The sequence below is a fragment of the Hippocampus comes genome, unplaced genomic scaffold (assembly GCF_001891065.2).
Source record: "Hippocampus comes isolate QL1 unplaced genomic scaffold, H_comes_QL1_v1.1 scaffold22, whole genome shotgun sequence".
NCBI lineage: Eukaryota > Metazoa > Chordata > Actinopteri > Syngnathiformes > Syngnathidae > Hippocampus > Hippocampus comes.
In genome coordinates, this window is record NW_017806175.1 from 3358876 (window position 1) to 3430964 (window position 72089).

General features: G+C 42.3%; 3 protein-coding genes across 10 annotated transcripts in view; all 3 read left to right on the top strand.

The window, feature by feature from the left end:
- The window catches only part of LOC109532023 (guanine nucleotide-binding protein subunit alpha-11), a 24717-nt gene extending 6072 nt beyond the window's left edge, over positions 1 to 18645 (top strand). The window contains exons 2-7 of one of the 2 annotated variants that reach the window (XM_019896603.1): positions 7711 to 7895; positions 8655 to 8809; positions 10684 to 10812; positions 14140 to 14269; positions 15795 to 15948; positions 16428 to 18645. In XM_019896603.1, coding sequence (XP_019752162.1) covers positions 7711 to 7895; positions 8655 to 8809; positions 10684 to 10812; positions 14140 to 14269; positions 15795 to 15948; positions 16428 to 16618 — 944 coding nt within the window. In that variant the 3' untranslated portion in view covers positions 16619 to 18645. Of the gene's footprint in view, positions 1 to 7710; positions 7896 to 8654; positions 8810 to 10108; positions 10238 to 10683; positions 10813 to 14139; positions 14270 to 15794; positions 15949 to 16427 lie in introns of both variants that reach the window. The other variant, XM_019896602.1, reaches the window with a different exon arrangement.
- A 4042-nt stretch (positions 18646 to 22687) lies between these two features.
- Positions 22688 to 53729, top strand: tle5 (TLE family member 5, transcriptional modulator). 2 transcript variants are annotated; one of them, XM_019896605.1, is made up of 7 exons: positions 22688 to 23442; positions 36010 to 36098; positions 38879 to 38942; positions 42554 to 42598; positions 48113 to 48175; positions 48706 to 48780; positions 51060 to 53729. In XM_019896605.1, the coding sequence occupies exons 1-7, from the start codon at positions 23416 to 23418 to the stop codon at positions 51282 to 51284; spliced, it is 588 nt and encodes a 195-aa protein (XP_019752164.1). In that variant the 5' UTR covers positions 22688 to 23415; the 3' UTR covers positions 51285 to 53729. The 2 variants fall into 2 exon arrangements, with proteins under 2 accessions (XP_019752164.1, XP_019752163.1); XM_019896604.1 differs by having other exon boundaries at positions 22689 to 23442; positions 51057 to 53729.
- Positions 53730 to 66464: 12735 nt separating this feature from the next.
- Positions 66465 to 72089, top strand: part of tle2b (TLE family member 2, transcriptional corepressor b) — a 71136-nt gene continuing 65511 nt past the window's right edge. For 2 of the 6 annotated variants that reach the window (XM_019897025.1, XM_019897028.1), the window contains exon 1: positions 69771 to 70377. In XM_019897025.1, the coding sequence (XP_019752584.1) occupies positions 70354 to 70377 (24 nt within the window). In that variant the 5' untranslated portion in view covers positions 69771 to 70353. Of the gene's footprint in view, positions 66573 to 69769; positions 70378 to 72089 lie in introns of those variants that run through there. The other 4 variants (XM_019897027.1, XM_019897026.1, XM_019897030.1 and 1 more) reach the window with 4 other exon arrangements.

Sequence of the window (72089 nt, forward strand, 5' to 3'; positions counted from 1 at the left end):
GAGTTTTTGTATGCGCTGCCTCTCATTCAACATGGGTTTGTAAGAGGGTGTGCACACTTGTGCAACCACAGTAAATTTTACATCCCCTGTCAAAGATTAAGAACATGTTTAATTGAGTTTCACGGGTTGAAGGTCACGTTCATGGTGGGCAAAAAAAAAAAAAATGGAAATTTGCATTGGCCTCATTTATTTTTTAAAAAATCTCACACAACCCTGGCTTGGAATGGCTGGGGACATGGCGAATAACTTGTTAGAATTCCTTTTTATACCTTAAAAGTTACTCTTCATTGTTTGAGAGATGTTGAAAATGTCCTTTGGGAAATCCGAGTGGCATTGGATTAAGCTGCAACCAAAATGGGACAAATAATTTAATTGTAAGTTCTCAAGAAGGAAAAGTATGCAAGGAATTTTTGGTGAAAACTGCATCCTGTGGTGTGCTCTCGCAATTCGCACGCTCTGTAGCCTCTTTTACACAAAGATCGCCCCCAAATTGCCACGCCAGAGCCGTAACGGAGGGCTCTTAACCGACTTTGCCTTTTTACACATAAACCAGAAAAGTGGGATATTGACACAGCTGTGTGTGTGTTTGTGTTTTCTCACCGAGATTCAGCATCCTGCAATCTGATAATTAGACGCATGACAGCGTCAGGATCTCTTGTGACGTGTCCGTCCGACAGCGTTAAACACAACAGGACGGGAGAAGTGAATGTGGGGGTGTTGAAGTTTAAAACCTGGTTGCAGAACACCCTCGCACGCTTGTGCTGTCCTGCCTCTAAGACAACGTTTTTTAAAAAAGCAGATTGTGTAGAAGGGTTCTACTTGATACATTCATATTCTATATTTGATGCTTTTCCATGCTTGGTAGTGAAAGTCGATGCTGACAATGTGTTCCAGATAGAAGCAGGAATGGCTGTTAGACGATTCCGTTCTTCCACCACATGTGTGAGCAAGCCAGCGTGACATCACGTGGATGCCCCCCCCCCCCCCATTAAAAAAAAAAGATGAGGGCTGTGGATATCCCTAAAGACAATGCACACTCTCTCCTATGATGACATTAGAAGTTATCCAAATTAGGGCCGCAACGAACAATTGTTTTAATAATTGATTAATCTGCTGAATAATTAATGGAGAAACACATTTTAATTTCCATCCCATTCTTCAAAAACAGGATATTATTTCAAATTGACAGTGCAGAAAAGGCACAAATCATCATTAATTATGATTCACTTGCAGTTTTAGTCCGTAACATCCATCAGAAAATCTGCAAAAGTGTTTTTCCAAGTGAAACTGATGTTGCAAATGTCCTATTTTGAAAAAAACAAACAAACAAACAAACAAAAAAACCCTATCAATCAGTCTGCTACAACAGAGGACTACTGAATCTGTAAATATTTGCTCTTGTGGCTGAAATTCTGAGGATTTGGAATTTTTTAAAAAATCTGTCCTGGTCCCAAAACGAATTCATTCTCAAAAAGAATTATCGATTAATTTAACAATCCATTAGTTGTTGATGAAAGTATTAATCGTTGCACCTCTAATACAAATAATGCAGAGACATTTTTTTTCTTTTTCTTTTTGTCATCTGTATATTGTCACAGCCTTTCTTGTTTTCTCCACTCTTACTTTATGATAGCCACTGTTCTTCATTTCCTAAATTTGTCCCGTAAGGTTTTGTCTCGGCTGTCTTACATGGTGGGAAGAGATTTGGAGGTGGAAAAGCTTCTCTCATCTCACGGTAACATGGGAAATTAATTTGTTCACTCACGCCCTCTTCCTATGCGAGTGCAAATCCAAGTGCAGTGTATTTACAAAGTTGGATATTGTAAATATATCATTTTCTATTATTTGACAATGGATGATTGCTCCCGGAATTTTTTTGGGGGGGGTCGGGGGGGGGGGTAGATGATCTTTTATAATTAAGTATAACGTGCTTTGGACTCCATCCTGCATACTTTAATTCACCACTGAAAAGATTGTCACGACAGGTCTTAATTTATCATAAATATTGCCGTTATTTGCTGAAGTACCCCTAACGTAGGATATGTTTTAATTCTTGTCAACAGAGACCGGTGAAAATATGCATGCCTCAAATACACATCTAATAACCAAAGGCAATTTTTGTCGGAGCAAAGTTAATGAGTTGCTGGATGATCCTTGCATACTTGTGACTAGCCTAAAGGGGGTAGACAAACCTGCCCGAAAAGCACTTTTTAGTTTAAAATGCTTTTTTTTTTTTCTGTCATGGCTAGGTCTGGATTCCTTCAGGCAGAAAGCAGGTTCACTTCCTAAAAGTGTCACTGGAAAAGTCCCCGCGGGCGAAAAGGGCCACTTGACAGCCATTTAGTTTCTGTACAGGGAGAAAAGCCCCCAGCCAGCCTTGCTAGCACTGAGCTAGAGTGGCTATAGCTTCCTGTTTGATGTGCTTGGTTGGGAGTGTTAGGGAATCATTTACTCAGGGTGTAAATTTTTTTTTGGTCACATTTTGCACCTCGCCACTCTCTTTACTTTTCAACTTGGGTCTCTCACGCTGTGCTCCTGGTTATTGATCTTCATGTAAATCATAACTAAAATGTCGGTTTTGCCCTCCAGATAGCCCTGCCAAATGAATGGGATCCGTTTCCAGGTTTTTTTTTTCTTCCCCCTAGCGAGTGAATGCTTAATTTCATTGGCCGAATGTTTAATACAATAGTTGGTGGGAATCTTAAGATGCCCGCGTGGGTTTACTTTACTAGGTATTTCCAAATTTGATTGCGTTGCTGCTTATTCATGTTATTGACACTAGTTTTCGGCTTGATTTTCACACTTTCATGGCTAGAAAGCCTCATTTTTACCATTTGAGTTATTTTATTATATATTACACAGCGGGACCTTTTAAGGTCAAACACAATTGACCTGTATTATGTGCATATTTCTCAACGCCTTTTCCTCAAACTGTCACAATCTGAACATTTTCTAACACCTTTAAGTAACATTTTTTAACACTAGTCAAGGCAAAGATTTTCTAAGCAATATGTTCTGTGCGCCCCAGCTAGTCTAAACACGATATTCAGATTGCTATTGCGCTAGGAGAATAAGAATTAAACCGATTAATCCACCTTGTTCATTCATTTTAACATTCGACCACCCTCTGCTGTCGACTGGAATTGACGTCAGAACGCCTTCTGACTCGCATTGTTAATGTTATGTGATCAAACCTAGAACGCAGGTGAGCCGCGAAGTTCGGTTTGCGAACCTGATGGCACTTAGATGCAAATTTCAGTTGACGGCAGAGGGCAGTATTCATGACAGCCACCCCACTCGAGATGGATCAAAATGTCTTAATCAGCGCCTGTTAGATTTGTGTTTGGAGTTAGCGAGTGAATGTACGACTGTTGACTGCGAATATGTGTAAAAACAATCATCATGAAATTCAAAAGCCACATATGGACAAACATGTAGAAGGAGGGATTGTAGTGCACCATCCATGAGTAAAATGATGGCCCCGAAGATGTTTATAATTTCCTTACTAGGCCACGGGTGGCAGCAAAGCACTACTTGTGTCTAAATGAAACTCCTTCAACATGCTTGCAGTCGTTGACAGTTGACGCCGAGATACCAACAAATTACATCAAAGCAGTAAATGTTATTGCTTTGGCTTGAGCACAAAAACTGTCAAGGTGAGTTTTTCAGTAAATAACAGGAGATTGGTTGCCCTCATTAAATCTGTGAATGGCTAACCCCGAATAAATGGATGTTCACTGTCCTGTCAGTTTTTATTCAGTTACTCGTGTTGACTTTGGCCATATTGTATGGAGCAGCCAGGACTACAACATGAGTACGACATTGTTAATAAGTTCCACACTCGTACTCTTCCGGGTGGTATCAGAAAACAACACAGAGGAGCAGCAAAAAATACACTTGTGCATTTAATGCTTTTCTATGCTCACTGAACTGAAGTCTCACCAGAATTGCTGCTCTCAAGCAAGAAGCCGACATCTTATTCATCTTAACGCTTTTACATTGTCATCTTTTTGAAAATGATCCCAGAAGCATTTATCCAAGAGGGGTCTCAGGTTTTTTTTCCGGAGAGAACTCTTGGAGTGTACTCAGTTATACCGAGTAATGTACAAATGTACAGATAGCATACAGTACAGAACATTGTACATGTAGTGACATAATGCTCTTTATGAATGAGTCTGTTATCATGTACATTACACTTTTTGACCTCCATCCAAAGTATGGAGAGAGAGAGAGAGAGCGGAGAAAAAAAAGGCTTGCATGTTTGCCTTGACTCCATGGAGACATGACGAAGCCTATCATCCAGTGTTGTCTGCCATGTATTTATGAGTCCGGAGCTGGGGTTGCCATGGGAACTAGCATGAACCCTAAGGAGTAGCACCAGTGAATGTACAGTAGCTTGACCGTGAGAAATGCTTCTGCTGACTTTTCCACTCACGCACAGGAACAATGGGATCTGTTGAACCGAGCTCGTCATGCCTGCAAGAGATTCCACTTTTATGTGTTTGGAGATTGAGTCGCCAGGCCAGCCAGCTACAGGAGCACCTAAGAGAAGGTTGATTAGATGTAGTGAAAGACATGAGAGCAGTTGACTTTGGAGAGGAAGAAGCAGAAGAAAGACTTGCCGTAATTTCCGGACTATAGAGCGCACCTTATTATAAGCCGCACCCAGTACATTTTTAAAGAAAAAACATTTTGTACACACATAAGCCTCACTTGTCTATAAGGCGCAGGTGCCCATATTGTAACATGAGATATTTGCAAAGAAAGAGGTTTCAACGTTTAATAACATACCTCAACTTTTCTTTGCCTGTAACGCGGCACCATGGCGGCAGTAAAACAGCTGATTCTCAGACGGGTGGTTTTAAAAAAAAAAAAAAAAAGAAAAGGGCGCTGTTACCTGCTGTAACACTTGGTCAACCATTCCTTCATTAGGCTTTTTACCATTCACGACAATGTCTTTTGGGAGGGTTTTCTTTTGGCATATATAAGCAGGTGAACATTACTAAGACTGTTATTGTGAACGCTGCCTCGTTTGATAAATGGAAAATTGTAACTTTAAAAGGAGTGTTGGATAATCTCGTGGCAAATCTCGTGAGACTCGGACCAGGAAGTGAAGTGAGACGAACGCTGAGCTGTGCTTATTCAGTACCTGATGTATCTGCAATCGGCATCGTAACCCGGCTGATAGGAAGAGTAAAATATCGTCGTTTGGGAGTTTGAACGGTGTCGCAGAGTGGGTCGTGTGAACAGCTGTGAAGCAAGGAAGATTAGTTGTTTTCCCACATGTTTCGGGCACATACAACATGCCGGAAAGTGCACACCAGTCACTCCTGTAGTCTATTTTGTATACTTTTCTATTTGTTAGTCCCATTTGACATATCGCAGTCTTTTATTAATGCTGTACATTTTCTATGTTCAGTCGGAAATAAAGCCTTAGACCTGTGTTATTAGGCACCACGTCCATTTTGGAGAAAATGTAATACTTTTAAGTGCACCTAAGGGTCGTGAAAATACGGTAGCTGAAGGCTCTTCTGTGGATAGATGATGATACGCATTACTCTTCACCCGCCTACTGGTTTGGTTCAGCAGGGTCAAAAGTAGTCTTAAAATAGTCGCACATACGTACACAGAGCCGCAAACACAGGTGATCTCACTTTTGTTTTAGACCATGTGAGAGCCCAAACAAATATTGATTGTTACTCTCATCGTTATCGACACACATGCTCTTACAAGGCAAACCCACTTTGGCTGACCTACTTATCTGCACTTTTCTGCGGTAAATTGAACTGAGAACTTAATATGCTATGTATGGATGGAGCCTTTGTTTGGAAGCCATTTCGCGTGCACACACACAGACACATGAGATAATCATTTTATATTCAACTTCAACTAACCTTGAATCCCTCTTACAAAGTCTGTAAAAGCAAAAAATGCTTACGCCCTATCTGTTGGTGTTTCGTATAAACGGCGTCGCCGCAGAATCGGGGCAAAGAGTCAACACGGCAAGTTGTCGTATCAGAGCCTAAACAGAGGCTGGACCATGCCTGAATGAAAGAGAATGCCAGGAAGGCAAAGTTATAAGTGACAAGTTCACACTCACTTTCCCTGTTATGTTGAACGCAATCGTCACTGTCAGCATTTTGACAACTGTTTTTTTTTTTTTTTGTTTTTGTTTTGTTTTGTTTTTTTTTTTTGGTCATGCACTGTTAGCGTCTAATTAGCTGATTGTGGGATGCGATGTCTCTGCCTTGTCCCTGCGTTAATAGATTACTAAGTAGTAGGGCTGAAAAACGATTAATCAACCAGCTCGCATAATTTTGATTACATAAGTTGAAGCAAAATCTCTGCTTGACAGTTCTCATTTTACCACACTGACTGTTGACTGCAGGCTGACGATACACTCCGTGTGGAAACTACGTTTTCTTGATGGCAGTGAGCCAGGACTAAAAAGTCAGTGATATACAGAGAATGTCCAGTTTGGGATCCTGTCACACTATAATGAGCCTACTGCAAACCCCAACTTACGTACCGCAACAGCATGTCTACGATCACAAAGTTAAGGTGTCAGTGTTCGATGGTTTAATATAGCCTCCCTGCTCTAGTCAGACTGTATTACAATGCCCCCACAAGTGGTCAGAGATAGACACAGTCACCGGTGCACTCAGTTACTTTCTTGAACCAACGGTAACAAAATTAACACGTCATAAACATATTCCTCCATGAGCTCCTATGGCTACATCTCATGCAGGCACTCAACAGCATGCAGACTGGCTAACAGTTAGCCACTTAACAGCCAGTCACGAAACCCGAGCTCACAACAGCCAAATCAACTCTGTCGTGCACTGATGCCGCCCATATCACTCACCAGGCCAGGCCCCACCGCTTTCAGCAAGTGGGATAATCTATCGAACAATTGATTTTAAAAATGTATTTCATATTGCAAGTTCAATTTACATCCAATAAATTGGTGGTATAATCGGTAGAGTATTTGACTCTAAAAATATTACATAGCTGCAGCCCTGGTTTTAATGAAACAAGACAGACTTGACTCCTTTTTGTAGTTTTTTTTTTCTTGACTTTTTTACATACTTTACTTTTCAGCCAATGTCTGACCATAAATGTGATTAAATTACCCACTCCACTAGATTTCACCGCTTAAATCGAAATACAATCCTCAATGGAATTGTGTTGTTTTACTTTGCTACAAATGCTATCTAATACAGCTGTCATATTTTATTGGTACTTTTGCTTCAGCAGCTCTCCACACACAAATAACAGTGTACACGCTGGCAGTATTTATTTATTTTTTAAAGTCTGTTACACAGACAGTTTGGCATGGAGGGCTTGGACTGATGCCCGAGGGCGTGATGGTGCAAATTCCTTCACAGTCGTGTGTACCAGCGCCAGGATGGAGGTTGGCCACTGAGGTCATCCTGTCGCTAAGTACGGCAGCGTTTTAACCGCACAAATTCAGATGGCATCAAAAGAAGAGCAGCTGTCTGACTCGCAGGGTCGGCTTACTTCGCACAGCTCTTTATGGACTCAATTTTGTACTTGAGTTTGCGCTCCTTGACAGAAATGTCATCGTGTATTGACATGGGGTGGTGTGTTATTTTCCCCTCATACTTCCCAACAGGAGCAGGAAAGTGTTTCACGGAGCCCCGCTTATGGTCCTCGTTTCAGTTGTGATCCTCTTATTTCTTCCATCAGGTACCGGTGAGAGCGGCAAGAGCACTTTTATCAAGCAAATGCGAATTATTCACGGCTCGGGCTACACCGATGAGGACAAGAAGGGCTTCACCAAACTGGTCTACCAGAACATCTTCACGTCCATGCAGTCCATGATCCGGGCCACCGAAACCCTGAAGATACCATACAAGTTCGAACAGAACAAAGTACGTCCTGTTGAAAAGTCCCACTTTTAACTCGTTTGAAATTGATGCTGTTCAATTACAAACTCAAATCAGTTCTATTACGGACACAAAAAAAATAATAAAAACAAACAAAATATTTTAAGAATTATGTCCGAATCTTACGAGGAAAGTTTTTTTTTTTTTTTAAACTTATGAGAGTTTTATTTTCTCAAAGAAAAAGGGTGTGCAATGCAATAATATAAATGTCATCAAGTTATACTTAAGTATGTGTTTAAAAAAATAATGACATACATCAGCATAAGGTAATTATCAATGTTACTACTTTGAAATGTTTATGCACACATTTTGTCTGTTCTGGAGCAAAACAAAAAACATGAACATGTTCTAATACAGTTTTTACCCCGCAAAAACACAACTATTCTCATAATGGAATTTGAAAATAATTCTAGCATGAACAATTAATTTTTTTCAGCCTGGCCCACTTAACTCCTTCACTCCTTCGAAGTCCACAATGAGTAGTTATGATTCTGAACAGAATGCAGTTCTACATATTTACTTATTGTTGTCTTAACATGATGTTTAAAATAAATAATGAAAACACGCTAAGCATCAATCAAATATTTACACATTCATGTAGTTTGCATTGTGACTAACAGTTACTTAGTTTTAATAAACAAAGAGCTGCCAACTTTGGATATTTAATGTAATGTTGACGATCGACCAAAACCAAAGGCCTTTTCTCCGAGCGTTGTATTAGCATGACCCCTTTTTGCCTCTCAGAACAATGCGCAGCTGGTGCGCGAAGTGGACGTGGAGATGGTGACGTCGTTCGATCAGCCGTACATCGGCGCCATCAAGATGCTGTGGGCTGACCCTGGCATCCAGGAGGCCTATGACCGCAGGAGAGAGTACCAGCTCTCGGACTCCACCAAATAGTACGTCTGTCTCTTTTCTCTTTTCTCTTTTCAAGTGTACTTCAGAAACGCGCACGCGTCCAATGCTTAAAGGCGAACTAAACCCAAATGGTTTTATTTTGAAAGAATAATTTTTACATGCCAGTTCTAGTCAAAAACAAGGTACTCTGATTAATATAGCAATTGTGGACGAAGAATTCAATGGGTAATGCGCCATTTTGGCACTAGAATGTTTGGATACAAACCTGAACCATTCAAGAGCAGTGGTTGCTCGCCATCGTTGGCCGCCGTAAACTGGCTTGATAATTCGATGTGACCGATGTCGTTGCTGAATATTTACACCATATCTGTCTCGCGGTGTTGGTAAATAAAATGGTCAGAAAGGCCTTTTTAGTTGCATTAATTTTGCAGTATTTTTTAAAATATTTATTTGTTTTGTGTATATATTTTAATTGATGTATCTCATTAAATAGGTGGTTCATGTGTTTTTGTAAAGAATAAAACAAACATTTTATTTAATGTAATAATTATCATTAGAACTATTAAAATTAAAAAAAAAGATATCAGAATGAATTTGTTAAAATTGTGTGGCGAATGAACACTAAAGTTTGCCCACCCATGTTTTGGATTGTTGCATGACACTCACCAGCCACATTATGTACACCTGTGGAATCTATTGAGATTTTTACACAGAATTTGAAATTTGCATGAGGGAGACAAGATATTCGAAACAGCTGACTGTGTGATGCGGTGCAAAGTGACACCACATTCATGAACATACAGCGTGTCCCAAAATTCCAGAAGTATCAATTGAACAGATGTTAGTTAGGCCGTCAGTATTTGACAGCTTAGGCTTTGCAGTTTTTATCTGCATATCCTTCCCTTGCCCACGGCTCACCAGCGGACAATGGGGCAGTGTTGCAAAATCGCCAGCTGGAAAAGTTTTTCTGTCCTCGATTATATCTGTCATTACGCAATAGTAGGAGACATTAAAGTAAGAGCTGTTGTTCACAAACGCTGCCTATCCATAATTATTGGGTGGAGAAAAAAAAATTGCCTGTTATCCATCTACCGATGAGCTGCAGTCATGGACAGAAAAACGTACTAGGTGGGAATTGTGCAACAGGGGTAAGGGCTTCCAAATATTGAGGTTGAAACTGTCAAATGCTGATGGCATCTGTCCGAGTGATACTACAAACCAAATCAAAAATAAAAAATGTCAATAGTTACATTGGAGGTGTACCTGATGTCGTGTGTGGCGAGTCCGTATCCATGATGTGTGCCTCCTTGTCATATGTCCCTCCTCCCCCCAATTCACAGTTACCTTAGCGATTTAGAAAGAATAGCGACGTCGGGGTACGTGCCCACTCAGCAGGATGTGCTGCGGGTTCGAGTGCCAACCACCGGCATCATTGAGTACCCGTTTGACCTGGAGAATATAATCTTCAGGTACTGGTGGCCCCGAGCGCCGCCCATGACGTCTCTGGTTGGCCCGGTCGTGAACCGCCGACGCCGCTATCGCCATGAGCTAGCTTCAGGCTGCACGTAAACGCATCCCTGATGGTGACCTCCCAAAAGACTAGAGTCCAGGCCTACAGTGCATGTCAGGAGGTTGGCATGTGGTGTAGCCAATTGCTCATGTTCGAGTCAAGCTTTTTCAAAGAGTGAAATTCTGTCTTTGGGAGCTGCCATCACGGATGAAGCTAAAATTCTTTTGGTGGTTCTGGCACAAAATTTCATCTAATCCCCTTGTGGTGCTCGGGAATGTTTCCTTTGGTTACATCTGAACTGATCCACTTGCTTTTTGGAGGGTTTGTGTGCTATCTGCTCTTATGCTTCCCTTTCTCTTTCCTCTCTCTCTCTGTCGTTTCTTTCGCTCTCCATCCTGTCTCCAGCTATCTTAGCGATCTGGATCGTATCGCTGAATCTTCCTATCTACCCACCCAACAGGATGTGCTTAGGGTTCGAATCCCAACCACTGGGATTATAGAATACCCTTTCGACTTGCAAAGCATCATTTTCAGGTAGACCAAAGAATTGCACCGCTTTGACTAACTCCAGCCCGCCCATGTTTGCATTTGATGAACAAACGGCATGCCGTTGATAACACCGAGAGCATGTCTAACGTCCCTCCTATGAGCCCATTGCACTTCTCGATGCATCCTGATCCTTTGATTTACGAGTTTAATTCTTTTCTGGACAGAGCTAATATTTTGATATATAAGCTCTTCTGAAATGATATTTTTATGAAATTATCTGCTATTATGCTTATGTGCTTGATATTGTAAGGCATAAATGTCAATGTTTTTTTTCTGGTCGTCCGTGGCTTATTGCAAAGATTTTTGATGACAACTTTTGTGTTAAAATAATATTGGTATATAATAATTATAATTCAGACTTTAAAAGCTCTGGGATCTTCATTTGTGCAATTTTCTGTGCTGTCAGTTAAAAATAATGATATGACTGATTGTTCAAAAAAGTAATGGGTAGATAAATTGATTATTGGTTGCAGGCGTGTGTGTATGTGTGCGTGCGCATCTCTCCACAAAATATGGTTTGATACAGTTTCTGATACGTGGGGTGTGAAACGATTAAAGGATGGGTAGATTTTGGTGGACCAATAGGGCATGATGCAATTATTTTTTTGTCATTCTACATATATTTGAATGTGCTTGTCATTAAATGTGCCATAGATATATCTATTTATGTCTCTGTATGGCTACATAAAATAAATATATATGTGCACACATGTACAGTGATCCCTCGCTACTTTGCGGTTGGTTTATCGCGGCTTCAGTGCATCGCGGATTTTTTCAAACATCAAACTTTTTCTTTTTTTTTTTAAATATACTTGAGTACAGTATTGTATATGTTGCTCTATGTGACTCGCTGTTTTGCAGCTTATTGCGGACTTAAAAGAATTTTTTTTTTTTACCTGTCTATGTTAATTGGTCGCTACTTCGCGGATTTTCGTTTATCGCGGGTGGTTTTGGTCCCCATTAACCGCGATAAACGAGGGATTACTGTACTTTTTAAAATTCAATAACCGAAATCAAATTTCACCATCTTAAAATTCATTGAGCTGCAACTGGATTTATGTTCCCTCAATATTCGCAAGCTTGCCAAGAAAAGATTTTACACAACAGCCCATTTTTGTGCTTCTGCGCTCGACATCCTTTCAAGATTTGGCCCACTAACAGTCCAGCCGCCAATCCATAGAACAGCTTCCATTCCTTTCTCCTGCAAGACAAGAGAGAAGCTAGAAATGGATGTAGCGAACAAGCAAGAGTGATTACAGTAGAGTGCAAATCGATTGGAAGCCATCATGTCCGCCGCCTCCTACGCTTGGCAAGGCTGGAAATAACTGCAACGTGGTTGCACTCAAGAGCTTCCCGGGCCACTCCGCTGCAGCGAATCTGAGAGGCTTCGCTCGGCCCGGCTGCTGCTGCTGATGGTGACTCACTACACGCTCTCAATGGCTTTGCGTTTATTGAAGAGGCCAAAAATACAAACATGATTTGGGGAGGGACGACAAAGGTGTCGGGCTGTATTCACTGAAGCACATGGATTGTTTAGTTGCGTTAATATGGAGCATGTTACCCGCAATCCATGACAGTAACAAACACACATATGTGTGATACGCCAATGATGACCCCCCCCCACTCCCCCACCACAACCCCCACCCATCCAATGCTAACAAGGCAGCCTTTCATAAACATTCATACTTCCTGCTCTTTTTAATTGGCTTTGAAGATGTCATTTCTCTTGGCTCATCCAGCATAGGAGGGGAGTCTATCTTGTAAGTGGGTCACTCATTCTCGCTAGAGGATGAATAGGAGGGTGTCTGATGTGGAGTTATTTGAGCCAGCTTGTTGTGTTTGCCGCTCGTTATTGATTTCCCCTTTGTGATATCAAGGTTTTTTTTTTTTTCTTCTACCTGTTCAAGTGTTAAATGATGGGGAATCAAGTGAAATTCCCATCCATTTTCTATGGTGCTTGTGCTCGTTGCTCATAGATGAGCAGTAGTGTTGTGACCATTTGAGATCTACTTGCACAGTGAGATACCATCTGATAGGCTATGGAAGCCTTTTCTTGTAAGCAGTTTTTTTTTTTTCACCCTACCTCATAGCCCAGTCTTAACGAACATAGAGGACAACTAAGAACGTAGCCAGTACTTTGCGACTTACTGACTTTGAGCAGTCGGCGGGATACACCCTGCAGGGCACAACCATTCATAAATAGGCAGACAGACTTCATTTGTAAGAAAATGCTTCTGTTTTGCTACGCTTGCACTATAGCCCAGTTGTCAAAAAAATCCGGCACAGCAAGTTCTTGAGAGCAAAAATCTGACGTTCCTTTAAAGGTTAAAGGTTCTTGTCGGCCTCTTGAAAGCCACCACGACCACTTATCTGTCAATGGCTAACTACGATGTGGAGGATGATTTTCAAAAAGATTAAAATCCGAGCCAAATGGTTCTTTGCTGGAATGGCAGTCCACTTGTCAGATTTTTTTCCCCCTTCCTCATGCAACAGAGATGTCAAGCACTTCTCAGAAACATCCTATCTACTTACATACATATATACATACATACATACATACATACAGTCACAGGAAAAAAAAATATTTGACCATCATTGTTTTTGTGTTATGGTCATTTTTAATGCCTGGTCCAACTACAGGTACATCGCTTTGGAGGAATATAATGACAACAAAAATAGTCCATAATAGTTTCATTGAAGAGCTCATATCGAGCCATTTAATGTGGTTTTCTTGATAGGAAACAAAATTACTGGGAATACAATTCAGCTTAAGCATGCCAAGTAGGACATAAAGTATTATGAGATCAGTTATGTTTTGTCGTGGTTGTTATATTTTTCAGGCCATATACCTTTAGTGGTACCTGGCATGAAAACAAAGTGCTCATTTTTTTTCCTGTGTACATAGAACCGCAAAATATAAACATACACTGTCTCTGTAGATTTTTTTTTTTGCCTTGTTTTCTGTGCTATTAACATGGTAATCACCGACCACTTGATCCAAATCTTTGTTGAAAGATGGATGTCCTTTTGCACCTCTTCATTTACTGCATGCTAAGCGCATCCTTGTCTTGAATTGGAACGTATCTTTGGCTGGTGGCTCCGTTGCCACTTTTCCCTCAACATTTTCAGTCACTGCTATGTTTAAATTCAATTGATTCACTTCACGTGAGCTCTCAAGTTTCCTTTGATTGACACTTCATCAGTTTCATCAATGCATGCGCCTCTTCATGTCATTACTATTACGATATATCTACGGCGAAGCTTTCTTAATGTTCTTTTCTGTTGTGTTTGCTTCCCCGCGTCCCGTTTCAGGATGGTGGATGTCGGCGGCCAGCGGTCGGAGAGGAGGAAGTGGATCCACTGCTTCGAGAACGTCACCTCTATCATGTTTCTGGTGGCGCTCAGCGAGTACGATCAGGTGCTGGTGGAGTCGGACAACGAGGTGAGAGATGTCATACAGACGTCATGAGTTGAAGCAAATGTTTTGGAGAAGTATTGTCTTTCCTGGCAATTCCAATCTACTTTCGCAGTACGCGCAGTTGACCAAAGTGCTGTACACAGCGGTGAAATTAACACACACACCAAAGAGCAATATTTTCCTTGATATTTTTCCTTCACAACTCCATGAGTTAGTCTGATTATTATGATAATTTTTTTTTTTAAATAAATACATTGACATTGACACTTGACCGTTGTGGTGGCGGTGTTAAGGTGTTTCTGAGTGACTAAGCAGTGTTTTGGCATCAGAGTGTGCAGGGATTAAGCTGGCTGTGTTGACAGGTCTGAGACAAAAGCCTCCGACCTTGCACACCAGTCAAACCCTGGATGCTTTGCTTTCACATCCCTCCGATTTCGTCACATCACCGGCTCTCTTTTTGTATTTTATATTAGCACTCGCTACATTTCTTGTGTGTACAAGTATTTGAATTTTGAAAGTGCTTGTGTTGAATTGTGAGTATTCTTCGGCGGTGTTTGTCTTCAGCTGAGATACAAACATATTGATTTAGATTCTGAACTTTTTTTCCCCCCATTGATAAGGAAAAAAAATGGCAACTATTTTCTTACTTGTACTACTTATTGTGTGTACTCCAGATGACCAACGCAGCACACCACACACAGTAATTGTTGCGCTACCGAGATTGTCCTGTGAGAGGCAGCATGGTTCCTCGTGGTGTCCAGACCAGCAGAAAAAAAATAAACTGGTGTTGGTAGTAGTAGTAGTAGGAATAAAACTAGAAGAAACTACGCAAACTATTAGCTTCTCTTTTACCTCTTTTGAATGCAGCCACTTCCCCTTCTTCATAACATTGTGATAAATGACCTGCGCGACACATTATCTAAACAGTCAACAATTTGCGCCTCTCTTGGTGTTTGGTTAAAGCACCAACTTCAGCAAACTTTCCAATTGGATATCGTTGCCATTTCACGTCCCATTTGAAGATTTTGCTTGGCAAGGGGGCAATGCTTATATTTAATAGCATAATCAATGTGTATGCACCGTTTTAATTACACACATACCAAGATTTACTATCATAAATATTGAACAGATTTAACATTGACGACTGTCATCTCGAATCACTCGTAACACAACCCGAACCTCAGAATAATCTCTGAGTCATATGATAATCGGGCCTTTGACGACTTTGACCGTAAGAGCAAAAATGCTTAAATTTAACACAATAAATCGGCATGTGTGTACCCCACTTTGACTACACACCCATAAGGAGATGCTGTTGTCAATATTCAATGTTTATTTACTACTGTCAGCGCGGAATCACTCGTAACACACCCCACACCTCAGGATAATCGCTTAGGATAATCTTTAAGTGATAATAGTTGGACCGTGGCAGATTCTGATCAAAATTCCTCAAATTAGGTCCATGTGTGTTAATAACGTGTTGCTATTTTGGGTTCTAGTTAGTATTTTTGTCATCCTCTCACTCTCCTAACCTTTTGTGCATTTCCAGAACCGCATGGAGGAGAGCAAAGCGCTGTTCAGGACCATCATCACATATCCTTGGTTTCAAAACTCCTCCGTCATCCTCTTCCTCAACAAGAGGGACCTGCTGGAGGAGAAGATCATGTACTCTCACTTGGTGGACTACTTCCCGGAGTTTGACGGTACTGCTTTCTTCCTTTGAATTAAGTTACATTGGCTGTTTAGTTGGAGGTGTTGGGACATGCCAATTTCCTGATTGCGAGTATTTCCTTATTTATGCTTGTATGGACATTACAAACGCTTAAAGAATAGCAAAACATTTTGGTGACCTGTACAAAGATTACTTTTGGTCATATAGTGACACCGTGTGGCTAGAAGGGGGAACTACATTGAAATCTCCCCTGACTTCCACTAATTGGAGTATTTATTAGGTCCACAGTGAAATTAAATTTTCCAGAATTAAGTCATCCACGAATCCACAAAATAAGACATTACAGCAAACACAATCTGTTTTATTCCAGGGATGTTCATTGTTGCCATCGTTAAAAGTCCAAGATTTCTCAGCATACAGTTGTACTTTTTAAAATAATTTTTGATTGTATTTTTTTTTTAACATGCTGTGGCGTGATTTATTTGTTTGTTTGTTTATTTATTTTGCCAGGCCCTCAGCGTGACCCATTGGCAGGTCGTGAGTTCATCCTGAAAATGTTTGTGGACTTGAACCCGGACAGCGACAAGATCATCTACTCGCACTTCACCTGCGCCACCGACACGGAGAACATCCGCTTTGTCTTTGCTGCCGTCAAAGACACCATCCTGCAGCTCAACCTCAAAGAGTACAACCTGGTGTGAAGTGCTCTGTGACAGAGAGAGAGAGGAGAGAGAGCAAGCCACACACACACACACACACACACACACACACACACACACACACACACACACACACACACACAAAATTATCCACTTCTAGAACATACATGTCTGCATGGAACATAGTCATGCGCTTCGCTCCACACTCGCTATCTCTTTTTTTGGGTGTCTTGTGTTGCTCATCACAGTGTACACATCACGTGAGCCTTTCTATGGTGGGAATTCATGATTGAACCTACAGTACTATATTATCAGCAGTGCTTGTGTGTCACAGGGTGGCCCATGTCAAAGACTTTCCGGTTCAAAGGGCTTTCTCCCGACTTGTGTACACCGTGCATGCTGTACTCGACTACAGTGTGCTCATATTAAAGAATATATCAGTTGGTGTTTTTAAAAAAAAAAAAGGAATGCCCTCCAATCCAGAGCGCACCTGCTCTGTCGAATGTAAATAGTTTTGCTTACACATAGATGACTTATCTACTTTTTGCCTACTTTGTAATTACAGTGGCTACACTCAAAAGGATTGTAACCCCCTCACACACACTGCCCTCTTGGCGTTTCAAGTGTTAATACCCCTTTAAGACAGCACTACCACTACATTTACTGCGAATCGCTCCACAGTTGCGTTGCCAAATTGACTCCACATTTCTGGTTTGTTTTTTGTAAATAGAAATACTGTACAGTATGTTGCCAGTATTCCCTTAGTGCAGGAGTGGGAGTCGGTCTGCCATGCAGTTCTCTGCCTCTTGAGACGTGTTAAATTTATGAGGCGCGCCGGCGAGAGCAGGGGAGTTGTCTCTTCTATTTCCGTAAGTAGTGCTTTCCTATGAATCTCGAGTTTATTAGAGTCCTGCGACCACATGATGCAAACTCAAATTCGAAATTTAATTTTGTCGATCTATCGAGTGCGGCGTTTCCCAACCTTTGTTGTACATTAGAAAAACGTCTGATGGCATACCACCAAAGAAAAAATGTCATAGCAAGTACAGATACTGATTAGATGAGCACAACGCTTTTATTCCGTTGCATAAAAGGCAAAATGTGGATACACAGGTTAATTGTATTTTCTGTCATCTAGTGGTAAAGCATTACATTATTGTGCCTGTCACTATACGTCACCGACATAAATGGATGAATAACAATATATGATTTGTAGAATACAAATAGTGTTAAAAACATTCATGGAATTGGCACAGTGTTTGGTATTTACTGGTCTAGTATACGTGGTTAAAATCTAGGAGGAGTTTGTTTAAGGACTTCCTGGAAAAAAGCAAAATAATTTTAAAATGCCCACTTTAAACAAAAATAGCATAGACTTACAATTTCTTGAATCACAAGCACTCCACTAATGATTAGGTATAAATTCTTGACACTCGTCATAAACGTGCCTACCAAATGTGCATTTTCACCAAGATCAAAGGAAAAGTTTAAGATTTCACATTAACTTTTTTTTTTTTTTTTTTTTTTTTTTTTTTTATTAAGGTGGGCAAGCCCTAGCAATTTGTTTGAATTAGTAATTAAGAATCCAACCGAAAGTGGTCCTTTTCCTCCATGTATTTAAATACTTGAGACCAATTGTTATTTTTAAAAAATGCTTTAATAATTTAATATTGCTTTTACAAACCTTTTCAGGTTTTAATTACTCGTAAATATTTTCTATTCACGGCCAGGGTCGGTCCCGATCCTCCATGAATACTGGGGTTCACCGTACTGCCATATCAATCTGTTTATGGCATAACAATCCTCTCCTTTAAAGGGGAAGTCAAGTCAAAAATTGTCTTTACAATAATATATCCACCCGTTTTATTCATCTCGGCGGGGAGGGGTGCCACTTTCTCTTGTACTGCCATTTGCCGCCGGCTGAAAATGACATCACTTTGCCTCAGGGCTTAGCTTGCGCACGCTCACCTGTTTTCTGGGGTTGGTCACATGGTGTTAGCAAGCTGAGCCCTTAGGCACTGTGATGTCATTTTCAGTCGACAGAAAGTGGCAGTACAAGACAAAATGGCAGCGCGCCCCCCCCGCCCCCCCCCCCTCGAGTTGGCTAAAAATCAATAGATATATCTGTTTAATTCATATTCCCCAAACACAGTATTAAGCAGAAGACCCTGTTTAGACTGGTCTGGGTGCATAGAACATACTTTGAATACATCATTATTTTGATAGCGCTTTCACAACAGCCGCACCTGTAACAACGATTGATGATGATTTTTGATGCGATTTCCCTTTTAACTTGTGATTTCTTTCGTTCTTCTAATGGTGGAAGCGACATCCCTAATCACACCGTTTCATTTCAATACATTCATTATTATTAGTAGTAGTAGTTGTGCAGCCAATTTTGCTTCTCATTCAACTGCATTGCTTCAGCTTTTTTTCGGTGTTTAACTGGCACATTTGATCAATGACTTGAAAAGTGGTTGATTGATTTTGTTTTTCTTTTTCTCCTCTGTATGGGATCTTCTCGGTGTCGAGCTCCAACGAGGAGACTGTGGCTTTTATACTGCTGTAAGATACCCAAGCTATTTTACCGGCGAAGATGTGTTTTATCTTTCGAACATTCAAGCAGTCTGTTTTTGAAAATTCTCACGCTTTATGCAAAAATCAGAAAAAGACAAAAAAAAAAAATTTAACTCAAAAACACATCTAGTGGTTGAATATTTACTGTCGGCGCATTCTTGAATTTTTTTAATTTTAAAACAGAATATGTTGACTGTTGGTACCAATCCCATATCGTGTCTCTCGATGTTTTTACTCTTTCTCTAGAGCGGGGTTCCCCAAACTGATTCTGGGGTCAGATATTTTCTCGGCAAAGGGCTTTTTGATTCTTTGTAATGAGTTCCTGCTCTGGTTCCGTGTACAGTATGTGGCAGTGATGTATTTTGGTGAGCGGGCTGGGGGAAGAAGCGCCTTTCAATTTGGCCACTTGAGTTGATCCAGTTGAGGAAACCCTGCTCTATAGCTCTTCAGAAGATGTAATTCAGGTGTGTTGTCATCACCTTGTTATGACAAGGGCTACTATTTGCAGCTTTGGTAGGTAACAGTGCTGTGTGATTGAGGTGGGGGAGATTGTGGGTGCGGGGGTGGGGGGCATCTAAACCACAGATGCCTATATGTAACATTCCAGGTGGCTTTTTGTTTTCGTCACATTTTGCCTTTTTACAAGACAAAAAGCAAGCATCTCGACTCGATTCCCTTTACCTCTTCACTTGTTCGCTTTGCTGACATTTCAACGCCCTCGCAGTGTTTTTTTTTTTTTTGCTAAAGGCTTCTGCTTTAAAAGGGCCCCATTTGTCTAATAATGCAGACGTCTTCATATTAAAGTCAAAAAGCCGGCCAAGGTGTCTCTCGTTGTGCATCGCAATGGTTCCCCAACCTTTTATTGAGCCAAGGCGTATTTTATTGTACATTAAAAGTCCCGGCGCTCCACAAAAAAATGTCTCAAAAATGATATACTGGAACTGTGAATTGTTGTGCTTGTCACGTAGCTGCAATCGATTTGATTTGTAGGACAAAACCAATTTCAGCGAAGTTGGGACGTTGTGTTAAATAAAAACAGAATACAGTGCTTTGCAGCTCATGTTCAAATCATATTGAATTGAATATAAAGACAAAATACTTAATATTTAAAATAAGTAATCAAACTGAAACTTGGTTTTAAGCAAACAATCATGAGCTTAGAATTTTATGGCTGCAACATGTCCCAAAAAACCTGGGACAGGTCATGTTTACCGCTGTGTTCCATCACCTTTTCTTCTAACAATATTCAATAAACTTTTGGGAACTGAGGACACGAATTGTTGGAGGCTTTGTGGGTGGAATTCTTTCCCATTCTTGCTACAGCTTCATTTGTTCAACAGTCCGGGTCTCCGTTGTCATATTTTACGCTTCATAATGCGTCACACATTTTTTCAGTTTGAACATTTAAAAAAAAAGTCTTGTAAATGTAGTGTATTCAGTTAAATATAGGTTGAGCATGATAGGCAAATCATTGTATTCTGTTTTTATGTTTAGCACAATGTACCAACTTCATTTGAATTGGGTTGGTAAACCAATTATTTTGGGACCAATTAAGTGGAATTGCTTAAATTCTTGCAGAGCAACGGTTGGGAATCACTGATGTAGTTAGTAGTGTGTATTGCACTTAAATATTTCAAAGCACCTGCAATACAGTTCCGATCCTGAACTGGAAGGACTCGGAAAATATTTCTTCAGTTTACATTGAAACAAAGCAGTGTTTAGCAACCGAAGCCATGTTGAAATGAGAAAAGTCTCACGACGCACCACCAAATATAACGTCACAGAAAGTACAGAAATTAGGGTCTTGTCTCAATTTACTCACAAATTTGATTAATATGAAATGTGGACCCGTTTCGTAGAACATGAAGCTATTCTGTTGTATGAATAGCCACAGATGGATGAGCATTTCATTTTTCGGTTTGTGAATAGGTCAATGCCATCAATCGACAATCTTTTTTTTTTTTTTAACCATTTAAGTAAAATTGAATCATTTTTCTGTGGAACACTATCAATTTTTATGACACATTAAAAAAAAAGTACTTAATAAATTTCACATACTGCCAAAAGCATCTCACTGGCCAGAGTTTGAGCTGCATTGTGCTTGTTTACAGAGTACACTTTATTTCCCTGACCCACTTCGATATTGGTGGTAGGCCCGTGTACTGTACCCGATGTCAGTAAATACGAACGCACCGTACAGTGAACACGCTTAGTAGTTATTCCAGTTTATACATATCATCGTTGATACATTCAAAGAATCTAGCCTGTTGCTAACCTAAAAGAGCAGCCCCTATCGAGTCACTCAAACAGCCTCAGAAATGATTTAAACATGTTGACTTTTAGATTGCAGAGATGGTGCCAAGCAAAACGTACTGCAGTAGTGTGTATTTTCATGCAAACCTTGTTCTGGCCCAGGGTAGGGAAATGGCCATTGATTTCTTGAAATGAATGAATTTGCTGTCGCCCCTTGCTTGATTGGAGTATGTCATCTCCATGGGTCAGCGCACTGAAGTGACTCGATACTCAACCCAACCCTCCAAAAATACTTTTTGCTTTGCTTTAGCTCCCAACGGTCATTTTGAGCTCCGTTGTTTTATGTAAAGCAGACACACTTTACCACCTGTATATTTTGCAACCACTTAAGATGTTTTGTTTTTCAATAACTTTGTGTAGTGGTGTACAAATTGAAAGTAATGTATTTTTTTTAAGTATACCAAATGTAAATTTTGTACCATGAGTGTGCCAATCCCCTTACTTTGTAAAGCCAGACTCTTGACTTAATACTTAAGTGCCAATGTTGTGAGCGAGGGGCGGGCGGGGGGAATCAGGGCCTGTGAATTTTCATGGTCCACTTTTTAAAAAGAAATAAACACAAAATATGTGATTAACAATTTTATTCTTTATTTAATGATGATTGAACTGCTGTTTTTAACTGCATGTGTTGGGCAGGGAGGGTGACGTGGTCATGCCAGCTATGCTATCACGGAAAGGGTTGTGCTTATTGTTCACTTGTTGATTTACAGTATTTTAGCCATATTTCCCTTTTTTTTAATGTTTCATTTCAACCACTGTTGCCTGAACCTCATCTAAACATAAAAACAACTTTCATAGCCTTCTCCTTTTCAATGTTTTCAATTGGAATAAAAAAATATTCCTATACTTGCCTACATGGATTTTTTTACTTTCTTTTCACTGTTTTCGCGTGCACCCTCCGATTGCATTGATATGACTCTTCAGTACTTACAACAGACAATAATTGTATTTTTTTTAACTTTCAGAGGTATTGCTAAATATTACAGTGCTGACAAATTTTTTGAAATTCCAAGGCTAAAAATAGGCTGTTTCCCCATCTCAGTTTGCAAGTCAAAATTCACAAATATGCATTTTCACGGCGTATCCACATAGTGGCGCCATTTGCTCAGACACCCGCAAATAAGCGTCTTGCTGGTGTAGAGCTTTCTCATCTAGATCGATGCTTTTCTGCTCTGCGCTTCTCTTCCCGGCCAATCTACCTAGTGTAGTTCTATGCGGGGCGTGCACAAGCAGAGCTGCTCGTCCTTGTACACAGAAGACAGACTCACAAGACTTGACTTAACAGCCACAGCAAGGAGAGGCGGGCGACACGACTCTACAGAAGCCATTTCTCGGTGTTTTCTCGAGAAAGTTGTCAGCCTGTTTTTAGGTTGTTTTTTTTTCAGCGACATATCCAGGCTGTTTGCTGCTGTGTTTTGTGGCTTGTTTTTCTCGCGAGTTGGGACGTAAAAAACGGGATTGAACTAACCAGCAGACATTTTGTCATTCCCCCCCTCAGACACACATTTTTCACCCAGCAAACTTGTTCGACCTGGTTTATTTAACAGAGTTTTTTTTGTAAATCTTTAGTTATTTTTTTGTATTGTTTTAAGGTGAACCGAGTGAGTGTGAACTGTAATTCCAAATGTCCCACGGAGCGATGTATTATTTTTGATTGACATCTTTTTTTTGGGGTGGGGGGAGTATTAGCTTAGCCTAGATGCTCGCTGGTTAGCTCTAACCACGACGTCATTCCCAAACCAAAGTCAAAATTGGAGTTTTTATTTGGGTTAGGGTGAGTGTGTTTTGGGGAGGGAGGGGGCGTCTCGCTAGCTAGCTGTGAGCTCGACGCTGGACAGCTCCACTTGGACCAGTTCTTTTTGAGGGGGGTGGGGGGGGGGGACAAAGGAAAAATATCAACACAAGGCTTTTTGGTTTTAGGGGGGAAAAGACAGCAACAAGGGACTGACATGATGTTTCCACAATCAAGACACTCAGTAAGTCATTTAATTTATTTTTGTTATGTGGTGAACCTGCTATTTGGCTTTCGAAAAATGCTCAATTTTGTTTTCACGATCATTTAAAAAACTGCCAAGCATTGTATTCACCAGGTGTAGTAATTGTGTGCGTTAAAATTCATGTTCATATTAATTTATTTGAATGTATTTTAGTATTGGAAACACGACATCTTGCGTTGCCATGGTAACAGAGACTCAGTCCATAGCGTGCACTCTACCATTGGCCAAGCATAAATCGGCAGGTACTTTGTTGGAGTTAAAAATTACACTTTGAGATCACTTCTGCTTGAAATTGGGCCCCTCGTGTTTAGCATATCTGCCTCACAGTCGAGAGGTCTCGGGTTCAAATCCCTGCATGTGCTTGTACAGGCTTCCTCCAGCACTCCCAAAACATGCATGTTTCGTTTATTGCAGACTCCATTTATTAGATCACAAAATTGTTTACAAATATTGGGGGGAAAAAATCCGAAAGCAGATGCAGAGAAATCTTGAATTAAAAATGACCGCAAAGAACGGCGATGGTGAACATGATTGTGTTCTCTGTAATGTCTTAATTTGTGGATGTCATTGATTGATCGGCAAATTATTACTTTACAACCAATCACTGATTTTGCACTAAAATGCAAAACATCTACCGATCCGATCCGTGTAAAGTCTAATCGACATAAGCCAATCACATATTTTCCACGGAAGTCGGCCGATCACGATCAGTGGCCACTCAATCGGAGTACCATTACGTTAAATGTTCGTCATGTCATCTTTTCTACTTAACAAGTTTGGACTAAACCAAAGTCAGCATATCATGCATTGTTTTACAAAATTAGTGCAAACCCACCTGTGGCTTCAAGAAGAGAAGAGGAGGCCCCACCCCCCCGCCCCTCCTCCTTGGGCAGAAAAAAAACAACATTTTGAACATCGATAATCTGATGTCCGGTGGTTTTGCTACTTTGGCTGATAAATGTTGGTTCCCAGCTCAACAGATGTAAACAAGACACACACCAAATATGCCAACTTCCGAGCTCCCCATTCGAGCTCCCCATTCTTCAAGCCTGCTCCTTTTTGGTTCGCTCTCTCCCGCTATTGGAAGCTGGCTGTGTTGTAAAACTATCGCAATGATATTGTCCCTCAATTGTTTATTTCGCCACGTGGTGTGTGTGTGTGTATATATTCTTTGATGCTGCTGTGCGTGACATCGTAAGTACATTCTCGCCACTGATTGGCTGTCGTGACTGCCGCTATTGGAAGCTTGCTGTGTTGCGTAACTCTTGGTGTCCACAGACCGCAATAATATTGTCCCACATTGTTTATTTTGCCACACGGCGTCTGTTTGTGTGTATATATGTGTTATTTAATGCTGCTGTGTGTGAGAGACATCGTAAGTAAATTCTTGACACTGATTGGCTGTCGTGCTGTGACCGGGCAAAAAGTTCACATCTTCAAATGTTAGCGAGCCCCCTCATGCTTGCATCGCACCAAACTCATCGTCCACGCCGCCCTCCACGCATTCCCGTCTCTATGTGCAAACTCTGCGAACTGCATTGACTTAATATTGTTCCGCACTGCCAGAAAGACTCAATTTGCATTTTGTTACGATTGTAGCATGAAGCACTGCGCACCTCTATGCACTGACAAAATTTTACATTGTATTACATTGAGATGATTTGAATTTGATTAATTGTTCAGCCCTAATTGTGACAATAATACAAATTGTCACTTCTACCCTAATCTTCGTGGGTGAACAAATACAGGACCAATGTAACTTTAACATGTTTTGTCACACTGTGACAAAAGCACAGACGCGAAGTACGCTAGCAATGCGAATTAAAATTTTGTGCTGTCACGATTTATCCGTTAACGGTTTCATCCCTACGTGAGAGGATCAAATGTGAAGGCCAAGCTAAAAGTCACCCATTTGACTATTTGAGCCACATAATTAAAAATGAGAGACAGGAATGAAGCGCGTCACAATAGAGTCTATTCTATATCTGCCGTTGGCCTTCAAAGCACCTGTTAGCGCCACTGTCACCCCCATATGTCGTGCTGCCGCCTCTACTGTCACGCAGCCTTGTAGATGAGCTTCATGCGTGACATTCATATAGATAAGCGTGTCAAGATAAGTCAGTCTTCCTCATACCGGCATGCACAGGCATCGTTTCATCACCTTTGTATGAAACTCTGGCATTTGGATCGGCATCTGCGGGGGGGAGGGGGCCGGGGGAAGAAATGCCTCAAAGGTCACTTGGAGGTCAAATTGAGTGAGACGGAAGCATACCACACTTGGTCTCGCTTGAGTTAAGGAGCATGAAAGGGTGAATCGTTTAGATTTTTCTTTGGCTTTTTGTGACACTTATTCCTCAAACTGGAGCTTTTCAATTTCGGGTGTGTATCAAAAAAGATGTTGTGTCATCATGTGTGGCTACACAAAATGCCAATCCCCCCCACCCCCCTCCCCTCAATGAATTAGTTTAGTAATCTGCTCTATTCGCAGGTTACGGGCACAGTTCATTGGATTAATTGTGGTGGGGATGGAAAAAGCCTCTTTGGATTCCTGACCCACTTGATAGCATTTGGCATATTGTTGGCTTTTTTTTTTTTTTTTTAACTTGATTAATCCTAATGCAGCTTCAACAAAGCTGCTTGTGGCATGCCAGTTGAGGGGGAAAAAAGTGCTAATGTTGAAGGATGGCCAGGCAAAATCCCTGCACACTAAGGTTTATACGCTGTGTACAATGGCTGTAAATGCTAAGAATACATAACGGTAAACAAAAATAAAAAATCCTGTATTTTCCACACTAAAAGGCGCACTGGATTATGAGGCACACCTTTAATGAATGGCCTATTTTGTGAATTTTTTCATACATTGGGCGCACCGCATTATAAGACGCAATCTACAATGCCTCCACTAGATGGAGCTACGCTCAAGGAAACACCAACAGAACGATCAGATGTCAGTCAAACTTATTTCATAAAGCAGCGACACAGTTCACTTAGCCAATAACATTGACTGGTTAACGTCGAACTCTCTTGCCGCTGCTCCATTTCCGTGTTCAACTGCTTAACCGATCGTCTTAAATTTGAACTGCGTTGTCAGCATGTCTCGAGCAAGGAGCCATTTTGGGGTCGCCATATTGCCGTAATGACCATACACAAGGCGCATTGGATTTTAAGGCGCACTGTGAGCTTTTAAGAAAATGGAAGGCTTTTAGGTGCGCCTTTTAGTGCGGAAAATACGGTAATTGGATACCAACATCCTGAATTTTTTTTTGATGAATGAAACGGCATCCATATCGATCTGTGTGCAAGTCCAAAGCGGCCGGTGTACGCGCAATGCGGAAATTATAGGAGACTTGAAGAAAAGGGTGACTCCGAACCACAATGTCTAATACAATGCCTGTGTTGATTTGACCATACTCGCACATGCTGCAAATGAGTTTGCAAATGCGACCAATTTAGTCACAATGCCCTCGTTCTTTGTCGCCAGTGCTGAGGTTTTGCTAGTATGAATGCTTTCAGGCTAACAATAATCACAATTGTCAAGGCTAGCGAAGCTAAACACTATATTTTTGTACTATCTGACACGCACAAAGGTATGAAGACTGTGTTGGCCGCACATCTCACCGCGCTGCTCCACAGACTATGTTTAGTGTCCGACTGGAAGACGAGATGTGGAAAACACACGATTAAAGATTAATGGACTTCAAGCTTCAAACGTTGACGGGCAGTAGTGAAGTTGACTTGTCATCTAGTCAACTAATCGGTTGGACCCCTGCCGCGCACACACGCGCGCGCCCGCACATACGCACGTACACAAACACTCAGGTCTGATGTAGCAGTGGGAGGGTCAGGGACATTATGAAGCCCACTTGAATTAACAGAGCAGCCCCCAGCCTTTACTCTAAAATCTCCGGCTGTGTGTGTGTGTTGGAGGGGGTCTTAATCCTGGTGGTCCCCTGTCTCGCTCATTAAATAACCCCCCCGCCCCAAACCCTCTCCTCCGCATTTGTGTGCCGTTTGTGTGTGCGTGCGGGCAGCCCTAGCAGTGTTTGTGTAGCCTGTGGAAAAAGAGTCTTGTTGATCATTCTTGCAAGGACACACACACACATGCACATTCTTAGCAGCCTCAAGGGTCTTATCTTCTTTTAATATGTGTGGGGAGGGGAAATTGAATGTGGGGGTGGGTTGGAAGCTTGACACACGCAGGCCAGCAGATGTCTGGGTCATTGAGGTTAGGCCAACTGATTAGCATGACAAACGTGCACCTCCCCACCCACTGCGGGGGGGCTTGCTTTTGACTAGCCAAGTTGACGACATGGGTCACAGGTGATGTTGATTTTTGTCAAGAATGGCTTGAATGGGAGGGGCGTCGCCGCTTCGGACTCAATTAGAGCTCCAACATACAAATGAATACAATTGGAAACACTCGGGGCTCCCTTTTTGTTTGTAGATAGCGCATATGCTCGAGGCGTAAATACTGGCGCAGCTTCATTTTTGTGCCGGGGCAAGTTTAGTTTACGGTGTTTGGGAATTTGGCAGACCGCACTGCACCAGACAATTTGGTGACAGAAAGTAGACTAGACCTTAGACCAGCTCAGAGCTGGTCTAAGTTGTGGTGCAGGTGGTGTAACGGGGTTTTGGTGAATTTGATTGAGGCGCAAGCAGACAAATTCTGCCCTACGTTGATGTGTGGTGGATGTCATCGGATTTCATTCATAATTTTGACAACAAGGTTGAAACCTTTGAGTCATTGCAGAAATGAATTCATTGAATGCATCATTATTATCATCATCTCTATATTGCTTTCATTGGGGACTTCAGAACTTTGCTGTTGAGAGGCTGTCATTTCCATGGATTTGTAACATTTTAAATGAAGCGATGAGCCAATGATCAAAAATGATTCTTGCCTGATTTGATAATCAGTTAGTTGTCGATTAACGGTTGCATCTCTAAAATATATCCATCTTTTGTGTGATTTAAGTCGTTTACCCTTCGCAACTCATAAATAAAAGCAGACGCTCTTGCTTTTGTTTAGCGGCACGAATGTGCGCACCGCATGCGTCTGCATGTTAATGTGGAGGAAGATGGTCCAAATTCAAAGCAATTGGCAGCCTTTGTGATGGCCTGTTGTTTATCGCGCTGCAAAATGTCCTGAATTTAAACGATTTATCATTTGCGTTGGCATTTGGATGCTCATTGAGTGTGTTTGTGTGGACTTACTGCATCAATATTCAGCTGCTTGTTCCCTATGGGAGCGTGGCGGTGGTGGGAGGTAGATTGGCGCCGGCGGTGCGTCAAGCTAAGCCTTCACCGGTGCAGAACACTGCGCTGGGCTGGAACAAAACTCTCCACAGGGGTTGCTTGATTGGCCCAACTGGCCTCAACCCCGCCAGAGCCCCCTTTGACCTCCGCCTCGACACGGAACACAAGGCCGCACCGCATCGCAGCAGACAAGAGAATTAGCTGCTCTGTTTGTCCGCCTAAGAGCCCCGACCGGAACAATGTATTGCTTCATCCCCGTGATCCTTTTCAGGCTCCGCCAGGATTCACGGCTAGACAATGACAAGTTAACCCCACTTATTTGTTTGTCTACTTTTCCTGTCTGTGTGATTCGTAATGCACGATGACGGGTGTATTGTAAACAGCGACATGTGATCAAATAATGTCTTTGGTGAAGTAGCATTTGGCTCATTCTCCAAAATTATTTATGCACTGCATTCCAAGTCGCTGTTAACCAGAGATGGGAACTTTACCCTATTTTGCCGGTCCGGGCTGCCTTAAATTAAGAAAAAGGTTTTTATACGACATGACAAAGGTTGAATAATTTAAAATTTGTTTCCAGCTTGTAATGTGTAAATAAGGCTGTACGGTGAACTAGTGTTGAATAAGCCTGCCTCACAGTTCTGAAGTTTGTGCTTCCTGTTTGAAGTTACTTTATTATCTGCGTGCTTGGGTAGAATTACTTCCAGGAGCCACGTTCCAAAAACATAGTTCTTGGAAGACCCTAAATTGTCTGTACTGCAGGTGCACAGGTGTGTGTATGTGTGTGTGGATGCCTGTTTGTCTGAAAATGTGCCCTGCAATTGACTGGTGACCGGTCAAGATTGAGATTGGCTCCTGCTCACCTGTGACTCTTAACAACAACAAAAAACTCAACAAAACTCAGCAATTGCTTGCAAGGTTATGGTCAGTCGTTGACAGAAAATTGTTGCAGGTGGCTGCAAAGTATGTCACAGTGGAACGAAAGATTAAAGGAGCTGCAAAAATGGATTGCAAGTTGTCTGGCTGTGTCCTACATGTGACAACAATTGTAGGATTGCACGATGGAAGCCTTCTTAGGCTATCTATCTATCTATCTATCTATCTATCGATCGATCTATCTTTGCCACTTTGCAGCAAATTTAGACTAATCTTCTGCCCCCCTTGCCTTGCTCACCTTGCTTTTTACAAGCAGACATCAATCATCTGTACAACCATGCAGGGTGTAATCTTAACCCTTTAGACCCAACCCAACGCCCCCCCCCCCCTCCCAGCCCCGATCCTCCTCCATGCGTCTGGCTTTAATCTCAGACATACTCTCCAAACTGTTGGCCCAGTCCTGGCTCACCATTTCCCCCCCTCACTCTTGACAAATTGCCCATTTCCCTCGGCTTAGCAATCGCTGCACTCTTTTTCGTGTGTGTGTGTGTGTGTGTGTGTGTGTGTGTGTGTGTGTGTGCGCGCGCGTGCATATGTGCATTTTTTATGTGCATCTGTGTCTCCAGGGCAGAATGCCATGAGTGTCATGTTTGTGTGTGTTTTTACTGCACGCTTGGCTGGCCTTGCATGCGGGGGTCAAGATAGTTGCGCTGAGCAGGGAGCCGGACCGAGCAGTGCCAAGTCTGTGTTTGCAAGGGCACCCCACTCCAAGTGATAAAAGTAGAATAATCCTCTTTAAAGCATCTTAACGAGGTCAACTCTGTCAGGCTGCAAAGGGGGGAGGTGTGTGTGTATGGGGAGAGGGTGTGAGGGGAGGAGGGGGTAAATTGGGCTAAGCCTTGGCTTGGTCCTGAGAGATAATAATCAAAATCAAATTCCTGGCCCAAACAGGATTAGGCTCTCTCTGCGCTCCAAAGCCCCTGTCCAGAGCGGCTGAAGACACAATCCTTTACCCCAGCCTAAACACACACACACACACACACACACACACACACACACACACACACACATTTTTACATAAATACACGCATACTTGAAGAGCTGCATTGACCCGGGTTCTTGGACATAACCATTGGTATTTCAAATGTAGTGATTAGGCTGGAGCAAATTTTTTAGATGGCTTTACACTGAAGGTCTAATTGCCCAATTTGGTTTTAGTGTGATTTCAAACCGCCACTTCACCACGCAGTACCAGAGTAAGGAAGACCTTTTCACACTGCTCTTGGTTTTCCTGTTGTGTACCGATGGAGAGCACATTAGGACGACGACAACCCAGTGCAACTTTGAGTGTGTACGGCTTTAAAAGGCGGGCTACGGCTTGATGAGTGTGTAGAGATGGCTGTTGACTGGCTAACCCGAGTTGTTCTATCAGTTGTTGCCGTGCTCACACCCCGTTACTTTAAAATCAACTGTCGCCACCCGATTTACTAATTTCTTGAACACACCTGACGCTGATGTCACATGAATTATGTGAATGCGCAAAGTCATAAACAGCTGTGTGAAAGGGCCTTCGAGTTTCCACTAAAGGGGTGCAGCCGTGCCTTATGAGAGCCAATTTTTCCAAAGATCTAACGGCAATTGTGACCAGTTCAACCGTGGCAGAGGTGTGAATTCACGATAAAGGACAGTCATTTCCATCTATTTTAATGGAATAAACACAAATAAAGTTGTGTCGCGAAGACAAATCTAAACATGGAACCGCTTTGTGATCAGTCAAACAAATATGGCTATGGAGCCACATGCTCCGGTAAATTTCCATTCCACTGTTTGTCCTAACACAATATTTTTTGGGACCTATGAATATATTTTGGCTTCATTTCAACGGAAGCAAGTTTGCTTCCATCAATATTTTTCGGCACCTATGAATATATTTTGGCTTCATTTCAGCGAAAGCATATTTGCTTCCATCTTGCACTTTTAAGCTTGAATCTCTTGACGGATGCAGAAAGTGGATGCAGTCAAGTCGTCCTTGACTGGACTGTTGCTATGGCGCATAACAAAACGGCCTCGTCCATCACAAACGCAACACGGCCAACTATTAGTCACTCCACATATCTTCTGCAGTCCTTTTAAAGAGTGGGAGTGAGATAGCATCCAGTCATTAGCCAGGGCTTACCATTCCAACGCAATGTCCCTGCACACACACACACACACACACACACACACACACACACACACACACACACACACCAAGTGATACGTAAACAGCCAGGCAGTGCTCCAGGAAATACGATCCCCACACTCCCACTACCCTTAGGCAGGATTTACACGGAGGAGGATGTTTTCCAATGTATCCTGCTGGTACTCTGTGTGTGTGTGTGTGTGTGTGTGTGTGTGTGTGTGTGTGTGTGTGTGTGTGTGTGTGTGTGTGTGTGTGCCCTAATCTCCTTCCATTCTCTTTGTTAACTGTTCAGTGGTCTAAAAACAACGTTTTGCAATCGAATTCACACGGGTGAGGCAGGGTGAAGAGGCAAGGAGAGAGGCTTGCTGTGTGTGCTGTGTGTGCGTGCGCCTTGCGTGGGGGTTCAGGTGGGACGGCAAGGAAGGCGGGGCAGTAATTTCCTGAAACGACGAATCCCATTTATTCGCTGAAGACTGCCTCAATTGCCTTGCCGGCGCACAAAGCTTTTTAATGCTTTAATTACGTCTCAAAGGAGCGGGGCAGAATCGAATTAGAGGTTGTCCTACATTTAAAGTGCTGTGTGTGTGTGTGTGTGTGTGTGTGTGTGTGTGTGTGTGTGTGTGTGTGTGTGTGTGTGTGTGCGCGCACGTGCATCTTCACGTGCACTATGTAAATTGGGCATGTGAGCAAGAGGCTGTGTGGGCTGTGTGACTGACTCACGGCAATGAATATTTGTGCCTCATACAAGCACCGTCCCCCCCTCATGCCCAGGCCCCCCAAAACACACTTCCACACACATGCACACCATGTATCGTTGTCACACATTCACATACACGCGCACACACCACTGGATGTTGGCATCCACGGCGCTCACTGTACAAGTCAGCCAGGCACGCTGTTTCTTGCACAAAAACATTTCTGGCTCCTGATGCATGCAGCCACCTTTTCGGTCACAGCAGATGGCACACGTCGCTGTATTACAGCAGCGTTTCATTCACATTATGGCCGTCCATCTGCTGTTAGGGCATCAGTAGAGCACCTTGTTTTGGCCAGTGGCACAGTGTCACATTGACAGCTTTTTGGGTTTTTCTCTGACTGGAAGGTGATGACCGTGTATACACATTGTGCTCAGCCCAATTCATACCCTCACCGACGCCTTTGGCAGCCATCCTACAAGTAAAATAGTCCCATTGACTGATTATGAATTTCTGTTTTAAATGGTAGCAAAATCTCTACCGCTCTGAAGCCAGTTTTACAAATTTGGTACGCATGTCTCATAGAAAAAAAAAAAGGATGACAAAAAATGTCTCAGAATCCCATTTTATTTTCTAATTATTGCAGAGTCTCAATGTAATTTATGACACGTGACAATTTGACATTTCGGTACAGATTTTAGCATGAATCATGTTAGTTGAAACGCATGATTTGCTATGGCCGGCCGGATCTGGCCCCCGGGCCTTGAGTTAGAGACCTGTGGCAGAGATGCCTGCCCTGGCGGTCTGATTCCCTTCAAACTCTGTAGACTGCATCTGGTGTACCTCCCAACATTTGCGTGCAGCAGGAACGTCTACCCGGGGCTGTTGACTGGAAACATACACAGAAAAAAAAATGTGGTGTTTAAAATGGTTGCGCGCACTGCGCTACACTGGGAGGAAACAAGATCTGGGGCAGCAACTCCTGCCTTGGGCTTCAGGGCCAACCTGCATGCAAGTACACACACATACACATACAAACACACACACACACACACACGATATGCAAAAGCCGAGCGGTGCAGGGAGCAGTTATCGCAGCGTGATGTGCGAGGCTGCCTGCAGCTAAGTGCCTTGTGTTGACACATGCTCAACGTGGCACAGAACCAAATAGCCGCGGTGCTGTTTGATGAGTTTGTTCCTCGCCAGTACGGTCCAGAGAGATAATCGAAAAGCTTATTTGGCTTTACAGTCAGCGTCTCTAAGCAACAGCTAGAATTATTATTTTTTTGCTGTGCGTGTGCGTGCGTGCGTGCGTGCGTGCGTGCGTGCGTGCGTACTGTTGTTTTTGTGTATCATGCCAACTCCAGCGAAATGCCTGACATTACAGTTGTGCGTTAGCGCATGTGGCTCGTTGTCCAAGTTTATCTTTGAACGCTCGTTTCCAAGTAGCTGTTTAATGCCACTCCCAGTTGGCCTTTACTCTCAAGCTAAACATCACATAAAGACAATGACTAGTTCTGTGTTTGAAACAAGCCCATGGCTTTGTCTTGTGGTCCTTTTAGCTTAATGGTAACAAACGATGCAAAACGTTATTGACGGTCGAACAAACGGCGTCGGTCAAGCAGCAGATATTTGAACACAAACGGTGGCACAACTCATTGTAGACAGACAAGATATGCTCTCAGGCATATATTATTTGTCTTTTGTCCAAAAAATACTAATATGACAGCGACTTATTGAGTCGGTTGTCAAACCCGTCTTCGTGTGTGTCTTTGTCTGTATTATACTGCCCCCAGGCGGCCATGGTACTCATATCAGAAGGAGCAGCACAATGTCATTTAAGCAAAAAAAAAAAAAAAAAAAAAAAACTGTGGCAAAAACGGATGAATTCTTTACATTCTATTTAATTTTGTCATCACTGTATGGTTTTATAAAGTACATTAATATTGAGTGCTATTTTGATAATAACTTTTATGCTGCATTCCGATTTTCTGTCTGTCTTGCAATGAAATACAAGAAAAAAAAGACACCCGTCGATGATTCCGACCATTATCACAGAAATACTGAAATATTGAGCAACACGGTCGCAAGGCTGTTTGTGTCTCTCCCATTCGCTGTGTAAAAGTTATTTACCGTGTTTAATCGTTTGACTTGTGAGGCAAGCAGAACGCATTTTTGCAACCTGCAGTCGTTACTATTGTGCCCCATGTTGTCCGACTACGCTCCTGTGAATGCTATCGGGCCCTATTTTCGAAAGGGAGCAGAGGACAAGTCCTTCCTAATAACGGCGTGCCAGTTTTAGTGGGAAAATGTCACCTTCTCCCACGTGAGCCATTACGCACGCGACTGAGGAATAATGAGATTTTGCCCCTGGTTGGGTTTACACAAGCAGGTCGTTTACGATTGGCTGCGGTTGAAAATGTGGACAGATTTACAATGACAACAAACGACATCAGTCGAGCGTGGTGATAGAGTTATTGTTCTTGGTTGCTATATGAGGCTCTGACAAACTGCTTCGGACATGACATGAAGGCTAGCTGGTGCGTGTTCGTTTCCAAAGTGGCGCTCGGGGAATATTTGTGGTTAATGCAGCTGCCCCCTTGTGTGATTAAGGGTGTGCTCACACTCGCCGTGTCGGATTTGGTCACGATTCCATTTTGCTCTCCTCTCCCTCACCGACATGTCAACGCCGCGTTTAGGTATGCCATCATTTCATGTTACGACGCTGCATTACTGCGACTTACTTTCGTGATTGTGGATTGTTTCTAGTCGCTGTTTACATGTTTTGTACATCGTGACCGAGGTCACGAAAAACTGCTGTGAGGCGCACCTGCCTAAACTTAGGACACCTACATGCGTGTGACTACTTGGTTTTGCGTTTTTTTAACCGCAAACACCAACTTTCTCAAATTGTATGTCCCCACTGAATTGAATACAAATGTCATTACCGTATTTTCCACACTAAAAGGTGCTCTATTTCTGTGTTCAACTGCGTAACCGATCGCCTTAAGTTTGAAGTCTGCGTTTTCAGCAATGTCAGCCATTTTGGGGTCGAAATATTACCGTAATGACCATACACAAAGCGCATCGGATTTTAAGGCGCGCTATGAGCTTTTAAGAAAATGGAAGGCTTTTCGTGCGCCTTTTAGTGCGGAAAATACAGTCCTCATTTCCTACCTCCCTGAATTTTCTGTTTTATTCTTATTATCCTTATTATTCTTCTTATTATTTTAACCTTTCAGGGACTGGGTTTACTACAGCGGACAGTTTACCATATTATCAGGTTACAGGGTGCATGAAAGGCGTAAATACTGTTTTTTAAAAAAATCATGACAGGGTATGGGGGTACATCACAATTCTGTGCTAAAATGTGTAATTGGATGGGAACCGCATTGGCTAGCGGTTTCTTTTGCTGATCACTGGCCTGAAACCTTGAATTGAAAAAGCGCTCTATCTCCCGCTCGTGTTTTTAATTATTTTTTCCTCTCGAGTCGCCCCTCCCACCCGCTTTTCACACTTTTCTTCCTCCCTTGGCAGGCTTCATCGCAGCAGCTGAAATTCACAATGTCCGACTCCTGTGACAGGATCAAGGACGAGTTCCAGTTCCTCCAAGCGCAATACCACAGGTGAGAAGACATAAAAATGACCTGGCCTTGATTATTTCTAATTTAATCTGTCACAATGGCTTGGGGGAATCATCGTTGGAAGTGTTGTGGCCTATTTCCAAGACATGGTATCACTGAAATCATGATGGTTGATTAATTTTCTTCTCTTAAATATGAAAAAAAAACCTCATTAAAAGTGCAGTCGTGTAATTGCTGTTGTCCAATGAAAATAACGACATCATTCAAACTTGTCCCTTTGCCTCTCTACATAGCTAATCAATGTCTTAAAGCTAATCAATTTCTCCGCGCCTTTAAAACAAACGGGTTGTTTCAACATTTTTTTTTAAAACATTTTTTTTATGTTCCAGGTGAGTTGTTTGTAACCAAAAGGCATTTCCAGGTTTAGTATTCCAGCATACGTTTTGTTCATACTCGATTCCTACTTTTACTTGCTGCATGGCTATGAGACCTTTCTATCATGTAATTACAGCTACCCTGGGCATTGCCTTTTTATTTTATGCCCAAGGAAGTGCATTTACCGTTTGAGGATGTAATCTAATTGATTCCTCGCTTTACATCCGCCTCTCCTTGAAGTTATGCTACCTTTTCGGTTACGTATCTCCCTATTACGGCGTAAGAAGTCTCCCCAGAGCGACTTTTAGAACGCTAACCGATGTGTTTGATGGCAGTTCTGAAAGGTGAGACATCACCGGTTTTCTTTTAAGCAGGTTGACTTCCTTCCTGGTTTGTTCCTGTGTATTTGCGCGTCTACTGTCGCAAAGACAGATGAAAGCTCGGCCTATTTCGAGTGTAATGACGATCCTTTTTTTTTCTTTTTATTTGCTGAGGTTTGCGACTTCGCAATAACAGCGTGCATGTTTTTTTTATTTTTTTTACTTTGGTCTTTTTTTTGTGTGTGTGTGTGTGTGTGTGTGTGTGTGAGATTCCCTCAATGGCGAGCAGCAGCATTTAACCCCCGTCAGCGAGCCAAAGCACAGTTGAAAGAGCTGTTTTTTGTGCCGGTTGACTTGGGAGGGCGATTTAAAATGAGGGGAGTCACAGTGGAAGCTTTGTAATGATATGCTGTATGTTGTGGAAGCCTTTAAAAGGCAAATGTACAACAGGCGTTCCCCTGGGTATAGCAGCAGCCGTTGTATCTGTCGCCGTCTTCCTCCTCCTCCTCCTCCTCGTCTTCCTAATTCCCCTTTCCCTCAGTCCCATGCATAAATAGATCAGGGAATACATCAATCAAAATAAAGATGACAGCGCAAGCGATTTAGAGACGGAAGAATCGCCAATAAAACTCCATCAAAGTGTCTTTGGAGAGCAGCGGTGCATGCCCGCCGGCTGATGAGCGCCAATCGCAGGAGGCTCACAGCCAATCCCAGGTAGACCGGCGGGGGGAAGTGGGGGAGGCTTGTTGTCATGACGACGCACCGCAAAGCTGACAAACGTACACATGGGAAGCAGGAAGTCGATGCCATGCTTCTCAGCGGGAACGTGACATTGACGTTTGTTTCAGCTGTCTGTGATGCAAATCTACCAGCGGAGCCTTTTACTTGTGATCTGAGTTTTTCAGACGAGGTGACGCAGCATGTGGTTCCTCGTACACTTTGTTTCGAGTAAACGTCAACAGTTATGTTTGTGATCATCTGGCGTGTCTGTTATGAATATTCTGGAAGTCTAGCAGCAGCTGTCGTGTTTTGCAAATGACCGTGTGCACTGCATTATGTGTCTTCTCTATACAATTTCTCCTTTAAAACAATAACTCTCATGTTTCCTGCATGTTTAGATGCATTCCTTTCTTCAGAGCTCGTTCTCATTAGGGATGCGGGTGAGCTGAAGAATATCCTAGCTGACCTTTTGTCAAGAAGCATCTAATCACAGGGCACATGTCTATTGACAAGCAACCATTTCACACTCACATTCACACCCATGGATAAATATCGAGTCTATATTTGACTGATTTGATTGATATATACTTGACTTGATATTGAAACCAACATGGATGTTTTTTGTAATATGGCAGCAAATTGGAATAACCAGAGAACATATTTGAAATTTAGATTGGGTTTTTTTGTTTTTTTTGGGTCTAACAGGCATATTTGTGCCGCAAAATTTGTCAATAGTGCATAAACTTAGTCTGGATTGTTTGTTGGAAAAGAGTCTCGTGTCCAGGATGTTTTAGCGCTGCCGAGTGGCAATTAAAATGCTCATGCTGACCAGCATGAGTTAGATCTGGCATTGTGACACAGCCCGTGTTATAACTATCACGCATCTTTCATTGCTGCTGACAGTATCGATGTACGCTCAGTATCAAGCAGGTTTTAGATCACTCTGCCTTGTGCTTGTGCATATCTTTACAACATCACAGCCTTATCCATCCTCGCATGGGACCACACCTTATCAGACCGGCGTGTCGGCACCGGCTCCTTCAATCAAACGCACGCAGGGTGATTTTTCTTCTCCCCCGCACCCCCCTGTCGTGTTCATTTTACCATCTGGCTGACTTGTTGACGTGTCCTCCTTTTTGTCCCGTCGCCTCGTGTGTCATCAGCGCTGACGTGATTACAGTTAATGGCCTGTGCTATATTTAGATTTGCCTGCTTTCTGCTTTAGAAAGCAGATGTTTTAGCACGGTTGTTTTCTCGTTGGATTCCGCTTGATGATCTCGGGAAGGTCAGGACGAGGACAGTAATGACGGTTAAGATGGCCGACAAGGGAGGAGGTGCGGATGAAAATGAAGGTGACGAGGGATGAAGTGACCGCTGCTGACTGTGTTCGACTTGGTTCCTCCGCAGCCTGAAGCTCGAATGTGACAAGCTGGCCAGTGAGAAGTCGGAGATGCAGCGTCATTACATCATGGTGAGTGAAGCCAATGTTTGTTTGTTTGTTTGTTTTGTCTGAAGGTCAACTGTGTCAGGCTCTCAGTATACAAGTGTGCAGTAATTTCTGTCCATTAAACTGACTTTGATCCGACGGCTTTTGCTGCCTTGTTTGCTTTGTGGCTAGCTGGCTTGTTGCTAACGCTGGAGCCGTTGCTAAACGCTGACAAACAGGCAGCGTACGATACAGTGTCAATGTTTTTTTTTTTTTTTTTGAAGCGCCCTTAATAAGAGATTGAACATTATATCAGGACATGTTCTTGCCACGAATTACTTGAAGGCCTGTTTGAGCTCTACTAGAGATATGAGTTCAATTCATTCCTTTCACTCCATGCTTGTAAATCAAAACATTTGTTTCTCAAATCATCTTTCCGCAATGAAATAAACAGAAGGGCCAATAATCCACAGTGTGGTTCTCGGTTCATGGCGAAGTTTTGTCCCAACAGTGGCAACGTAACCCGACTTTCGATGTAAATCAAAATGCATCGTAGTATGCTAACCCAGTTGTAAACTCGCAGAAGTGTAACACCTCTAGCCTTAAATTTTATATATATATATATATTTAACATCCATCAACCACCCGCATCATGAGTAGTAATGTTGTATCTTAATACGGATAATGCCTCCCACCCCGAGCGTCTTTTGACGAATTACTTGTACCCTGTGAGTTGAACAACAACCCTGCTAAAATGGTGCAGTGTTTGTCCAGCTTGAGCGTGTGTTTCGCCAGTCTGATAATCAGTTGATCCAACGAGCTAATCGCCCAATCCCCCCAAAAACAAGATCTCAGTTGAAATAGAGCACACGATAATCCTCTAAATGCTCGCAGCCCTTTGTCTCTCCTCTGTGCTCCCTAAACAACCCGCTCCCCCTCCTCCTTCGTCCTTTTTGTCTCCCCACATACATGTTCTCACACACACACACACGCGCGCGCGCACACACACACACACACACACACACACACACACACACACACACACACACACACACGCACACATGCTCCACCTCGGGGCTAATCTCATTGTTGCTAGCAATGTAGCTCTGTGATGTTTTGCCTCTAATTGATCCTCTGACTGGCTTTAATCTCATCTAATCTGCACCGCCACACTGCTCCCTCCACCATGAGACGCACAAACACTCGCACACACTTAGAGGCCTCCCCTATGTCTGAACGCACTGAGCTGTGCTCACACATACCGCAGTCAAACGCAAAATTATGTAAAGCGTGTTATTTCGTAAAAGGTCATTTTTTTTTCCTTTTTGCCCGAAGCCAATGTGGCGCTTTAGTATCACATGTCTGCCCAAATTAAATGTGGCCCAATGTGCAAGTTGCACTGCGCCACACCAAGTGCTAATATGCTCTTACTACAATGACTGTGTGTATTTGCTTGGGTTAAGCCTTTTTTTCACCACAAAATTGTAATTTATCTACCAATAGTTTCTGAATTACTTTCATAAAACAATTGGGTTGCGTACACAAGGTGTGTAGGATGCAGTCAGTACATTACCCATTTGTGGTTTACTATTCGCAAATTCACCTCTTCATGTTTTTTTTTTTTTAAACTTGAAATCTAATCAGATCAACCCTGTACTGCGCTTGTGGCATTACCTTTTTGGCCTTTCTTTTTTTGTTACGTATGGAGGATATTCAGACATAGTCAACACGCTCATTGAGGGACTGGTGAATAAGATTTTCTGTCGCTTGGATTATTGGCACAGTCGAGGATTGAATGCGTCAGCACTGCCCTAAACTAGAGCTGATGTTTGCTAGCAGGCTAGCCATTATGTTTCGCTCCAAAACAAGCCAACAAAACATTTAACACATAACTGAGAAAATTCCTTCCATGAACCTGATCATCATGTTTTGCTTCTCAGTCTGTCCTGGGGCCTATTGTTAAGAAACATTATCATATTGTCTATACAGTAGTTGTCAGACAGCAAGAGTTGCTTACTGAGACTGACTGATGGGTCGAATACTCCACATCCCCTTGAATTTTTTTTTTCCTACGATTTAAGCAGTGTAAAAGGAACATGTTTTGTGTATGTTGTATTGAGCGGGAATGTACAACATAATGCTTAAAGCCTCCCTTTTCAATCACTTCTGCTAGCAAGCCTGGCCTTGTATCAACTCACACATACAAACCCACTCACGCATTCACACACACACATCCACACCCACAAAACCTTCTCTAATAGCATATCAGGTTGCTCCCCCACCCCCCCGGTAGGCAGCACCTCCATTTCCCAAGCGCTGTAATTACTTTAGGGAGCTTCCACACGGGCCTTGTGTGCTACACTGAAAAGCACAGACAAAATGTGTGTGTATGTGTGTGTTTGGTGTGTGTGCGCTTGTTTGTTTTCCAGTCACAGAGCCAGTCCCTCCTGCAGACTGAGTGAGTGATTAACTGGGTTTACGCCTAGAGGGTGGCCCTCTCATTAACACACACACACACACACACACACACACACACACACACACACACACACACACACACACACACAACACAAGTGCATTGTGTATTGTCGCTTCTTTTCTTGCTCACATCCTGTTTGCTGTTTGTATCTGCTCATTTTACCAAATCGTGACCAGGATGTCGGGTGCTCAAATGGGATCGCCGATGGCCAATTTGGACATGAGGTTTACAAAATGGACATTCCTGCGTCACGTCTTCAAGAAAAATGTTTTGTGTCACAATATTGTTGCCTCCTCACATATACAGCGGTACATCAACATCCGAGTGACCCATCTAAGGAGTTTTTCAGACTGCGAGCCTTCATTCCATCGATTTTTCTCGAGATGTCGGAAGCATACCTCACAACAACCAATAGTTTGGTGAATAATTCACAGTTCTTCAAAAAGGAAGCAAAGTGCATGCTCTGTTAAAGTAAACATAAAACAAATAGAATTACATATTGTGCATTTGACTACACCACATCATTTTGACGAACTAAATTCTACTAGCTTAATGCTAACGCATTGTAAATCAGCATAGATGGGCTAATGATGTATGTATGTATGTATGTAAGTATGTATGTATGTATGTACAGTATGTATTATATTGCCCGCTGGTGGGTGGCCAAAGCACCTACACTGGAAGGAGCAGCACAATGTCCATTGAATTGGGAATTTCTTCATTGTGAGAAAAATAGTTTTTTTTTTTTTTTTTTAATATATATTAAAGCATTAAAAATATGAGCGGGACTGGTGGAATTCCTTACATTGTATTTATGATGTTTTTTGTACAGTACAACACTGTGGAGTGTTATTTTTCTTACCTGACAAACATTTTCCTTGTGTTTTTTTTTTTTTTTAACCCTTTAATTCAGAACGTGTCAGCGGCGATAGTTTTCGCGGCGACACTTGTCGGCACCGACACGTTCAGATTTAAAGGCTCAGGTTGTAAAGGGTGAAGAAGCTGGAACCCATTAATGGCCTTTCCATTCATTTCAATGATGAAAGATTGCTTGAGATAGGAGTATTTTGAGTTACGGGCATGGAATGAATACAATTCTTGAGTCGAGGTACCAGTGCATATCAAAACGTGTTTGACGCTAAGCTAAGAGAACTGTCTGTCTCTTCTTTCCATCTAGTACTATGAGATGTCCTACGGGCTCAACATTGAGATGCACAAACAGGTGAGTCATTGCTTCATTATATTGTTGGTTTGGAGAGCATCTTGCATTTGCAGATAGATAGAGCTAAGTGACCACTAAGAAAAGGTATGACTACCTTGTCCCAACCCCAACATTGCACTCATTATTTTTAATGCAGGATTTGGACTTTGAACTAAGAAAGAGAAATTGCCAGTCTGGTCCTTACTCACCATTATCCAATATCAGTAGTGACACACACTCAAGAGGTGTAAAAAAGGAGCCCGGATGCCCGTAATCCAACTTGCAATGTTTACGTAAAGGATTGCGGTAGTGTGTTAAGATAAACAAGGGATGGGAAATAGCACTTTCAATAGTTTTCAAGAGACCGTTTTTGTCGATTTGCCACTTCAGGATAAAGTATGGAATTGGTGGTGTAGTGTTACATGTTTACTTCCTAACATGCGGATGCGCGGGTTAAATTCCCTGCTAATGCCTTAATACCCAACCCGGACACAAAATGGGTGCTTTGTGTCAGGAAATGCGTCTGGTGTAAAAACGGTGCCAGACAAATCATGTGAATGACTCACTGATGTGGCCCCTGAGTGGACAAGCGAAAGTGTTAATTTTGCTGCATGCTTTGAGTGGCCAAATGTCAGCAGTCCAACTTGAAATCTTAACAAGAAGTGAGATTCATTTATTTTCAGAAAAATGCAGGTTTGAAAATGGCATTTATAGATTTTTTTTTAATTACCAATTCCCCCTTTAATGTTTAAACATCATCTTGTTAATTTTGTCATTATACCAGTGCATACAGTATTTGTCAAAAATGGACTTTGTAAGCATTTCTCTTCCAGTGAGAACCAGTAAAGGAACACTAAAATGCTTTTTACCAGACAGCAGTAATTGTCACTGCTTTTGAGACTATTTTTGAGGGATATTTGTACAATCTTAACACACGAGAAAGGGAAAGAAAATCTTTGCTTGTCAATTACAGGGAACCAAGGTTTAGGATGCGGAGGGACTTCTCACCCGTGCTTGCTCATACGTCAGCTGCTGTGGCTGAAGCTTGCGGAGTAATTTATGCCTCGGCTGCAGGAGGGAGGAGAATGATTATGGACCTCATCCGTTCCCTCAAAACACACATGCGCATACAATCTGCATGATGATTGACGGCACACACTGGCAGGCATATGAGGAGAACCATGTCGGCTTTGACTAATGGACACATGCGAAAGATCGGCGGCCCCCATGATTTAAACCACTACATGTATATGCACACGGCTGATGTAAAGGACTGTCATGCATACGCACACACACACACACACACACACACACACACACACACACACACACACACACACACACACACACACACACACAAGGGCTGAACAATGAATCCAATTCAAATCGAAATCACAATACAGTGGAATGCAATTTCAGTATTCGGCCGGTCAGTAGGCTTTATTTATCCATCCATCCATCCATTTTCTGATCTCCTTTATTCTCACAAAGGTCGCGGGAAGTGCTGGAACCTATTCCAACTGTCTTTGGGCAGTAGGCGGGGGACACCCTGAGCCGGTTGCCAGCCACTTGCAATGCACACAGAGACGAACAACCATCCGCGCTCACGCTCACACCTCGGGACGCTTTTGGTGTTCCCAATCAACCTGCCATGAATGTTTTTGGAATGTGGGAGGAAACCGGCGTACCTGGAGAAAGGCACAGGGGGGAACATGCAAACTCCACACAGGAAGGAATCGAACGCGGTACCTCTGCACTGTGAGGTCGACGCACTAACCAGCCGACCACCAGGCCGCCCGCTTTATTTATTTATTTTATTGATGTGTGATTTATGTCTTTATATAGTGTCGAGATGAATTCAGTGCTTAAGAAGCGCAGTCCACAGGTTTTACATATGAAACATGAAAATGAATCGATAATGCCACAGATTTGTTTTTACATTTATTGTTATCTGATTTTTGTGACGTCGTAGTGAACGCCTAAGACTGCAACACCCAAGTGTTTTGCGAGTTAACAACTCATTGATGCAGATCAATAAACTGTCTTTCGCAATTAATCCGCGGTTAATTAGCTTTTATTTTGCCGTCAGCCTAACCTGCAACGCCAACACATTCATATACAATAAATCCGATATTGTTTAAAGTGACAGGTCCATTTCTCGGTTGTGTTTGTTAAAAGATAAACAGGAAGAGGATATTGCAGAAATAATCTCATGTTAAATCTATCTCTTTTATCTGGCTGGGATGACACCTTCGGGGGAAGGGTGTGCTGCTGCATACATGTGCTCACTTGCTCGTGTGGTTTCTTTTGTTCTCTTCTGGGGGTGCTATGTTGTGTGTGCGCTCGCGTGAGCATATTGGAGATATTAGTGTGTCAGCCTGCGTGTGATTTCTTTGTGTGAGTGGATGCAGAGAGGCGCTAGTTCCATTAGAGAGTTGAAATGGAAGGGGACGTGCGGAAACGAGCACGGAGGAGCGTTCATGTCCTAGGCCCATTGTGCGCCGACACCCCAACCCCCTCTACCCGAGCCCATCCCTCGCCACCTCTGACTCTATTTCCCGCCTCACATTCGTTCCCACCTTCACTCACTCGCTCATCGTCTCCTCCATTCAAGAAAGGCTTCTTTCTCTCCTCTCCGGCCGTAAACTCTCGTCCTACCTTTCGCACCTCTTCACATTTTCTTTCCGCCCGTCGCAAGGTTCGAAGTCGGCGGTGTGTTTGCTTTTCCATTTTCTTTCTCAGAAGATCTTGGAAATTTGATTCGTGCTATGAAATGAAAAACACATGCAACGGGACCCTCAACGGCCAACACAATCCCTCCGAATTTCAAAACAACCACTTTTATCTGACTGAACAATAGAAATGGAAATATTAAATTACAGCGTCGCATGGTGTACAAGTGAGCAGCATATCTGTCTCGCAGTTCAAAGATCCGGGGTTCAAAACTTGGCTCAGGTCTGAAAATTTTGAAATTACCACACCAGATATTACAGGACCCTTGACTATTTAAGTCGTTAGCCCAATAGCATCATTTACAGTCAATTTTTATTTACTCTCAAGTACAAAAAAAATCACCAATATGCTTGCTAATTTTTTTTCTCCCTTTTTCGTGTCACCAACACGGTTGCCCGTGGGCACCAGCTAGCATCTAAAGACCACATAAGCTGCCCACGGGCCTGTTCTGAAAATAGCTTGCAAGTAAGGCGATTGTGATTTTTGACGAAGGTTTCAGAAGAAAGTATTTGGAAATGTAAACACTGGCAAAGTGCATTAGGAATAAAGTGTTGCTGATTGGTATTTATCGGGCTCGTAATTATTGTGAGAAACCATTCACATGATCAGTGTCTTCCTATGCTTTGGCCGCCCTGATCAATATTTTCTAAGTTCCACTTTTTAAATTGAACAACTGAAATCAATTCCGTTTTCCACCATATTCGCATTTATTGAGCTGCACCATCCATCACTCATTGCAAGTGCGTGTTGTAGTTCACGTGACTCTACTTGAAGATGTGCTCCGCTTTGATCCCCCTTGTGAACAGCTGCCTTTTTACAGTTAGGGCTTCTTTAAATTGACCAAAAAAAAAAAAAAAGCAGCAGCAAAGGAGTCTCCGAGCGGAATTAACGATCCTTGAAGCGTCGTGTCCATCCAGCTTTCGATGTCCACTTTTCTTCTTTCCCGATGCGTACGATATTCCCGCTGTCAGACGCCTCAACAACACTTGAAAAAGTCTGCCAGAGAACAACGAGTAGAGAAAGGGAGGGACGAGACAACAAAGCCTGCGAAGATGACAGGGAGCGAAGATAAAAGCGGCGGGAAAAGTGGAATATTTGTTAGCGTGCGATGAGTCCCAGGAAGACGTTTTCAAGATTGTGTGCGTGTGTGGGAGCCGAGCAGAGCGCCTGATTGGAGGGGGAGGGGGTGGGGGGGGAATCGTGCTCTGCATATCTAATGACTGCTACTCTCGCCTCATCTCGCCGCCGATTATGCTCTAACACCATTAGCGCTCATTTGCATATCTTGCTCGGATTGGGTGATTAGCAGCCAAATGTGATAATAGACCCGTGTGTGAGGACGATAGCAGGGATTGTGCACAATTAGTTTGTGTGTGTGCCACGTGTGTGAAAGGGGAGGGTTTGAGAAGGTCATACCTGCTGTTGCTCACACGAAATGAGCGTGTGCTTGGAATCACAAACTGGCTGTTTTCATGTGTTGAGGGTTGAAAGGTTAAATCCTGGGCTATCTTCTGGGGTTTTTTTTTTCCATTCTTTTCAACACACCCTGTGAGAACACCATCAAAGATGTTATGGACTGCTTCTATGCGATCGTTGCAGCCTAAAAATGTGTTTAAAGCAATGCAGTTTTGGGCAGGCAACACATTGGTGTTGTGGTTAGCCTGTCTGACTCGCAGTTCGCAGTTTAGATCTCAATTTGCATCCTGTGATTGGCTGGCCACCATTTTACCTGGAAAGATTTAGATTTATTAACATGAAAACTATGACTTAAGTGCGTCAACCTCACAGTGCAGAGGTACCGTGTTCACTTCCAGCTCCGGACTCCCTGTGTGGAGTTTGCATGTTCTCCCCGGGCCTGCGTGGGTTTTTTCCGGGTACTCCAGTTTCCTCCCACATTCCAAAAAAATGTTTGTCAGGTTGACTGAACACTCTAAATTGTCCGTAGGTGTGAGTGTGAGCGTGGATGGTTGTTCGTCTCTGTGTGCCCTGTGATTGGCTGGCAACTGGTTCAGGGTGTCCCCCGCCTAGTGCCCGAAGACAGCTGGGATGGGCTCCAGCAGGCCCCGCTACCCTTGTGAGGAAAATGGATGGATGGATGGAATATGACTTTTCATTTGGAACATAATCCACCCATCCATCGATTTTCAACACCGCTTATCCTGAACAAGGTCGCGGGGAGTTGCTAGAGCCTGACTTTGTGCAGAAGTCAGACTACTTTTTATCTTAGAAATGTGCTTTTATCTTGGAAAAAAATTGACTTAAAAAAATACTTTTATCATGAAAAAAATGAACAAGAGGAGGTAAATAAATGTCACAAGCAGCTAGCGCGAGAAGCTAACGTAGCAGTCTTCGTGTTTACCGCAGGTTCCGACACATGTGACCCCAATGCACGAGAACGAGTCCACCGAAGATCTAATTTACATTTTTCAGAGATTAGGTCAAGATGAGGCTCTCAAGCCAACAGCAATGGGAACAAAAACAGGAAGTTAGAAACTGCAACGTGATCAAGATAAAACTGTTTTAGTGAAACAACATGTGGCTCATTGCTTCAGGTTATTTGTGCTCTCTTTGTTCCATGTAGCCTGTAAACAATTATGATCACCTGATGGCTCCCGTTTTTGCAATTAAGTGTGATAGCAGCTGTCCTGTTAGTCATCAGAACTTGTTGTAGACAGAGTTCTAAGCATTTGCGCTGTAAAATGTTTCTTCATCCTTATTGGAAAGACACCTCGTGGTGTTTCCTTACAATATAATATAGAAATTTTTTTTAACAATAACACCCCCCTCCTTTTTACTCCACAGGCTGAGATTGTGAAGAGATTAAACGGGATCTGCGCACAAGTCCTCCCATACCTGTCTCAGGAGGTAAACACACACACACACACACACACACACACCGATGACCCTCAGGCCAAGACCCTTCACATCCGGGAGTGAGATCACTCTCATTCCCTCCTCGTTACTTCTACACCGCACTGACCCCCTCGCCTCGCCATTCTCAATTTCCCACCCCCACCACCGATCATACGTGTGTGTGTGCGTGTGTGTGTGTGTTCGCATGTAATAATAAATAGCTGTGTGCTTCAGATAAGCTGGGTTCTTATCTAGCTCACGACCAGAGGGTTGACCGTCACCCATTACTTCACACCATCCATTCACTGATGTCACACCGGGCTTTTACCGTATGCATGTGCGTGTGTGTACGAGCGTGTGTGCGTGCGTGCGTGTGTGCGTGTGCGTGCGTGCGTGCGTGCGTGCGTGCGTGCGTGTGTGTGTGAGAGAAGAGCTGAAAGGTGTCTGTGTGTGTGTTTTTGGAAGATTGATATTGATCCAACCCGTCCTTCCCCTCTTTCATTGCGTTTCTCCTTTTTGGTGCCACCCCCACCCGTGTGCAGCACCAGCAGCAGGTCCTGGCAGCCATCGAGAGGGCCAAGCAGGTCACCCCCCCAGAGATGAACTCCATCATAAGGGTAGGATGATCCGGCACGCCCTGTGGGCTTGGCGAGCGCTTTATAATTGCTGCGATAGTGCATGTCATTGTCATTTTTATTCTTTTTATTCCATGTGTTATTTTTTTGGGGGAGGTGGGGGTTGCAGGCTCCTCTTAAGAATTTTTATTTATGAAAAAAATATACACTGCATTCTCACATTTTTTAAATCTATCTGTGCTGTAATGTAATAATATTCTTTTCTCTTGAAAAAAAAATACATCTTGATTTAATTTAATTCAGGAAAGTTCCGGCTTTTTTTTCTCAAAAATGTCAATTTATTCTCATAATAAACTACCGATATTTATCTGTAAAAGTAAAACATTATTTTCATAATATAAAGACTTTTTTTCCCATTTACCCATGCCTTTAGTTGGATGAAATTTGACTTTGTAATTATTTTTTTCTTTGAAGAAGAATATGACTTTTCCCACATTGAACTATTCCATCCTTGTCGGGATGTCACGATTTAGAATTTTATTCTTGTCAGGAGATCATGATTAATAGATTTTTTTATTGTAAAAATAACAACAAAAAAACGGACTAGCTCCATAATACTAAGACTTCTATTCTTACAATATTTGATTTTTTTTTTCTTGAATATATGGCATTTTTTCTTTCACTAAAAATTATGATCCTAGAACATTGGTGTCTTTTTCTTCGGGGAAATATTTAGATTTTATTCACAATATTCAGACTTAAATTTTCCCGGAAAAAAATAATCGGAATTGATTGTGGTGACACCACGCGTGATCCCGGCGTCTGAACATGTTTCAGTCAGTTGAGATGTCAAAAGAGCAGCGGTGGCCATTAGTCTTCCGTGGCTTTTGGTGACGGCTGCACTTTGATGCATTATTTAGAAACGCGACGTGTGTGAGGATCAGCATGCACATGCAATTTGTCAGTCAGCAAAGACTCTTGTAAATGTCTTTGCTTATGCCCATTGATGTTGTACACATATTCTCTGTGATGTGATTTAAAAAAAAAAAAAAAGTCTGAATGTGAGTAATGTGTGAGCATAGGGCTGGGCAACGCATCCATAAAAATCAATTCAGATTGAAATGAACTGAAATGCTCTCTAGACTTTGTAAATGTGGTTACATTTTTTTTCAACTTTTCTGTAAAGAAAAAATGTGAACGCATATTTTATTAAACCAAGCACATGTCCGATTTTTCCAAAAGGTATGTTGGGCACACACACTAAAACAACACCATCCCAAGAGTGACGCATGATGGTGGCGCTATCATGATTTTTTTTTTTTCTTCTCAGTTGTACCTGGGGCTTAGTCAAGGCAAAGGGAATTATGAACAGTTCCAAATATTAATCAGAGTTAGCATAAAGCAATCATGCTTGAGCTAGAAAGCAAACATACTGTACGTCAGGAAAAGCCTACTAGAACATCTGAACTTTATTTGGCGTGAATCATTTACTTTAAATGAGTTTGAGTGTGATTGGTTGATACAATAGCCTGACTGATTGATTAATTGACTGATCGACCAATATTACCTCATTTAAAATTGTCACAAATCTATTTTTTTTTTTTTTTTATCTTTTTCGCAATTGGTAGTTATTACACATCACAAGACAAGACAGAAGCCCAACAAATATTACAGAACAAAATATTGTAAAACAGTTCAATGTTCTGCCTTGGCCGATTTATCGTTTATCTCAATGATATGATGCCAAATATGGCAAGTGGCCTAAAAAAAAAATCCAGATCGGATGTGCCCCAGTTATTACTGAACAAAGCCACATTGAAATGATCTTTTTCACTTCAACCTCTTGAAAAGATGTTAAAATTTCTTGTTGAGGTCACAGGTCACAATGTTGGTAGATAGTTTTGTTACATCACAAAAACCTGGCATTTGATCAGGGGTGTGTAGAATTGATTTATTTTTTTTAATATCCACTGCATGTTCGAACCAAAAAAAAGAAAAACGATATTGCAGCTGGACAGGTGTAGATGAATTTTTCTGTGAATAGCCGAGAATTGGTTCCACAGAAAAAAAACTGTCAGTACATTTGTGAAAAGCGAACCGTGAATAGGAAATGTGATTTTTGTTTAAAAAAAAAAAAAAAGAAAGAAAGAAAAAAAAAACTATTTTGTCGCAAGTCCTTATTGCCCAGCCCTGTTAGCGAGCCTTCTTTGTGTTCTATTATGCATGATCCATTAGCGCCTTGGCGTCGGGGGAAATTGCGTTGGATTCTCTTGATGCGCATATTGAGTCTAAGTGGCGTGCGCTTGTGTTCCGTGTAGCAGCAGCTCCAGGCCCACCAGCTGTCTCAGCTCCAGGGCCTGGCGCTGCCCATGACCCCCCTGCCGCTGGGCCTGAGCCAGCCCAGCCTGCCCGCCGTCACCACCTCCTCCGGCCTCTTCTCCCTCTCTTCCCTGCTGGCCTCCCAGGCACAGCTGGCCAAGGAGGAGAAGGCCTCTCGCGACGCCGCCGACAGCCACCGCGAGGAGGACGGCGACAAGTCTGACTAAGCGGTGCCCCTCCTCGCCCCCGGCCTCTCTCTATCTCTCTATTTCTCTCTCACTCTCTTGAGGTTTCAACGCGGAGACAGCCCCCCCCCCCCACACACCCCCCGACTTTCACTCTTCTCCACGGAGACAAAATGGCCTCCCGAGTTTCTCACCAGACTCCGAATTTCTTCATATTTTCATGACTCTTTTTTATTGAATGTTGAAAAAAAAAAGCTTCAAGCTTCATGCTCTTTATTTCTCCTTCCTTTTTTTTCCTTTCTCCTCCACCTGCCTTTTTTCTTCTACCTACATTTATCACGACTGGCGCTGCGTTCAAGACTGCTGGGAAGTAGGGAGTTCCCACCCTCTATCCCCCAGGCATTCCACCGGAAAGTAAATAAACAATGGGCAGTCATTATAATGGCTTAATCAATCCGTTAATTGATTAATCATGTCTTCAAGTGAGGCACAAAGGAGTGCACTATGGATCGCATTCGTAAAACACGGATGTTAGGTTTAGCCAAGACTCTAAATTGTCCTTAGCTGTTAATGTCTGTTTGTTTACTTGGCAACCAGTCCAGGTTGTACCCAACCTCTTCTCCAAAATCAGTTAGGATTGACTCCAGCTCACCTGCAACCCTCATGAAGACTTTGAATTAAGGCTGAACGATTTTGAAAAATAATCTCGTTGTGATTCCCCCCCCCCCCCCCCCCCCCCCCCCCTCTTTTCTCTACTTTATTAATATGTGATTGTTTTTTTCAAGGTCCTCCTCCCATACATTTTTAACAAACGCTAGCAATAAATTAATCTGTATCACACATTTAACAGATTTAGGATGCATAAATGTACTGGTACGCCGAATTAAAAGCTATATACCAAAAAAAAACAATTAAGCCCACCAACTAACCAAAATTAGCATTTTTTTCTTCCCAAATTGCAGCCTTTACAATTTGAAAATTTCCTTCTTCCACATTGCGATGTCAATTTGAATTTGATCAATTGCTCCTTTTTTCATGCAGAACAAACAGCTTGTCGGAAAAGCCCCTTTCCATTATAACCAATACATCTCATTCAGATCATCTGATGGAATTTACCTTATATCTGAGATTGGAAATGTCCGTTTTCCCCAGTTTTCTTGAACGCAGCAGACATGGTAAACACAGGAGTTGTTTGTCTGGCCTGTAAAACACACTTAAGTATCCTATAAACTTTTTTTTACCCCCCCTCATGAGATTGCACGTGTCGGAATCTTTGAACTCTTCTGCAACCCAAAACAGCAGCACCTACAGAAGCATGTAAACAGCCCTGGAGTCGGAAACGGGTTGTATAAATGTCTCATTTCATCGACGGTGTTGTCCACCCAGATGGACTTAAAAGATTAAGAGTGATCTTGTTTGACATCTTGCTAACCAAAACAGTAGCACCTACAGAGGAGGATCTAGCCTTCATGTAAAAGGCAAGCAGGGGGGTCAGTGTGGAAGAGGCGCAAGACCTTAGATGATGGTACGAGGGACTATTAGGGTCACACTGGGGGAGAATGAGAAGAACGGATTTAGTTTTTTTTTCAACTCATAAGATCCTGACTTTTTTTTCTTTTCATAATATTGCAACTTTTTCTCGGCAGTTATTCTTGCAAAACTGCATAGTTGTCATCTTTTTGTCTCAAAAAATGTGATTTGTCATGGAATTTTTTTCTCTCAATACAATGATTTATTCTCAAAAGAATATATCACCGAAGAAAAAAAATCGGATCCTTTTTTTCCCAAAAACATGCAACCATTCTCATAGTATTTCTTTCTCAAAAAATATGTCCTATTTAATCTTAAAGATTTTCTTTATTCTTGTACAGTCTTTATCCAAGAAATACGACTTACTGCTCATATTGTCTTTTTTTTTCTTTTAAATTACTTTCCATCTGAGAAAAAAAGTTGACTTTTGGCGCCCCCCCCAAAATATGAATTTATCTTCATTCCATTTATTGACTACCTTAAAAAAAGTGACTTTTTCCCCCGCTCTTGATTTTACAACTTCATAAAAAATTGTCTTATCCAAAAAAAAACCTGATAACATGATAAGCTGTCCACTGTGGTCACCGCTGTCCCTGAAAGGGTTAAAATAAACACATAATCAAACTTTCTCTCAAAAAAATAACACTTTTTATCTTTCGGAAAGTATGACTTAATTTACCACTTTTTCTCTCAGAAATATCCAACTGTTATTCTGACAACGTCAGCCTCATCATATCGGTTTGTTCCTTTTCAGTGTAGGGCTAAGGCCATATGATTCAAAAATGTCTCATGATATTTCATGTCAGTCGATATCGATATGGATTGAAAAAAAATTGAATTCACTGGTCAATTTCAAGATTAGGAGCACTATGTGTTTAGTAGGGCTGGGCGAATCACAATATAGGTGTCTGATGTTAGTTTCTCAATAGTTAATTTTTTTTTTCATATCCAGAAAAATACAAAAAATAAAATTAAAAACACAACTATCAAAAAGAAAAATACCAGTCAAAATATCTGGTAGTAAAATATGGTTTTGTGTTCCAAATTTCCTTATGGGTGCTTCTAATTCTGACCCAACCTCATAGTGGATCCTCTGCCTACAACACGCAGAATGCTGAGGTTGGGGTGATACTTCCTCATTTTTTTTGGAAGCGCTATTATCTTGTGTGCAAATTCTGTTGATATTGACAAGGTGTCGATTGTGATATATATTGATATTGAATTATTGCCCGGCCCTATTTCAGTGTGTCCTTAATACCCCAGGGTGGCCAATAAAAGCGCCTCATTAAAGCACTGTGTCTGTTGTGTGTGTTAGCAAGCGAGGTCGTTGGGGGGGGGGGGTTGGTTGCATTGTGTGGATTTGCTGTTAAAACTGCAGGAGGACAACAAGACACCCGTACATTACCCTTGTGTTAGCATGTGTCTATATGGGTCCATCTACTTTGTATATCTTATCCGAATAATCCATTTCTCTGCTTGTTAATGCAGGGCATCATCCTCCTGACTCTCTTTCATGCTGTGCTTATTGTAATGAAGCCACACACACACACACACACACACACACACACATACATACACAGACACACACGTGTCACTGCATGATCCGCAGGGGAAGAAAATTACATTTTTTTTAAGAGAGCTTTTTTGTGATCAGTGCACTTGTTTTTCTTGTGTTAAATTTGTAGTATTTTCAATATATTTTAGTGGCATCGCAGCCTGCCGTACTAAAAAAAAAACCTCAACTGTTGTAAAAACAATTTTAAAAAATACATTTGAAAAAAAAAATGAAGGAAAAAAAAACATGTAACCCACAAATGACGATCATATATAATGCCAATAAACATCATATTTTTCATATATTGAGTGTGGCTCTCCTGGTAGGAAAAACCAATGTATTAGTTGACATAGGTGATACCTCCGCGTACACTTGGACATGCATAGAAAGCTTTATGTGTACATACAGTATATTCTGGATGGTTGTTGCTGTTTGGGGTGGGTGACCTTTGCCCTCTTTTCCTTTCCCTCCTCTCATCCAGTGACTTGCTAGCTCATAGCGTGAAGCATTGTAAGCATTGTAAGGTCTTTTTTCTTTGTTTTTTTTTTTTAATACTATGATGTAAAACCTAAAAGTGAAAATGTTTTGTGTCCTCCATCCCACCTACATTCAAACAACAACGGGGAAAAAAAAGGAAACTATCAAAAGTACCGCAGACATTTATGTGAAATAATATGAAATGTTGTGCAGTAAGGAAGGACTTCTGGTGCCTTACAAATAAAGTCAATCAAATCATAATTGGCCTCGCGCACACTCTTCTTTCACTACAACAAAGTGCTGCGAACATAAACATTTAACATGTTGGGTTGGTTTGCATTCAATTTTTATTGAGTGGCAGCAGTGATGTATTTGCTGTAGACGTAGAGCCGGGTGTCATCGACGTGGCCGTGGAAATTTGAGACCGTGGTGGCGTATGATGTGACCAAAGGGAAGCATGTAAAGGATAAAAAGGAAGGGGCTAAGCACTGAGCCTTGGAGGACACCTAGGCGGCTGTGTTGAACTGAAATTTATTCATGCAGATGGACTGGTGGCGGTCGGTGAGCTATGATTTTAATCAGGAGAGAGCAGTGCCCGTGATGTTATGGGAGGACTCAAGACGGGTGAGGAGGATGGAGTGATTTATGGCCTCAAAAGCGGCACTGAGGTCAAGTAAGATGAGAATGCTCGAATGAGTGGGTGTCAGAGGAGAGGAGGAGGTCGTTGGTGACTCTGAGAAGGGCCGTTTCTGTGCTACGATGGGATCTGAAGCCGGTTTGAAATGGTTCGTAAAGGTTATTGGAGTCGAGGTGGGTGTCGAGTTGTGAGGTGACCAATTCGTGCAAGTATTTTTGGGACGATAGTTATGTTGAATTTCGGGGTTGAAGCCGTGTTTTTTAAGGACAGGTGTAACAGGCAATAGCGTCAAGGGTACAGGTGGTGGTCTTTATGCCAGAGAGTAATGTACCAAGTTCAGAGGGGGTGATCTGGGTGAGCGACTGTTCGGTTAGTGGACAAGTGACAGATTTTAGGTTGGGGGCGGAGGAAGTGGAATGGCCAGTTGGTTGTAGATGGTGTCAATTTTTGCCTGAATGATAGAAAAGGAGTTACATTTGTTCGGTGAGAAGGAGTGGGACGCGTTGTCCATGGGTTTCAGGACCTTATTTATTGTGGAGAAGAGGGTCTTGGTGTTGTGGGAGTTGGGACTGGATGAGGCTGGAGTCGTAAGTGGAGCGTGCAGCGTTGAGGGCGTCTTTCTATTGCTGAATTGTGGACCTTGTATGATGCAGTGTGAACCGGGAGTCCGGTTTTGTTGGTTGAGTCGTTTCCTGATTTTCATTAGAGGCGGAGTTTGGGGGTGTACCATGGAGCAGTGTGGGTGAAGGAGACATATATCACTTTTCATCTTGAAAAATTGTCTTTGAAAGATATGAATTCTCAAAAAAAAATATAGACACGGCCTGGTGATGACAAACGCGTTATTGATAGTCTGAAATGCCAAGACTGTTTAACAGGTGTTTTATACAGGAAATATGAGTGCAGTCCACTAGAGCCCGAGGTGCTTGTTGTTCCCTTTACGCCCACAAGGAGGAGCTGTTGTTTCACGTCGAGCATCGTCCAAGGTAAAGCATTGTCACACACGATCACACAAAACTGCTGTTCCCTCGGCTTGACACCTCTTCTCAGCTACGTGTGACTGCACCAACTTTGACCCGTTTACACCTGCTTGTGATGCTCACGCAGTGTTTAGATTTAGATTAATTTAGATTTACCCTTTTACAATACAGTCTCAACCTGCACTTTTTGGGGGGTTTACACACCACAGGGGGGGTCCTAGAGGCGGAAATTCGAGAAGAATGCCACTTTTTGTCTCAAAAATTTTCAACTTTTTTTTATCGTTACTGTTAGCTTGAAACAAAACAACATAGTCTTTTTTTTTTAACTTGGATCTTGAAAACGTGACTTTTTATCTCGAAAAAGACATGTTTATCTTGACCATATGTGCCTTTTTAACACTTTATATATTCAAGAACAAAAATACCACTTTTTGTCTTGGATAAAAAGTTGACAATCTATTATTCACCTGGAAAAAATTAACATTATTCTCATATTACAACTTTATGCTGAAAAGTATGATTTTGCTGTTTTTACCAAGTATAATGTATCTTTTTAACTAGAAAAAGTGTACTATTCCTCTCAGAAAATATATCGTTTTGAAAAGAAAAAAAAAACATTCTCATAATATAACTTTTTTTAATTTGGAAAAAAAATAAGACAAAATGTATAGCATTATATCTTATTTAAAAAAAAGAATTGAATTTTTCATTTTGGAAAATCACCATGTTCTATCTTTTGACTGTTGTCCTAAAAAAAACAAAAACAAACCTCATATGACTTTATTTTAACTATACTAATGAAAAAATGAAAGATTTAGTCTTTAAAATAGATGACCTTTTATCTTAGATTTACCAGAAATACTTACTTAAAAAAAAAAAAAAAAAAAAGACTAATTATAACTATTCTCATCATATGATCATTACATCTTCATTCTTACGCCTTTCCAACTTCTTTTACTTGCTGCTGTCACACTCAGTCGACGGAACCAGGGCGCAAACATCCAATTGTTGACATTTACCCGGAAGTGAGTGTCCTCAAATAAGCAGCAACTAATTAACCACTTGCTGCTTCTTCATGTCTGATCAGCCCGTTTCGATGTCTGTTTCATTGCCATTATTTGATGAAACCAAAAAGAGCGAAAAATGAATGTACATGATTTAGTGCACAATGAGAAGCAGAGCGAGAGAGAAGCGTGCTGATTAATCATGATTGACTCATTGAGAACGCGCTCGTCCTCCATCCCTCCATCCTCTCGCTTTCCTTGATTACCGGGCCCCGCTCCATTTTTCCGTCCATCCTTCCATCGTCAATCTCTCTCTTGGTCTACCACCACGCTGTGTGATTTTCCTCCCCTCGTCGGGAGCGTGTCACTCTCATCCCCTTCATCCCTCCGTCCATCCTTCTTCCATCATCCATCCATCTCAGCGTGACGTCTTGTACTTTCCTTCTTTCTTTCTTTCCTGACAGCGTGACACTCCCTCGCTCCTTCACTCGTACATGATTCATCTTTGTCACATCAAAGATTCCCTCTGTGTTTTTATTTATTTATTTTAACCTTAAAATGTTCCTGCCGATGCATTTGAGGCCATCTGTCGTCATCCCTTATAATACCTGTATGTGTGTACATGTGTTCTTGTCTTTGTGTCTAGTGCAGCCCTTTACTCTTTTAATGTATGGACATTTGTCTATATGTGGACATTTAAGACTTTCATCATGTTAGAATACGTGTGTGCGTGCGTGCGTGTGTGTGTGTGTGTGTGTGTGTGTGAGTGTGTGTGTGTGTGTGTGTGTGTGTGTGTGTGTGTGTGTGTGTCCGAACTTGTATTTCTATCTAAGTGTGGCCCAATTCTTTACATTTACACTTTTACAGTGTGGACATTTGCTTTTGCATTTCATCTGATCCACACCAGAAGTATGCTTGGATGAGTATCTAATTGTTGTGTGTGTGTGCGTGTGCGTGTCTGTGTGCATGTCTTTATATATGGTGTGGCACAAACCTTGACATCTGCGCTGTCACAGTGTCACTGCATGCGTGGCCTTTTTATCTGGTCCACACCAGGAAAATGCTAGGATGAGCTCCTTATTAGTCCGTGTGTGTGTGTGTGTGTGTGTGTGTGTGTGTGTGTGTGTGTGTGTGTGTGCGTGTGCGTGTGTGTGTGCGTGCCGGCCTCAGCTGGAGCAGCAGTGAGTGTTGACACAGCTCGTCTAATGCGGATGCTCCCACAAATGCATCATGGGAAAGCGTCCTATTGGCCTGCTTTTCTAATCTCCCAGTCTGTGCTCTCCGTACATCTCCCCATAGCTCCGTGCTTGTGCGTGTGCGCGTCCGCGCGTGTGGCAGCTGCTTCTCTGCAGCAGCAGGAAGCAGTGAGAGCTCACGCACGCACTCTCGGCATGTCCTTTTCTCCTCTCCTCAAGTGACCCTCTTCCTCATCTTCTCTTTCTCACTCTTGCCCTCCTCCCATTTTCACCTTTTTATCCCCTCCTTGTAACCGTCGGCCTGTCTTTTCTGAGATCTTTCTGTCTTCCCATCCCTCTTTCCCTGGCGTGTCTCCATCTCCATTTGCATAAGGCATGGAACAGTAGTTATGGAGACAGTGTACATCCATCCATCTATCCATCCATCCTTTGAAAGCACTTGTCCTCATAATGGTGAGCTGGAGCCAACACCATCTGACTTTGTGACAAGAGGTGGGGTACACCCTGGACTGGTCGCCATCGTATTTGATTAAGGTAAGTCCTTTTTTTTTTTTTTTTTTTTTTTTAAACTTACTGTAAGCATGTTTACTTTACAAGATTAAAAAGTCGTTTTTTTAACACAAATTGAAAATACTAATTTTTCAAGATAAAGACATTTTTAAGACAGTTTTTAAACATTTTTTTATGTTAAAGGGCAAGGCAAATCTACATTTTTTTTACAATATGATGTATGCAGCCTCAATTTTTGACTTGACTTTTTTTTTTTTTTTTAACCAGTCAGATTTTTTTCAAGATCGCCTTTTTTCATGGGATTAAAAGGTTTTATTTTGTCAATTCATTTTTAAGATGAAAAAGTATTTTTTTCATATTTGACCAGATTGGTCTTATTTTTTTCAGAACAGAAAGCCTTCTTTTTTCAACTTAAATTTTTTTTGTTATTATTAATATTCTTTAGAAAATGTGTCTATTCTTTAAGTATCTTTTCAAGATTAAAAACAAAAACTTTTCCAAAATAATTGTTTTCAAGATAGTCTTTTTCCCTCATAAAGATTAGTTTTTCGAAGGTTAAAATATAAATAAATAAAATGCATTTTTACAAATGAAAATTCTTTTTTCAGAAGATAAGACAAATTTTTCATGGAAAAAGCTTTGTAATATTTCAAAGATTGCTATTTTTATTTATTTGGAGGAAGCTGCAATACCCAGCGAAAACCCAGAAAAGCACGAGAAGAACACGCAAATGCCACACAGCAAGGCCAAGGCCACGATTTGAACACAGAACCCCAAAGGTGTCAGGCAGACACGCTAAACTTTGCACACCGTACTGCTGAATCCCGTGTACAAGACTTTCAAAATAACCTTGCATAATGAGCCAATAAATCCCATCGGTATGTAAAGTGTGCTTTCAAATTGGTGCCGAGTGTCAAAACAAATCAAGAAGAAGCCGTCTGTGGACTTGGATTGCTAAAAGTAACGTGTCACGGGTGCACACATTGGTGGAGTAGTGCTGAGGGTTGACAAGTTCACGACAAGGTCAGGCCTGACCAAGAAAGCTTCTGAAGATGACAGCCTGCCTCCTTTGCGATATTCAGGCTACCGGCTGGGCTGTTGATGTTTCATCATCACGATCCTCATCACTAATTCATACACACGCTGTACGACCTTCATCCATCAACGTGAGCCCAAGTGTGAAAACACCTCTGGCTAACTGGACGCAATAGCTATAATCCGACTTTTTTTTTTCTTAATAACTTGCTTATTCTTTTATTGACCCCAAAAGACAGCACTGAAAACAGAACAATCTTCTTGGAGTTACTGCCAGTCACATATATTCCTTATCCTCTGCGAAGAACAACAAATGCTGGACTGATGAGCTGAGAGAAGTAACGGTATATCTCTTTCTATCTCATACTGCCCCCAGGTGACCAAGGCTGGCATAGCAGAAAGAGCAACACAATGGCGGTTCAATTCATGCATTGTGACAAAAAAAAAAATCTTCATGGTGTGGTTTTCTTTTGGGGGGGGGGGTGAGGCTGGAACAGATTAATGGCATTTCCATTCATTTCAATGGTCATGGAACAAATTGAACTTGTATCTCAAGGCACTTCTCGACACGCAAGTACAGCGGACATGAACTAGCCAATTTTCCATTTCCTTTAAGCGGGTGACGCAACTGGCGACTTAATTCAGGCCTGATGTGTTTACGCGGGATGGCCAACACTTGCGAAAATACAGTATTGGGCGAGAGATTTTGAATTGAGAAAATCCAGTAATTGCAGTTCGTACCTGTTTACTTACTTACTTATTTATTTTAATGGAATGCTCCGATCCAGCAACTTGATCCATCTCCCTCCATGGAGGTGTCCATGTGCGGTATTTTGTGGTTCTCATTCGGCCGGCTCCCACTGGGTCCCCACTAGTCCCTCCTTGCTTGCTTGTCCATCTGCCGTTGTAACTGAGGCGCTCCCCGCTGCCTCAATACTGCGATGTAGCACCCAGCATCATTTATCATCCCGTAATTGCGACGTGCAGAAAGCTGGTCAGTCATCAACACCCCAAAATGATGAATGTGGTGACTCATGGGAGACTCTTAGTGCACGTGATGGGGAAAACAATGTAGCACATTTTTAGTCTGGCCTGAATTCAATTTTTATTATGACTGCCACCGTAGTTTAAAATGCACGTCTTCATATTTTTGATGACACGTCCTCTGTGACGGCAATGCAGAAGTAACATTGAGCGAGCATTGTCATCAAGTGTGTGTGTGTGTGTGTGTGTGTGTGTGTGTGTGTGTGTGTGTGTGTGTGTGTGTGTGTATGTGTGTGCGCGCGCCCTGCGCTTGACTAGTCAACCATACAGTGGAATGGTCGCCACTAAATCAGCAGGCAGATGGAGCGAGACAGACAAGTATTCACATTCACAGTGTCACTATGCAGGAACTGAACCCAGCTGATTTCAATTCTGTTTCAGAAAAAAAAGTCTTGCCATCCACCCTTCCATCCATCCAGCGTACAATTTTCTCCCTGTGCTTCCATGGGTTTTCTCCAGCTATTCCGGTTTCCTTCCATATTCTGAAAACATGCATGTTAGGTTCTTTGGATACTCTAAATTCTTAGTAAGTGTGAATGCATCCATGCCGTCACTCACCGAGACCACCCTTCACACTGTCACAGTGTGGCACTGAAACCGCACTGACTGCACTGAGTCCAGTTCATGGATTGGTTTTCCCTAAAAATACAATAAAAGCAACACAAGCCATAATGGATATCTCTGCATTTGGCATCTGTGCTTTTTCTGTAGCATCCCATATTATCAACACACACCTTAGAGGAGTGTCTGCCCATGCGTGTGAGTGTGTGTGTGTTTGTATGTGTGCCCTCGCTAACATCAACATATCCCCTGAGGAGTCCCCCAAACATGGCATCATGAATTTTTCAACACTGACATCCGCCATCTGCACCTAGGCCAACACACACACACACACACACACACACACACACACACACACACACACACACACACACACACACACACACACACACACACACACCGACACTGTACAAACTCATGCCATGCATGTTCTGGGCATTATTCCTCACACGCACACACGCATCTGCTCTGTTTCCGGTGCTCTCACCTCTCTCGCATCCTCTTTCTGTCCACCTGCTTGTAAGAAACCTTGCTGCTACAGAATTACACTTACATAATGCATTCATTTACTGGGTGTCTTCAAACGGACATTAAGGCCTGGACCGATCCTTCCAAAAAACTAACCGTAACCATTTCATCCATTGTTGCATATGGAATTGGGAATATGGTTAAGTATTGTTGTAAAACACAACGTGTATGTTGTACCATATATACGGTATGTTATTATTGTTTTTTTGGAGTTGTTGGTGGCCGGTTGGCTCACTCACCTAAAACCAGAAATGGGAGTGTGCAGTGGAGTTCTGCCCCATCACTTAAAAAAACGCCTGCAGCTTCCAAATCAGCCCAATCTGAAGCCTAGCCTCGCACATCGAACTAGCACTCTGTACTAAGAATTCCAGTCAGCCTAGGACCTTCACCAAGACAACTCGATGAATGTAGCACTTAGCCCGAAATGTCCAAATCAGCCTGAAACCAAAATCGAAACCGTCAAGTCAACATAGGAGCCAAAACTAGCAATATTAGTCAACCTAGACCCCAGACCCCAGTCATAGCCATCAACCAGCATAATTATGTCTGACCTCAGAGCTTCTATTGTCGTTTTTTTCCACTATGTGGAAAAACACTATTGATTGAAGGGGGAAAGGCTGATGTATTTTTGTATTGTGAATGTGTGTGTCAGTGCGTGTGTGTGCGCGCGCACGTGGAGCTCACTCACAAGCAGCGAGTGCATTCTCTGCAGCCTGCCTCACTTCCAATTAGTTGCACAACTGCCTTGTGCCAAGTTGGCTGATAACCACTTTGCATACTCCAGCCCGGACACACACACACACACACACACACACACACACACACACACACACACACACACACACACACACACACAGTGACATGCACGTAATTCACACTTAGACGCTACGCTAGTACTTGGTATACACATGACGTGATATAACTGGTATATACGTTGTGTGCTCACACAATTATTTGCATACCGTACACACATGGATACAAATGTGCACTTCTATCTCCATGTGCGCTCACATTTAATGTGGTTTACAAAATGACTTGGTAAATTAAACATGATATGCAAAGTTACACATAGAGCGGGCGAAAGGCCCCCTTCGTACTTTAATCCAGCCCACTGACATTGACATTTTCATGAGTTTTGTAATATTTGCTGCATTGAGGTCGTCTAATTTTAGTCCTTCTCCAAACTGATTGATTCAAATGTGTTTGTTCTTTTTCAGAAGGAATTTGCCCAGCGACAAATGGTTCTTATCATTCATCCATGCATTTTCTTTTTGCGCTTCTCCTCTCCGGGGTCACAGGTGAGCTGGAATTCGAGCAGGAAACGAGGCACGACATGGGTTGGTCGCTACTCGCTAGCCACTCGCTAGCCACTCGCAGGGCACGTATAGATAGACACGCATTCGCACTCACAGTCACACCTCGGGACAATTCGGAGACTTCACTGAACCTAACATGCATGTTTTTGGACCGTGGAACGAAACACGAACACAGGAAGGCCGTAGTCCGGATTCGAACTCGCAACCACAAAAGTTGGTAGTGGAGGGGCTAACCATTGTTACCGTGCCACGCATGTTTATTACTCACAGTGCGCAAAAATTCAAGAGTTGAGTGGGCTACTTGCTGCGGCGCCACCACTCTTGCTTTAGCTTGCTTTAGCTTTAGCTTCTTGAGTGCCGGGGCAGGACAGTGAGTGATGTCGACGCCATTGTGCCGGCTCGCCTCATTTCCCCGACTGTCGGATCTTGTTAAAGCTCATTAATAGCATGAAGAGTCTCTGTCACTTCTTTTGACTCACATGAGGGCATCAGGCAAATCCTTATTCCATTACCTTTATATGTGGTGTTAGCACTCGTCCTATAATGCTCATGATACTTTTCGAGTTCGGTTAAAACATTGGAAAATTCTAAAAACTATGTTTCTAGTTTATTTCCTCGAGGTGAAGAACAAACATTTTCAACCAAATCAGTTCATTTCATCGAGCAAGAGTCCACTAGCTTATTGAAATAATATAATGCGAAACGCCCAAAACAAGCTAATGGTAATTAGCACATGTGATTCAGTGACGATAACACTTTCAAACAACTAACACTTTAAACCGCACGGCGCAGCAACGCACATAATCAGAGTACGCAACACAAGAGAATTAAACATTGGATATCTCAAGTCTTCAAATTTAACGCTGACATACAACGCGAAACGACATTGACGGGCTAGCTGAAATTAGCATAGATGTTACCAATATTCCCAGAAAAATGTCTGCCAAAACTTATTCATTCCAGATGATGCCTCGTATCAAAGCTCTAAAAAGCATTAATAATAAATCCAGTAAATACGTCAGCACATGAACATCATAGGAGTCAAACAATATGAAAATATGTCAATGTCAACCTTAGTGCACACACACACATACACACACACACACACACGCACACACACACACACACACACACACACACACACACGCACACACACACACACACACGAGTGACACAGTTCTTTCCTGCTGCCGGGGAGCAGGAAAGAAGTTGGAAGGAGCTAATTCTGGCACGCCGTTCCTGCACATGTCCCACATATACGATGTTCGTGTCAAAACATCTCACAAACACACACAAAGAAAACACATGCAAAGCAAACACACACACACACACACACACACTCAAGCACACATCGTTGAATGATTGCGCTTGCAGGGTTGCAAGATCATATTTGCTCACTGGCATGAAGGCAAAGGCAACACCCCACCCCAGGCCTTCATTCCAGGACATACCGACGGAATTATGTCAACACTTTTAGGCTAAGTGACGGACGCGATAAGCCAGACAGTGAAAAGTTATTTACGATTACAATAAAAAAATCAGCAGCAATCCTGGCTTTTGTGTTGTAACAGCAAATACATATTAGCGCCTCCTGCAGGTTCGGAGGCTTATAACACAATATTGCAGAGTTTCTGCCGCCTTGAGAGCCACGGGGATCAATTTTACATTGTTCTGCTGATTGTTGAAGTCAAAAGCTGTAATCTATTTTTATTGATCGCCAATCAAATAAGCCATTTCTTGACAAATGGCTTTTTGATTGCTATTTGTTGGAGTCAATGCATGCGGTGTCCGTACTGTTTATGGTAGAGCTACAAAAATCCATTTTATTTTTCTTACTGATATCACGTGTGTTTTAATGTCGAGAAACGCTATGACCTTTTTCCATACTGAACTATAAATATTTATGTGTGGGCACTTTTTCAACATCACTGAAAAGTTTTTTCTCATAAATTGCAACATATCGAGAAAGTATTACCCGACTTACTCTATGTTTCACATTTACCTTGAAAATCTTGCTCATAAATATGTCCTAATGAACTTTGACTCTTTGTTTTGTATTCATTGAATAGACATAAACAATGGGCACCAATATAAATCCTAATCATAAATCATTCAATCGCACAGTGACTATTTTTTTACGTCTATTATTTATTTATTTATTTATTTATTCTATTCTTGTGAAGGGAAGCAAACAATTAAGAATTTTATTTTATTTATTTATTTATTTTTTACTGGGCCCGCGTTTTATGTTAAACAATGTAACATGACAAAAAAATTATGTATTTAATACATTGTGTTTTATACAACTCATAATTACATTCATAATCAAGTCTGGGATTCAAATCGAGTTCTTTTCCCTCCACTTTAGTCGACATGTTAACTTAAATCTAGTCAATATGAAACAAACTGGCAAGGTGTATTTGTCTTCTAAACGCTTTATTTGTGTTCTTTAGGAGTTGAAATTAACGCTGGAATTTAGTGAGCGTTTGCGTGGCGTGACTGACGGTCAAGTGTGGGTGTTTTGTGCGCTCACTCGCTCCGTGCGTGTGCGTGTTCGTGTGTGCGTGTGCCTGTATGTTCGTGTGTTCGTGTGTGTGTTTGCGCGAGCACGAGCAGAATAATTGGAACTTCAATGCCCACAATCCCCATAAGACTCCTCAAACCTCCCCTCCCTCTTCCGTTCCCAGTCGTCTCCTCGCTCCCATTGGTCAGTGCCTGATAAAACGTCAGGACCCAACGTGGGGTCTTAGCGAAGACGATTGGCTCAGCTTCATCCACTCACCGCGCAAGGAGAGACTCCCGGCAAGCCGAGCTTTTAAGGTGGAACCAGGCGATAGCCGCATCTGAATAGGCGAAATTGAGACGTAAAAGGACTGGAAATGAGTCTTCGCGCGCTTTTTGGAGCTTGTTGTTGCTGTATCAGGAAGTGGAAGGCAGAGTAGTGCTCTTCATGACAGGTGACCTTTTCTAAATGTCATCTTTTCTCACTATTCTAAGTGCATCGATAGTTATTTACATGTGTTATTAGTGAGTATCCTCGGAACACAACCCACGCCCCATCTCCAAACAGAGTGCGCCGTCTCATGTGGAATTTATTAACCACGAACCTCTTTGGTCAAAGTACTCAAATACATCACGTAGTTTCCCCTCATCAAATGATCGTGTTGGTAAGTGATTTTGACAGGTGTTTTTAAGATCAAGACCCTCTTTACTCTCATTTTTAAGTCATATTTGAGCCATCTCAGTGAACACACGCCATTTTGTTAGGGTTCACGTCAGCAAGACACATTTTAAAAAGTCTTTTTTTTTTTCGACCAAAAAGATGTGAATACAGCACAATACAGTTGTGTCTGGAGAGATCATTTTAATTCGTGACGCGTTTTTAATGCAAAGCATTTGAATCTAAAAATCATCTTTCCGCAATGAACTGAATGGAAATGCCATTGGTCTCACTTGAACTTTTAGAAATGATTTTTATTTTCCTTTGGCGCTGATTCCGAATCTGGTGGGTTTTTCCCTCTATCACATGAGGGGTTCATAAAATAATATCTAATTCTAATATGATGAAATAATTTAAATTACATTCCAGTGTATTGTTGTGTAGAACCATGAGAACGGTTGTTTTACAAGGTGTGTTTGTCTGGCAGGGAAGTCAGTCTGCAGGCCCGATACAATTTCCATACAAACTATGAGACTGAGCCAGAATTACGTGTTTGTTTTCAATGATATCAGCGGCAAATCTAGTATCTGGTTTGTGGGTCAGAGTCCTTCTCAGGGATACGCTCATTGTTTCTTTGTCTTTTGTTGAATATCGAGACATGGAGGACAAAGTCGACCTGTCAACTTTCTGTTCTTGTGGGTAATCTCACCGTTGTAAATAGATGCATTTGGAACTGCTGATGTTGCCACAATTCTAATCAAATGATAAATTATGCTTTGGCATGGTTCCCACAGATCCTTAAAAAATCTGAAAAGGCGTTACGTCCACAAATCTACAAATGATGATTAAACACGGAAGACTGTCTCAAGGAAGCTGCAATATTAGTCATTTTCCTCTGAGGATAAAGAATATATGCCTGTGGAATATAGTTGTATGTTCTGTCCGCTTGTGTTTACACGGCTTGTGTTCAAATATATCGATATTTTCAGATATTAATGTTTTAAAATGACCACAATGCCAACACACACACACACACACACACACACACACACACACACACACACACACACACACACACACACACACACACACACACACACACACAAAAAAAAAAAATCCACTGAGCGATGTTATTTCACTTGTAAGACGAAATACCACTGTAATGATGCAATTTGTCATTGTCTTTGCTGTTACCAAGACAAGAAGTCCAACTTGAATTTAGCGGACTGTGCAAGGAGGCGTTCCCCAGAAGTAGTTTGTTAATGTCCCGTATTGTATAACGGGACGTCAGTACTGTATGTGACCATAATTAACACTTGAGGGCTGCCCTCTGGCTGACCCTCTTGTTATCAAATGCCTTACTGGAAACCCTGCGCCCACATGCCAAGACGGCTGTGTCCAATTCAACAGTGCCGGATTAATGGTTGTTTGATCAAGTTCAAAGGCAGAGCTGCGACGGATAAAGTCATTATGAAGCGGGGCCAAAAGACGTCTGGGCCAGGCTGGTGCTCTCAACATGGAAAGACTTTAAATAACGCGACTTACCGAGCCGTCCTGTAAATAACGTGTGCAAAGGAGGTAACAGCCGGGACAGAAATAGAAAAACAGATCTTTTTAACTGGACTCGTGTAGGGTTTTTCTGGCATGTTGTTAATCCCCCTCCGTGTTTGAGGTAGTGATTTTTGACGACGTGTGGGTGTAAAGCTTCATCACGTCATGTGTGACACCTGCCGTAGTGCCACTGCCTTAACTTGATCTGGATGACATTTCATTTGGAGGGACACTTTCTTGCTGCTACTTTGGTGTTCTTCCCTTATAGTAAAACACCTGACAATCGGTATTTCGGTATACCCTCCGCATCACAATTTGTGTGGAGAGGAAAGTCAAAGGACCCTATTTTTGTACGCAGCACATGTCTAGCGCAAAGTGGCGTCAAACTGTGGGATAGGTAGAATGGGGTGTTTGCGCAGTTGTGGGAGGAATACAGCAGACCTATTTGCCATCCAATGGAAGAGGCTCCCCTCATTCCCTTTAAATTCACTGCATGATGGAAGCGGACTCACTAGAGTCCATGCAGGAGATGGACACGCTAAGAACTGCAAGAAGATCTCCGCTTCTGAATGATGTAAAGTTTGGCCACTGTGGAGTGGGCACTTGGAGACCACTCCCCCCCCTCCCCCGATCATGCGTGTGTGTCTGACAAATACCCTGCCTGGTAGCCTGGAAATTGAAATGTAGGCATAAAAGTAATTTATATTGTTAAAGATCGTGTGATCCAATGTGGTATTTTTGATTGGTTGCGACATTTGCAACATTCACTTGCCATTCAAAATTTCGCAAAACTAATTGCTGACATTAGACCATTTGTGAAAAGTAGTTGCAGACCGTCCGGTTGGCTTGGGTCACGTCATTCGTTGTGCGGCAGACACATTACACTTGCATGCCAATTAAGAATGTTCAAAGTGAAAGGAATTTAGACATCTGAAGTTGGGTAGTGTCTGTGGCGCTGGGCCATTGGGCCATCATTAATGTCGAACCTTGCTCTATTTTTTTTTTCTTTTTCTGGTGACCGTTTGACTTTAATTCAATTCATTTCTTTGACAAATAGGATTGCAGTTGTCCAGCATATCGCGTGTCATTTTTCACTGCCGTCTCCATATTTCATGTACGTCACTACATGTGAAGAGCAGGCGTGCGTGGCGTTATCTCCACGAGTAACGTGAGTAATAACGGCGTGCATGTGCGCGCGCGGTGATAACTGACGCGAATTGGTGTCTGAATGTTGGAGCGTTTGTTTGGGAATCTCAATTCCTTATCAGTCTTTGCGCATGACTGATTGCTCTGTGTGCGTGTGTATGTATGTGTGTATGTGTGTGTATGTGTGAGACCATAACTGAAAAGAGAGCCGTCTCTCCCGCTCTGTCTCTCCCTCCGCCTATCTGTTCAGTTCCACCTTAAGAGCAGCTTTAGCAGCCTGTCCTGTTTGTGTTGAAGCCAACAGGCACAATATATTACAGTCTAGGGCTTGCTGCTGAAAAGCCCGCTGGATCCTCCACTGACCTGCTCTTCTTTCCTGTTTTCCTCTCTCTTTTTTTTTTTTGACCCCCCCAATCATATTAAAAAAACAAAGCTCTCTCACACTCTGTCCTCCTCATCCCTCCTCTTCCATTCTGCAGCAGCGTGTCACAAAGGAGGAAGACCATCCATCTGTGTGTTTATGTTTCTGTCAGTGGACGACCGGGTGAAGAAAGGGCACCAGGAGACGTGAGGAGCAAGAGGGGGAGACGAAAAAGGAAAAGAAGAAGAGGAGGAGGAGGAAGAGGAGAGAGGATGTAATTGTCATGTCACTCTGTTTGGACCTTGACTGATCACAGCAGGAGGAAGACTGATAAGAGGAGAGCGTGGAAACTAAGTCTTGTGTGTTCTCATGACAGTGTTGGATAGCCCCGCATTGGATTGACTTTGCGAGAAGAAGAAGAAGAAGTGGACTTTGTGAACCCGTGGAGGGCAGAGGAGTGGAGGGCCAGGGGACTAACCTGGCCGTCAAACGGACTGGAAGCCTCTCCTCTCCTGGGATCATGTACCCTCAGGGCAGGCATCCGGTAAGTGCATCCCCATGTTTTAGTCTCATTCATTTTTTTGATTAAATGTTTTTTTGGGGGGGGCGAACCTCTCTCCTTCTCCTTAGTCTTCACCATACTTTCTGTTTTGTGTTGTCCCGCTGTTTTGGAGCACGAGTAGAGTCTTGGAAGTGTACGTGCTCCTCACTACGGTGTGTACGTTGTACTGGAAGGTGGTCTTGGCTCGACGCAAAGGCTTATTTAATTAACAGTTACATTCCCACATAGCCATTGTCACTTGTAGAAAAATCCTGCTGTGCCAGCCTTCGCTTACCCGCCCTCAAGTGCCGTCAGGCAGTGACGGTAATGTAGCCGCTAGGGTATAACAAAGGTTAAATACAAAGTGAGATAAAGGTGAAATATGCAGGCAGACATCATAATAAATAATAACATTAAAAAAAGGGAAAAGCCCATAGGGGTGAATGACAGCTTGCTCTCACTGTGGCAGTTTTTTTTTCCCTCCTCATGGCCCGCTCGCTATAATCAGATTTATTAGTCATTCTCCATGTCTGTGATACAAATAGGTCAGTGGCCACTTTGCTGTGTGAGCCCGCAGACTGACTTCCCTGCCAGATAACACACACACACACACACACACACACACACACACACACACACACACACACACACACACACACATAACTACACACACACACACACACACACACACACACACACATAACTATCACAGAGAATTATGAATGACATTTCACAAGAGTCAGGCATGAGGAATCAATTACGTGTGCGTGGAGAATGTTAATAAGACTGCTGAAAGAGAGGAAGTGAAGTAACAAAGGCAGAAAGTAAAAGACCCGTCCCCCCCCCCAAAAAAAAGGGTATTCTTGAAATATAGCAGAAATGAAAATGAATGAGAGGAGGGAGAGTGGGAGCATCCCTCCTCACGCTTGCCGACGTGACTTTTTGATAAAGTTGCACCCCCAACAGGCCGATGTCCACCATCTAACCCCCACTCCCACGCTCACACTATTTGTCCATGACCCCCCCCCAAAAAAAAGGGTATTCTTGAAATATAGCAGAAATGAAAATGAATGAGAGGAGGGAGAGTGGGAGCATCCCTCCTCACGCTTGCCGACGTGACTTTTTGATAAAGTTGCACCCCCAACAGGCCGATGTCCACCATCTAACCCCCACTCCCACGCTCACACTATTTGTCCATGACCCCCTGGGTGCGCAGCTATATAAGTACTGCAAAAGGAGTGAAGCTGAAAATCCTTATGATCGGCTTTATTTCACGCTGAGAACGCAGCACACCAAATTTAAATCACACCATGAAGAAAAAAAAAACCCAAAACGGTTACTTGGTTATAAAAGCACGATGAGACTGTTCGATTTTGTGTTTTTCCAGCGTTTTTACACAAAACGCTGTGAATACTGAGCATGGCGCAATAGTGGCTAGCACTTGTGGCTCACAGTTCTGAGTTACGGGAATCAAATCTCAGTCCAGGCTCATGAATTTTATTGAAGATGCACTGATACTATTTTCTGAAGTACAAATAATGACATTTGAGTACACAAATACTTCTCGCGGTGAACATGAACAGGTCTTATTTTCGTCCAATATTGTTCAAAAACGTAAAACTAGTTTTTAAACCAACACCGTCTCTGCGCTGGCGTTGAAAAGCTAAGTGCATGTTTTTCTTCAAGGTCTTGCCAACCAGTCCACTCAACTGCAG

Bases quoted from the DNA above. Each gene is read 5' to 3' on its own strand.
- tle5 (XM_019896604.1), top strand. From the start codon at position 23,416: ATGATGTTTCCACAATCAAGACACTCA. The intron at 36,099-38,878 runs GTGAGAAGACAT...GTTCCTCCGCAG, and splicing joins CTCCAAGCGCAATACCACAG to CCTGAAGCTCGAATGTGACA. The intron at 38,943-42,553 runs GTGAGTGAAGCC...CTTTCCATCTAG, and splicing joins TGCAGCGTCATTACATCATG to TACTATGAGATGTCCTACGG.